The following is a 71,092-nucleotide window of genomic DNA, read 5'->3' on the forward strand; positions in this document are numbered from 1 at the left end:
TTGAGCAGAAAGTAGCAGAATGTAAATAAATTACCATTGGATGTAAAAAGGAAAATAATGATAAGGTCTAAATAATCCCATTGGACAGATATCTACCATAAAATTTAGATCTGTAAACTAACTCTCTCTCTTTTTGCTTCCTTCACTTTAGCAGATACTAGCTCTGGCTTCTGCTGGCTTTGCTGATCTTGGCTGCATTGCTTTGTTGTGGGTAAGTATTAACAAACAACTCTCTGTTCTTCTCTCTCCTTTACTGTGTACAGGGGGAAAGGGAGCAGGGAGCAGGAAGCTGTTGATAGCCCCCTGGTTTGTCCAGGGGGGTTCTTGTCCTGTTTATAAATTGTAAATATATGTAAATATTGTATATTTGGTACATATCCATCACATTTAATATTTAGATTGTACTTTTGCTTGTAAAAAGAGCTTCATTCACTTCTACTGAGCTGGTCTGGCAATTTTATGTTGAAGGGAATTTTCAACCCACCACACTGAGCTTCTACTCAAAAAGAAAGAAAAAAAAAAAGAAAAAATGCAGCAAGACATGCCAGCCTCAATGAGCAGTCCACTGGGGCAGTTTGTCTGGCACTTGCCACTTGTTTTGGTACTCCCGATGCACATATCCTCAAAAGTATAAAAATGCTCCAGGTGGATGGTGGGAGTAAGTTGCCTTGACTTTTTTTTCAGACATGAAAAGAAGCCCTTTTGAAAATAATGGGTGATAGTTTGAGTTCTGCAGGGAGAGGCTCAACTGACGGCAGAGCTGCACTTGAGTTGTACATGAGCAACTCTGATGTCAGTAGCAGTTGTCACAGGCTCCAGCCATTCTCAAAGCCAGCACAAACCAAATATACTGTTACAAAGGCCATCCCTGCCTGCCTTCCTGTCTTGTTATTTTGCTAGCTTGGTTAGGCAGAGTTTTAGTTTTAACTACTTCCAAGCCTTCTTCTATACAGAAATGCAACTACTAGTTGCACTAAAAGTACTGCAGCTCAGTTGTTTGAAGAAAATACAAAACGGTCATAATCTTCTAATTGGAGATGGAAGAATAGAGTATTAGTATTGTAATTTTAATGGGTTTGAAGATAGGGTGTTTAAAGCCTTTCCACATCTTGGTGGGCCCACGACTGCAGAAATCATTTTAGCCACCCACTCCAACGGGTTTCAGAGCCAAGTATGCCTCTTCCTGAAGTTGGTATTACCGACACTCTGTCTGACTGATCACTACTTCTGACCAAGCTGCCAATAGCTTCTCTCCCAGGCCAGGGCACTAAAAATACTTTTGAATTTCAGTATTTTGTTGCTAAACTGCTTAGGGAAAACAGCATCAATGCCTCTTATTTTCCTTTTACAGAGTTATGGTCATAGTAAATCTGTAGTCTTCCTAAGAAGCTGTGTTTAGAAATGTATGCACTAAATTAAGAGCCATAGGTATCTTCTTAAAAAGCTTTAGGGCATTTTTTAGCCTCAGGAAGATACAATAAATAAGTCCTGTCCTGGAAGGATGTTAACATTAAGAAGATGAAATCACTCCCCAATTTTGAAACCCCTGCTGCCAGTCTAGTATGAAGCAGGAAGGAATTATATGAAGGGAGGAGGTCCAGATGAGTTGCAACAGAGCAGTTGGAGTTAACTGTTCTGCCCTATAGCTTTCCCATTCACCACCACTAGCCACATCCCCCAGCAGCTACAGGCTGCTGACTTTTGTGGCAGGTGGCCATACCTTGCACTCCAAGTGGTCCAAAACCATTTCAAGAGATATGGGATCTCCTCAAGTCAAAAGTTGTTGAGGTTTTGTATTCAGAAGCAGCAAAATCAGTAGGCACGCAAGGCAGAGCCAGAGCCTCTGCCATGGGTAGCCAACAAGTAAGCCCCAGTCCCAGCAGTATGTATTTTTCATGACTGTAAGGCTCCTTGCCTCTGGTCAGCCTGAGGAGTGGTATGATCAGACACAATTTTCCCTCTTCCATCCCCCCACCCCCGAAACCAAAGTGTTGAGTGAAGGTATCAGGTATCTGAAAGACAAAATAAACTTTCAAACTGTAGCCCATCCCATGCCAGGTAAGATAGCCCCAGGACACCTCTGGATGGAGCTGGGAAGATTGGAGCTATACCTCTTAGCAGGTCACACCACCTTGCTGCTTCTGAATTTCCCCTTGCCTTGCATTTGTACAGTGTTGAGGATGGAGGAGATAAAACAACAGTGACACAAGGCTAACAAAGGCATAAATGCTTTTGAAAAAGGTACTTTCACTGGTACTTGGCAAAATCTCCCCACTGTGATAAATTGCCACACTAGAAGTGGGCTCCTGTCGCTGTGCACCCGGCGTGAAAAGTCTAAGTTTTCATTATCTGCATAGTGCTCAAATCTGCTATAAAACTGTAAAACTATGCTTCAGCCCAGTGGCTGTTCTACAGCTGTACCTAGGTGAAATGTAATTGCTATGAAATCACTATTTTTTCCCCAGTATTGCAGTGACAAATCTTGCCCCTCTCCCTTTCTTGAAACTGCAAAGGCAAAGCTGCCTTATGGCTTGTCTGACCTAATATACATATATAATACAGGACAGTAATGTAACACAGCATATGTTATGCCATTGTTGCACAACGCCTGGGCTAAGGGCACCAGCTACCTGGCCACACAGCATTGCTTGTCACAGAGGCACTTCCCTGTGATGTGCAGTAGGAGGCCAAGTGCCAGGGGCCTGTACAGGCCCTGGGGCCCATCACACCCCCAGGAGTCACGGAGGCTTTTCGGATGCATGCCATCTCCCTGCCTTGCAGTGGGGAGACCCTGCTGTATCCTGCCTATCAGAACGTGGTAGCACATCTGACATCGAATCATAGAACCATTAAGGTTGGAAAACACCTCTAAGATCAAGTGCAACAATTAATAACGCCCACTAAACTATGTTCTGAAGTGTGCCCCAAAGCGACAAATGCAACTGTGTGCTCCAACTCTTACGTCCCAGCCCATGGACAAAGGGGCGACCACAGACAACTGCCAGTTCACACTAGAAACCGCTGCATCCCTCTCCGACGGCTACCGGGTCTCGAACAGCCGTACGCAGAGCCACTCATCAACCGCCTGCCTCCGCCGCGGCGCCCACCTCCGCCCCCGCCTGCCCAAAGGCGCCTCCTCGCGAGCGGAAGGGAGGCCCACGTGCCGCCCGCGTGCACGGACGGGGGGCGGGGTCAAGGTGCGTGTCGGGAAGTGCGCATGCGTAAATGGCATGACCCTGTGCCGCTGCGCATGTGCCAAGCCGTCGGGGCGGGGCGGCGCTGTGCGGTGCCGGGCTGGGGTGGGCTCGGCGTCGCCGAGGTGCAGCGGAGGCGGTGAGCGTGTTTTCCGCAGCCTGGTGCTGCTGCTGGCCGTGGCTTCGCTAGCTCTCTCATCATGGACGAGCAGAGAGTAAGTACCTCCGGCGGGAGCCTACCTCCTCACGGGTCGGGTTGGGTGGCTGGGCTGGGCTGGGCTGGGCTGGGCTGGGCTGAGCTGAGCTGAGCTGGCTTGGCTTGGGCTGGGCTATTTAGGGGAGGAAGGCGAGCCTGGCTTCCTTCAGCTGGCTTTGCCTCCGGCCTTGGGCACGGAGGCTGCGACGGGCCTTCGGTGCTGCCGCCGGGAGCCGCCGAGAAGGCGAGTGGGGCGTTTCCGCGGCGTCTCTTCGTTGTTCCGGTGTTCAGTTGGGCTGCCTGAGGAGATTAACCGCTGCAGGAAAGGTGGCAGGCCATCTGGCTTGCTACGGGAGCTCAGGGAGGTCTCCTCCCTTCGAGAGGAGCCGGGAGCGGGGTGGCCGGGCGCCTCCCAGGAGGGGCATCTCCGCGTCTGCTGGCTTCGGGTGCTGGCGTGACTGCAGCCGTTGCTGTGTGTTAATGAAGTACGGCTCTGGTGTAGAGCTCTTTCGCATTGTGTATTCCTGTCATAAGTAATTATGGTGCATATGTAGGCCCTTCTGTTGCCCATTCATGTAATCCTGTGTTGAAGGAAAGTGATTAATGAAAGCGTTTTGTAGTTTTGTTTTCTTTTTTCTGTAGCTGCTACCCTGTAATTCCAACCTTCCTTTACTTGCCATCTGCCCCTCGGGGACATCACTGAGGAGCCTCTGCTCTTGGATCTATGCTCCACGTGCTTGCCCCAGGGATGGGCATTCTAAAAATGCCATCTCTGCATCTATGCCATCTCTGCGCAGAGTTCTGACTCAGCTTCTGGCTTTAATACTAGCAGTCCGAAAGGGCTTCAGTTACCGTCCGTGGAAGGCGCTAATTCCTTAGCTTGGAAACTGGCTGTGAATAGGTTCTGGATAATTAGCACTGCTAGCGGCTTCAAACTTACAGATCACAGATGTTTGCTATTTTAGATGAGGTGTTTGTGCTCTGCTACTTAATACTTAACGATGTTTTGGAATGTGAGATGTGAAGTGCCAGAGAAGTGTGCTTTTGGTAGATAGCAGAATATATCTAACACAACGTAAATGTACATTTCAGTCTGTCTGCCTTTGCCTGCTTTATGTAAGAATAGCCTCTGTCAGAAGGCGTAAATGAGGATTATTGCAGCTGTTGTGATTGGTCTAGCTTGGGTGTTCCTGAGCGGTGTCATTGATCATATTTGAATTTCGGTGAATTTCAGTGCTGCTCAGAGGTTCTGAATACAGTAGTAAGATTACAGTCTGTCTCATGTTTTACAGTACTTTGTTAATTTGCTGTTGTCGCATGCATTGTGTTGAGTACTCCTTCAGGCTTCTGCAGCTCCAGGGTATGGACAAATGCAGATGATTTAATTAGAGAAGGCTAAGTATGTTGTTTAGTTTGAAATTTGATCTGCCCATGAAGGTTAATGGCATGGGATATTGTCTTAGGCCCGAGGCTGCTTTAGGAACTCTGTTCCGACTTCAGTATGATCATGAGCAAGTTGATAACTTGCTTCTTAAACAGAGTAGATATAATTGCTTAGTTTATTGAAGTTCATTCTTTAACTTTCTTTAGGTACCCACCTGTTTCAGCAGGTACTATGTGATGTTACTTACCTACTATTCAAAGAAGGGTATGTTGTCTACTTCTATGCTTCTGGCAAGACTACAATTCACATATTGCAGGGCTTCTTCCACGTTTCCATATCCTTTTATACCATGTATTGCTTATGCATCCACACTGTTGCTTTACAAGTGTCATGCATTTTCTTTTCTTTGCAAAATATGTATTAGATTCTGAGAATAAGGACATAAAAGTGAAGAGCAGTGTGAAGCTCACTGACAGCAGCAAAAATGACATCTGTAGTAAACATGCCATAACATTTTGAAAAGAAATTTGAGCCTGACCCCATGTAATGCATATTAGTCAGAGAGGAAACTAAAAGAAAATTATTTATAATGGGATTCAATAAAATATGTCTGTCATTGGGCAGCAGATAGAAATTTTCTGCAATATGGAAATACTGAGAAGCTTTAATCAGCTTGGTGCTTTTGCAGTTCATTTATAAAATTGGTGGGTTTTCTAGTACCCTTTCTGTTAAAACTGTTTGTGACTTTTCCGAAATTCAGAAATTCCTTCAGACTTTTCAGAAATATTAAGGGAAGAAATGGCAACAGTGCAGTGTTTTGAATTTGGCATCTGTCTTGGTATATTTGGAAGAAAATCTATTAATTATGTATTAGTGAATAGAAAATTACACTAGAAAATACGATGTTAAGGGTTCCTAAAACCCAGCTTTCTGCTCTTGTGGGTGGTGCATCGTGCATTGTTTACGAAAAATTCTGTCTACTGCTGGTGGATGTTTTTAGGCATCTTGCTTCTGCATTTGTAGAAGACTAAACTTGTTTGGTTTAGTCTTGGTGGGATTTTTGTTTGAAGAAATTGGTAACAGTTAAGAAGTGCTGTACTGACTGCTGTTTAGTCAGTTGACTTCAATTTTAGATGTGGTGGAGAAACTTGTTTGGCAGCTATCTTCCAGTTGCTGACACGTATTTGGCTGTATAAAGGTTTTCTAATCATTCCTTATGTGCGGATCTTTGCCTGTAATTGTATCTAGCTCTAAAATTCGAAGCCATTGTTCAGTATTATGAGCAAAAAGGTTAGTATTTTTTTCTTGGTGTAAGTAAGCCCTAAAATCCTAACTGAAAGAGGATTGGGAGTTTCTTGTTCATCCAAATTGACAGTTAAGTTTATAGGATCTAAAGCTTAACTGTGGGCTGTGCGGCATGTGAAAACAATTGCCTCTGGTCAGCAGTGAATGGAGAAGCAACTGGCTGGACAGTGGCATTTCATTTCCTACTTTAATGTGTGGAAAATTGTCTTTGAATGTGGTCAGTTTTAAGCGGTCAGTGACAAGATTCCAATTGCTAACTGATCTAAAAATTGATCTGAAGGAAGTCAATTTGATCTTGTTTCTCTTCCTCAAGAGTCCTAGTTTCAGTCATTGCTATCCAGTCTGAAATCTGTGCATAACAGCATCACAATGCCTCTGGTAAAAGCAGTAAAATTTCACTTTCCTCTGCTGGTGGTTTAGCTTTGTGAGCATGATGTGATGCAAATAGGTGAGTACCAATCAGCAACTTCTTTGCAGATTTGTTGCCAACTGCTGAGGAAGAGGCCAGAACAAACAGATGTGAGCAAGGCTTAGGACTAGTAGAGAAGATTCCATATATGGAACATAATGTTGGTGTAATGAGTTGTTGTGTTGTGAAAGGATAAAATATTTGTAGCAAACAAATGTGATTTAAGTGGCAAATAGTTATTAAGAATTTTCTTACAGGCAGGACCTCTGCAATACCTATTTTTATGTGGCCTGGCTGTGTGCTTATTAGCTCCCCATCTCTCGATTTCCTGAATGTTGTCAAGTAACAATGTTAAGCCAAGCAACTTGAAACTGAGTCAAACCGATTAATAACATCTTAATTGTAGTTAAGGCAAGCTTTGTTTTTCTTTAAAGCCAAATATAGGATTTTAGTCAGATGTGCTTCTATAATTTGCTAACAATGATCCTGAATTAAATGCCAGAAAATTCTTGTTTACCTCCACAACCTTGTCCTTTATTTTTACTTAGGTATGCTGATATGCTTTGAGCTTTAGTTGTACAACTTTGCCGGGTTTCAGGTACCAAGCATTGATGTGTTTTTGTCAAATTTTTAGAATATCAACTACTCAACCAAATTAGCCTTAGTAGCTGTTTTTAATTTAAACATGCATTTTGATGTCCCTGACAGTTTTGCTTGCTCTCAGCCTTGTGAGCTGAATCTACTGCTGGAGAAATACACCAGAGAAATAGTTTTGATCCTCTTTCTCAGCTATCAGTAAGCTTTCCTCCTTGAGGTCATTTTCAATTAGAATATGTATATTATTTGCTACAATATTTTACCACTTGTAGAGTAAGTTTAAAAATCACTGTTAGAAGTTTTGTTCTGTACATAGAATAAACTACCAGCTTAGCTGTTTAACACTAGCTTTTTAAAAAAAATTTTCTTCTGGGTTAACTTTTACCAGGTGTTGTGTTTTGATTTGTTTGTTGTGGTTTTTTTTGGTGTGGGGAGGGGTTTCTTTTGTTTGTTTTGGTTTTTTTTATATTGGTTCTGTATTTGGTTTTGCAAGCACTAGCTCTCATATCTGGTTGCATATTGCTGAGTATGTTTCCAGTAGGTTTAAATTAATTGGGACTTGCAGTAACATAGGTGGCAAAACATTTGAAACAGGTGTATCGTAAACAAGATTCTTGATTTCTTTGAAACTTCTCTTAAATCACTTAAACTCTTAAATCTTTTAGTTTGTTGGAATTCTTGTTAGGTCTTTGATATTATTCCAATTTCCTAACAAAATGGGTTAAATTCAGAGCACCTCAAATGTGTATGATGAGTCTCCCATATATCTTAAAGTGGTGGTGGTGGTTAAAATTATTACAAGGCTCTATTACAACTTCTCTCCTTTGTTTTTGTAATTCTAGGAGACTCTACAAAGGATAGTCTCTACTCTAGCGAACAAAAATGATGAAATTCACAACTTCATTGACATGCTGAACCATACAATAAGAAACGTTCAGGTATATGTACATTAAAGTTTGTAGACTGTAGCTGAGATAGGAACAACTTTCCAGTTTTGTCATCCTCAAACAGTGTAGTGTATAAAGGATATGTGATAAGGATTGGAACCAGATAGAAAAGTGGTTTTTTATTTTTTTAAAAATATCTTTCCAGTTAAAAGGTGTGGTGGTTTTGCCTTTCTTGCAAAAAGCTGTTGTAGGGTTTGATTTGTGTGGATAGGAAAATCTGGATTTTAATGCAATATCTCAAACTCTTGTTAGTTGAAAGCAGTCTATTTGGTTTTTTGACTTCTTGTCTTCTTGGCAAACTGGAAAATGAGACCGTTCTAATACTTGAGAGAAAATTCTTTGCTCTGTCTCTGTTCAGTAGTTGCAGATTGTTGGGATTAAATGAAATTTGACCTCATTTTTTGAGCATCTACAGTGGAATGAGGTTTAGGTTCCTGTAGCCTATCAATAAGATGCAAGCTGTTTCATGTTAAATCTGAGCCCAGTCAGCTGCAGAAATGGAAATAATCCAACCCTCCTTTAAGATGGTTTCTAGAGTGCAGTTTCTAGTACCAAATGAAACCATTTTATATGGAACTGGATAGCTGCCTCATGAGGCAATACATATAAAATCGTTATAAGGAAATAAGGGCTTTTTGTCATGGAGCAAAGTTGCCAAGTGTGCTGGCTTTGTACAAGTTTGACTATCACAGAATTTTCATGGATTTCTGTCCTGCTACAGGTTAAGTAAACAATGTGACTTCCACTTTAAAAAACTAGTCTGCGTTCTTTCTGGGACAAATTTCAGCCATTTCAATTATCTTCTCAGGTAAACTCTTCTAATGCAATCAGTGAGTTGGATGAAGAATTTGATGGTCTGTATTCTATATTGGATGAAATGAAGGGGAGCATGTCCAGCACTATTCAACAAGAGGAGGCTCGTAAAATTCAAGCTTTGCAGGTAACTATGTAACTACATCTGTAAATTTTTGCACTTGAATGTAAGCAGTTTTAAACTCCTCTTTCAAAATCTTAACTGAGAAGGAGATTTTGATAGTGTTGTGAGAAATGCATTAAGTGTAAGGTAAATGTTTCTTTGGGGTAAGTACTTTTTCCTCATACCTTCTTCTAGGGTGCTTTCTGGTCTGGTCTCTAGCATATTTGTGTTCTCAGCATTGTTAGGCAGAAAGTAAGTGGTATTACCTGTAGAGCTTAGAGGTGGTGTGGAGCTGCATAGTAGCAGGATTTACATATTTACTACCTTCAAATTAATGAGCACCCTCTGAACTGAAATTAGTTTCTTTCTCCAATCTGGAATATGAGCATTGGAACGTGTAGACATACCTAAGTGATTTGATTTGTTCAGTCTTGAACTTAAAAGTTGAGAATGACAATGAGTATTCTAAGCACAAAGGCTGGTCTTCTGTTGGCACAACTGCCGCTTGTAAACTTCAGGCAAACTGTATATGCACAGTAGACAGCCCATGGGAACTGAGTGGGAGCAGGTGGTACACTGGTGTGTGCTGCTGCTAAAGCAGCTACATGAACTTCACCAGCTTGTGCTTCTGTAACTTTGTACATGAGAATCTTTCCAATGGGTTTCAGAGAAACAGAAACAAAAGCTGAACTTTCTGAAACACACTTACGTTTTCCAGTAGTGAGTACAAAGTTGGTCCTAGTTTTCAGAGAGCCTAATTGCATGGGGCCAAAGCACAACTGATTGTTTTAAGCAGAAGACATTTTTCCAGCTTTTTTCTTTAAATGGTAATAGTTGCAGCATTCTTGTGTCTTGTTCTTTTTGTTAATGCAAAGTAGTAAGGAAGATGTTTGTTCTTGAAAAGCTTCACGGAGTCTAGGAGCAGTTTCCTGAAACAAATTTCCACCAACTTCTGTATAAGGTCTGGTTTGTGTTTATACTTGAAAACTGGCATAGTTAAAGTTAAGCATTTAAGTATGCTTTCTCACCATATGTTCTAAGTTCCCTTGAAGTTTCTCAACAGATCTGCCCACATCCAGGAACACTTAGGATTTAAGTATTTAAAGTACTTCTCAATGAACAGCTCGCAGAAGAAATTCAGCTGTGGCATGTATCAGTAGTTCTAGCTTCTAGTGAAGAAAATCAGAAGTTAATTTTGCAGGAAATGTTCTGGTACTGAAAACTGTTTTGGTACTTACTCGTCTGGCAGTTTGACTTACCATTGATATTTTCTGATAGCTAATCTAATTTTATCAAGCTCAGGTGTGGTTGAATCTAGTTTTTCTGAAAGCTTTTCAATGTAATACAACTGTATCTAGAATTGCTGGCTGATATCTTGTGTTGAACAGCTGAGCTGCAACACAGGAAAAGATGAAGACAAGTGCAGTGTTACAGATCAGTGACACAGTTGTTAAGTTCCCTACTTACCTTTCAGCTGTGGCTGTTCTCTAACTATAGTCATAAAGGACCTTCTCTTTACTTGATGACAGACCAAGCTTGTCTGTAACTGAGGCACTGCAAGAGTGTTTTTCCTGACAGTTAATCTACCAAATCTAACTAACAGATGAAAAACATTGCTTTGAACACATTGATCCAAGCCATTATCTTTGGCTGGCACTGAAAATTAGCTTTATATGAGGAAACCAGGGAACTTCAGTGAGGTCTAAACAGCCTGCTTAAAGGAATGGAGTTGCTTTATTTGTTATCCTCTTAAAGTGCTTGTACTATACTTAGTCTTCTGTAGTTGACTGGACACTCTTGTAGAGAATAATCTGTTACTTAAAATATTAGGGCTACATATTCATGGGAAAGGGTAAGATTTTAATATTTTGATCCTTTCCAAGTAATTTCCTTGGAATTTAAGGCTGAAGATTAGAAAATGTCCTTAAAAGTTTGCTTTGTAAATATTGCTTCATTTTGGGACAGTGTATTTTAATGACACTATTAATTTCTAACTTCCAAATGCAAATGCATCATGGTAGGATGCTACTGGAAGCATCCAGTTACCACACTATTTTTGCAAAGCTGTTTGAAAATACCTCTTGGTATTTGCTTCTGCCTTTTTTTTTTTTTTTTTTTTTTTTGTTTGAAGTGTTTGCCTGGGATATACTGGCAGTATCATGGCATATCTGAGTTTGTCAGCACTGGATATTCTCCAATCAGGAGTGCAGTTGTATTAGATGACTGATAACTTCTGAAGCACACCATTAACACAAGCTATGTGGAAACTGTGTACAAACTTCCAGCTGTTGAACTGTTTCCTTATTGATATTTTACTCTTGAAATCTGAGGGGCAGCTGGCCCAGGTCAACTTGCCACACTTGACAAAACTAGTTTAACTTCAGAAGTGTTTAAAAACAATCTCTTCTTGAAATTGATATAACTGTTGGTTGCTTTTGAGACAATGTCTACTCTAGAGCAAGCTGTCTTTCCTGAAGATAAATAACTATTTGCAGTTGACTTGTTCTGTGTTATGTTAGGTATCCCGTGAGTAGGAAAACAGCTGTAGCTTGAATACGGTTGCAAAATCTGCTCACAGGTTTAAAATGCAGATCTTGTTTAACCTACAGTATGTTTAGGATCCTGCAGTGTATTCAAAACTAATATACCTCCAGTAAATAATACTGAAAGTTCTCTGTAATCTGTTTTATATACTAGAAGTGGTAATTTACTAATGATAGAGTTTTAGATAATACTGAAATAAATTTATCTTCTGCCCTTCTTCCTCTACTATCCGCATTTATTACACAGATATATTGATTTTTAGTATTGTCTTGTGACAGTTCTAGAGTGGTTGAGAATAAAATTACTGCCTTTTTCAAGTTTACTGCTACATTGAACAGTACCAGTTCAGTAACGAATTCAGTTCTGTAAACGGAAATTGTAATGCAAGAGGATATGCCATGTATCACTGTGCGTTTCTCGAGTACAGTGAGGTTCTAATCAACCTGCTGTGCCAGAGGTAATAGCTTTGATTAGTTAAGGTAATCATTTGTTACAAATGCATTGCAAAGCCATGTAGTTCTGGTTTGTAAACCACTTTTAAAATGTAAGTTAATTAAATTATTCTTACTTTCTGGTTTTGCTTCAGGATCAGCTTAGTCAGTGTAGTAATGCCCTAGAGAGTTCTGAAGAGCTGCTGGAGCTTGCTGCACAGTCGCTGGACATAAAGGACCCTGTGGAATTCTTAAAGGTAGAAAACATTAAATGGATATGCATAAGGCAGATACTGATGTTTGTGTTGGTTCAGATTATCATTGGCATTACTGTCTGGAGCCCGCAAACTTACCAGAAATGCTGGAAGTAAGGATAGAGAGGCAAGCAAAAACACAGTTGATGCCCCACTGGAGTCAAGTCAAGCACTATAGTCTTGAAATTTTATGCTCTCTAACAAAATTTTGATTGGCTCATTTAGAGGGAGGGAGTAGGGAGAGGAATGCCTTCTCCTGGCAAACTGTCATTATTAATCACATTAGCACTAATGCTAGGTAAGCAAACCCAGAAAGTGAGGGTGAAATAAATCTCTTTAAATTTGAAATGACATTTACAAAATGCATGATGGCCAGCATGCAGAGCTGTAGCAAGTGACCTGTTGTTGCTGTTACATTACACTTTTAAGAGAATCTTCAAATGTGTGCTGGCTCATGAGATGCTTGACATGCACCAGCAGCGTGCACTGGCAGCTCAAAAAGCCGACTGTATCCTGGGTGCTGAATCAAAAGGTGCATTGTGGCCAGCAGATGAAGGGAGGTGGTTTTGTCCCTTTGCTTTTGTGACACTCCACCTAGAGTACTGCATCCAGCTTTGGAACCCCCATCACAAGAAGGGCACGGATCTGTTAGAGAGAGTCCAGAGAAGGGCCACAAAGATGATGAGAGGGCTGTAACACCTCTCCTGTAAGGACAGGCTGAAGAACTTGGCTCTAGTTTAACCTGGAGAACAGAAGGTTCCAGGGAGACCCTGTAGCATCATTCTAATACCTGAAGGGAGCCTACAGAAAGGTAGAGAGGAACTTTTCATAAGGGCCTGTGGTGATAGGACAAGGGCCAATGTTTTTAAACTAGAGCAGGGTAGATTTAGATTGGACCAGTAGGAAGAAGCTCTTTGTTATGAGGGCAGTGAGACGGGGGAATATGTTGCCTAGAGAAGTTGTAGACACCTCATCCCTGCAAGTGTTTTAAGACCAAGCTGGATGAGACTTTAAGTAACCTGGTCTAGTAGTAGGAGGTGTCCCTGCCCATGGCGGGGGGGTTGGAACTAGATGATCTTTAGTGTCTCTTTCCATTCAAGCCATTCTGTGATCGCTGTATTCTAGTTGCAGCTGTCTGTGAATGACAAGGTGTTTGTTTCACAGAACTTCATGCTAGCTGTTTATCTTTAATTTGCAACCCTGAACTCTATAGCTGTCCTGAAAGACCTTACAAAACTGAATCCAGGGCAACTCTTCCTCAAATCCCTAAACTTTCTAATGCATTTGTATAATGTGTAGGCAAGAGTCTGGTTTGGGCCTGGCATTGTGATTCCAGTACAGGCAATGCGTACTTTACCACAACAGGCTTGTAAATGAGGCAACATCTATCTTAACTGGAAGGATATATTTACAAGCTAATAAAACAATTCTACATATACACTGGCTCTGTACAGTAGCCTTGCTGTAATAATCCTTGTGTTAGTAGTGGGCTCAGTCATGCCAAATCCAAGACCTGATTATTTCTGCCTTTCTGCATTTTAACAGGAACGAGGACACAAATTATTCTAAAAAAGCGGGCAGGAAAGCTGTTTCACTGTGTCAGTTATACCCTTTGGCAATGTGTTTATGTGCTGTCATGCGTCCTGAGTGTCAGCTTTGATGTATTTGCCTTGAAGAGTGACAGTTCCTAAACTGAGTATTTTACTTGGGACTTGAGTTTGAGTTGTCCTTTACACTTTGTCACAGTGATGTGCAAAAAATGAAGTTAGCTCTTCAGCACTATGCAGAACATAGCTGTGAACTTACTGTAAATTTTTTCTTTTCTAATAATTCTAATGGCCCCCTTTTTCTCCCTTCAATCAAATACATTAAGTAAAGTTATTTGACTGTTTACTGGAGAACAAATGTCTTTAATTGAAGTCTGAGGCTTGGGATACTGGGATTCAGTGAACTTTTATATGTGTCTTCTGATACAGCATTTAAAGATAATATTGCCATGGTTATTAGCTAGCTAAATCTATTGCTGTGCTCATAGCAATACCAAGTGTTCCAGTAAGGGTAGCTCCAGTCCTGACTTACTTTTGTTGGTACAGATTTTCTCTGGATCGCCTAGAAAATCAGTTCAGGAGGAAAAAAGCATGAAATTAAACTTTTTTTTGTCCCCCTCCTTCCGTGTGTGATTTTTGGTGACTTTGTTTGCTGAACTGGCCTACGTAGAAGTTAGAAGAACGTGAATTCCAGCACAGAGGAGGGTTCAATGGTTAGACAGGATGTGATTTGACATTGCTGGTCAGCACTGAGGTGGCTAATACCTGTCTTTGTCAGTAGCCTGAAAACAAAGTAAATTGAAAGGTGTTAAACCAGGACTGTTTTGCAGAAGACTGTTCTTAGCTACTGGGTATTTTGCAAGATGTAGAGGTTATGAGGGATGCTTTTGCTTTTGGTTTTGAGTAACTCTGCTTTGTCTGCAGCTGTCCTGTGGGAAAATAAGTCCATAGTTCCTACAATAGCCTTGGTTTGAAGTAAAACAAAGCTATTTCTTAAGCTAAATTATTTCTGAAAGAACTACTTCCCACTCTGGGAAAGTAAAATTGGTTTTATAGCAGAGGCAACTGTGGTTTTTATTCTTTTTTTCTTTGAACGTTCTTTTCATTTATTGAAAATGTTGAAAATACTCCACTGCTCTTTGATTTTAAACTGAGAAGCTACCTGATGTTTCCTCTCTCTTTTTGGAAGGGGAAGTATCTCAACTAAGTGCAACAACTGGATCTAATAGCAGTGTTCAAGCATGGTTTCCACATTTAAGCCGTTGCTCTTCGACAGTAACCTTACAGTCTTAGGTTTGCAGTTCCTCCTGACGAGGGACAGGGATTTTGTCTTTCCAAATGCCAGTTAATATTTCTTCGAAGTATACATTACCACTTCTGCATCTGCTTCAGTGATATCGTTTAAATGCTGGGAAAAACTATGTTATGTGGTTTTGAATAGGAAGGTATGGAGAGAGCCTTTTAAAAAATACTGTTATAATAGCCCAGGAACTTCTAGAGGAAAATTAAAGCAAGTCCTATTTGTTTGTTTTGTCAGAGTGTATGTCCTTTGATGTGTAGCCAAACAGGTCAAATATGGGTACATGCCACTAATAAGCACTTCATAGTTTCACAGAAAATGTCAATGATAGTCAAATCTTACTGTCCTGGATGCATTGCTCTTTTTAAATATGATAGAGAGTAACAACCGTTCAAGAGAAATATGAAGGGACAAAGTTATACCCAGAAAGTTGAGTAATTTGGAGTTTGGTGGGGTTCTTGAGATTTTTCCTGAGGTGATACATTCTTGCAGTTAGGGGAAAATTTATTTTGATGAAAATGTTGAACTCATTTTGATCTTCAAATCTGAGTAATACAGCTGACATTGTTCTCAGTCTCTTGCATGTTGTTACCATTGATACTTGCATGGAAATCCTAACTACTTTCTCTCTCTTCTTCCTGACATGAATCAAGGCTGCCAGACAGATCAAAGATAGGTACAGTACAAAGTCGATCACTTTTGTGTCTTTGAATTAATCTTATCCTTGAATATGTATTTGTTTTGAAAGGGTCATAGTCAGCTTAAATCAAATTCATTGACTTTTCCCTAAGTGTTTGTTGTGACATCAGAGTTTTTGAGAGAAAACTAAAACAACTATGCTTCTTGTGTTTTTCCTTGCTGTCTGTTTGCCTCTTACACCTTAATAAAGAGGGAGATGTTTTTAATGCCAGGACATAAAGCTCTGCAGCAAATACTGTTATTTTTTTCTTTAAGTATATAATGTGTATCATTAATGCGGTTTATAACTTTTTATTAATACCTAGTGGCTGACATTTAATAATGTTTCAAGCTGACTCTGCCCCTTAAGTGTGAGAATATTGTTTGGAGTTGTAAGTACTTGCAGATTTTGGTAGCTGGTTTTCCTTTTGAATGTAGAAAGTCTTGTAGCTGTTACAGTATTTCTAGGGACATCACTCTGACTAATGCCAGTGAAATTGCTGTTTCTGGTTGATCTTTGACCTTTTTCAAACTGTTGTTTAGAAAGCAAAACTTCACTGTTACAAAATAAATGCTAAGACCATTTTTCTTCACTTGGAAGAATAACTATGTTCTGCGAGTCTAACCTTCTGCTTCAGATTCTGTGGTTCTATGCGCATAACATTTTGAAGTACAGCTCACTCAGTGTTTCCAGCCTGTGTTGCTCTTATGGACCAGATAGGTTGACTTTCTATTACAGGTTTTGAAGGAAGAGTCTGATTGTCTAATTTGCTGAAAGTTTTGTGTAAAATGAGGAATTGCTAGAGAAATTAATCTTTGCTTTTCCAGGAGTAAAGATTTAGTATCCTTAACAAATTGGAGGGTTAGTGGCAGTGGTGGGAATCTCTATACTTTTTATCTGTGATAAGCATCTTCATACTGTTTTGGTTTCTTGAAATGCTGTGTTGTCTAATCCTTTTGAACCAGTTGTGGCTGTTTCTCTAAGACTGGTGCCTAAACAGAAATTGAAAAGCTATCTGAAGCTTACTACTTAGTGTTCTCTTACTGCTAAACAGAGAATTATGCTTTCTTAAGCAGAGATTTGCTTTACATGTCCAGCCAAGAAGTGGAATCTGTTGGACAGCCCATACTGAATTTCAGAGCATCAGCTCTGTCATGGAAACTAATTGACTTGTGTTTTATGATGTTCCTGTTCAGTGTCATAATTAACTTACATCCCAAAATTATAATAGCTTGCCATTCTTGCCACGCTTACATCTTTAATACTCAATTTTGTATTTCTTCCTCCTTCACTACCTGTTGTTTGTTTTGTTGTTGTTGTTGCCATTCTTTAATGGACCTGTAGTTAGCTTACAATCTCTTACATACTGCTGAATTACTTAAAGTGAACTATTTCTTGGGATTTAGTAGGTGTTCAAAGGGTCCCACAGACCAGTGGGTGTAAATTGGATACAAGTGTTTGCAGTTGACTTTCTTCTGTGGTGTTACTTTGTAGGTGAGAATCTGTTTTAAAGCAGGAGTTTAGGACCTGTGTGGGGTCTGTATCAGTGTTAATCAAATTCTATGTGGCCTGATGTCTTCAGAGTGACACAAGTACAGAGTTACTTCAGAGTCCTCCTTTTTTTGGTGGTGTAGTTGATGGCGTACAGGAGTGTTTTAGAAGTATTCAAAATAAGGATTGAGCTAAGATACCAGAAGTGGAAATGGAAGCTGTGCTTCAGTGTGTCATGTAAAACTGATCTGATACTTGCATGTTCCAAAGCAATATGGTGTCTGCAACTTAAATGTTTCTTCATCCTCTGAAGAAATGAGAGGTAGATATGAAATCAGAATATTCAACATGTTCACTGCTATTTCTAAATGCCTTAAGCAATATTTAACATGTGAAAAATACAAGTTTGGAGGTAATGAGTGGATCTTGTTGAGGAAAAAAAAGTCTGTGGACCTTTTTAAGCTAAAAGTTTTGATTTTCAAATTTTTAAATATATAAAACATCCTGATTCTACAGTGTTTTAGGTGCTTTTCATCCTACTGATTTGGTGTAAAGGGATATGAGTTTTTTTTCTGTCACATCCAAGGTTTTTCACTGGTAAAAGAAGTTTTAAGTTTCTTTCCTGTTACCTCTAGTATTTCTTTGCCTGGTAATATGGAAGAACTGGGAGCTCACACCATATTCTTTGAGACAGTCATGTTAGCAAACTTTCTATTTTGGAGTCTGTGCTAAATGGCAAACAGTTGTCTATTAGAAAAATATTCTGGTCTTTGATGAAGTATTTTGGCTAGCAGTTCGACACTAACAGCGCAGATAATCTGATGCCTGTTTCAGAACTGGTTTTAGGACTTAAAGGATGCAAAGCACATTTCACTAATGCTGCTGTCTTGACCTTAGAGTCACAATGGCTTCAGCGTTCCGCATCTCTCTGAAACCCAAGGTCAGTGATAGCATGACACACTTGATGGTGGACTTCGCTCTGGAAAGGCGCATGCTCCAGGCTGTCAAGTTTTTGCCAGGTAAAACCTGTATGCAAAGAGTTTAATTTCTTACCACGTGAATAATTTACTGTATTAAAAAAAAAAAAAAACAACCAACCAAAAAAACCAAAACAACAACAACAAAACAAAACATCCAAAAAGGCAAAAAAAACAACCTCATGCACACCTTTTTTCAGTGTACTTCAACTCATTCATGGGATATTAAGCTGAATACCTTGAGGTAAAAGATGTTTGTTTTTTTTTAATTGTCTTAATTTCTACATAATGTAACATTTCATAAAATAACAGTGGTCTCAAAAGTGAGAATGAGTCTTCCTGACTGTTTTCTTCTTGAGTCATCATTTCCTCTGTACTTCCTGAAGTTATCATAAGTTTTTCAAGGCTGTACCTGCTAGCTCGATGTTTAATAATACTCTGAAGTGTAGTCATCTGCATTAGTGTTATATGTGGGAGTATAAGCTAGTATGTCACTTTAAAGAGTGGTGGTATGGTCTAAAATGCAAGAGAGGGATAATCTACTAGGGTGCTGATAGTACCATAATAACAAATACATGCATCAAAATACCTTTTGTCAGATTTGCAAGTAAACTTAGGTGCAGTTTGTGTCCTTCAAATATTTTTTTTCACATTGCTTTCCTATTTAAATCACTTTGCCCTTGACTGATACCAAGAATACTACTGGCAGGACGTAAATTGTTTCATCTCTAGGTCACTAATCCAAATCTGTTAAGGACTTGGCAGCATCAGTTTACATTTCTGCACATTTATCTTGTATGCTGCAGAGTCAGTATGTGGTAGCAGGTGTAGTGAATTACCAGCATTATTCCTAGAGGTCAACTGGCAGTCTCTAGGCAGAAGTTAACCTTTTAGTTTTAGGCTCTGCATGCTCTGTATTTCATAAGATAAGGACATAATGTAGGTAAGTTGATCACAGGGCACCTGTTTAACAGGAATGGGAGTGTAGTGCTCTAACAGCAGGGATGAACAAAACCTTGGATCTAGATCAAGATAGTCCACTGTAAGCCCAAGCTATCAAATTACTCTGACACTCAAACACTGATAACTCAAAGTGTTGCAGACAAAATTGCACTGAGCATAGACCTTCATATACCAGGAAATACTAAAGTCCTAGTGTAGGTTAATTAAGTGATACTGTTTGAGGGCTACATCTCTACTTACCTTCCAGAGACTCAGAAATAAAAGTTTTGCTTTTTAATGTGAATCTTGTGTAGTGTTACTGTAAGTTTATAACTTTTAAGTTCACTGTATTCTGGCACGTCCTTCTTAATGCTTCCAGAATGGCATCAGCCTAATTTACTGACAAAACAAAGATCTGGAAAATTTGATGCAAATGTTCACTCCAGAGCTAATGTGCATTTCTATTTTTGTAAAATTCATATTAAGCCTGGTCTTCTATCATACTGGGCCTAGGGCAGTTTCTGAACTTGGTAAATCCAAGGAGAACAGATTAATAATATTCAGTCCATTCTCTTATATAAACTGATCTCCATGTTTCTTTCTGCAGTCCCTAAAGCTCCAGAGATTGATCCAGCAGCATGTCTGGTTGCTGATAACTGCATAACAGTATCGTGGAGAATGCCTGAAGAAGACAGCAGAATTGATCATTTTGTACTGGAGTACAGGAAAACTAACTTTGATGGACTTCCTCGAGTGAAAGATGAACAACGTTGGGAAATGATAGACTATATTAAAGCAACTGAGTATATGTTATCAGGTAAAGATTTTTTTTGTTTGTTTGTTTTTTTATTATATTTCAAAACTGAGAATATCACTGTAATTCTTCATGCTTGGAAGTTTCACAATGTACCTGTTTTCCTGTATTGTAATGAAGCTTCCATTGTTTCACATGAGTCTTAGGTGCTTTGTACAGTAGTGGCTCTGTCTTTTTGTTTGCAAACCTCTAGGTCAAAAGAACATTCATTAAATGAAGTTCACACTGGTGTTTAAGCTTGTTATTTTCAGATTGAGATAAATGGAAGATAGCTGTGTGGAATAAATCTTCATCTTGTAAAAAATATCAGTAATTGATGCCAACTCAAGTTTCTAAACATTCCATTTTTAGGTCTGAAATTTGATACAAAATATATGAACTTTAGAGTACAAGCCTGCAACAAAGCTGTGGCGGGGGAGTACTCTGATCCTGTGACTCTGGAAACCAAAGGTAAAATTTGAAGGACTGACCTTAGATGTAGAGAACTCTGTACCTATGTTCTACCTTCATAAGCATTGCTGAAATGTGCTTCCTGTGTGAGAAGTGTAACAACTATTTCTGTAAAGGATTAAGAAGGTTATTGACACAAAGCTGGCCTTCTAGCTTACACATCACTACCTCAGTTTTGGTGTTTAACTTTCTCCAACAGAGCCTGACATTGGTTGTTTTGAACTCTGGATCGACAGTGTTATGTGCTGCTGCATCATGCCAACATACACCAAGAAATGATTAATGTCGTGGCTGAGCATCAGTAGGACTCTTAGGGCATCTAAAGTTGGCTGATTATTGGTACTTAGCATGTGACAGGTAGTAGCTTTCTGTAAAGAGAAGATGCTGATAAGGATTGTTTTTACTTTGTAGATTCTAATCACTATTAGAAAGAGGTAGCTCCAAATTGCAGAAATTAAGTCACTGTGTTAGAAATCATTAAGTTTGAGGATGGTGGCTCCTTAACATCATTTTGTAAATAAACTAGGGGGAAAAATTCTGAGAAGTGGTATTTTGTGATGGAACACAAATCTCCACTGCTGTAGTGGAGATAATGATCCTCAGGCTTTAATTGTAGACAAGACCTTTAGTGTAAAGGGCAAAATGACTGATATGAGATGGATAATTAAAATATAAATTCTGTTACTAATAAGAACAAAGCTATATGCAATTTGAGCTGATGAGCATTCTGTTAATTTTTCTTAAACAATTTTAATATTGCTGCTTGTCATCTGACATGTAGGATCCATTTTATAGCCACTTACATTCTTTACTCCAGTACCATTAAAAATAATTCTGATTATTTGGGCAGTAATCATACCTCCCATATTTTTGTGTGAACGTTGAGCTCAGTTCCTTTACTTACCAGTCCATAGATACTCAGTATCTTCATTCACTACACTCACTGTTTTTTAGACTTGTGTGTTGTTGAGCTCTAAACTCCTTTCTTTCAGAACTGGACTGTAATATCTGAGGGTATTAGGACACTACAGAACAGGGAACTTGACATACTGTGTTCATTTTGAATGAAGGACTTGGTTGCAATGTGTACTGAGTCTCTTCCAGTTGTATCCATTCCCTACTGCTCTTGTGTCTAAAGCCAACTTCACAGTTCAACACTGGCTGCCTCTGTGCTACCCTGTAAATTTAGCATTCTTCAAGTTTGCAATCCTTACTAATCATATAGAGTGTGTGGAAAATAAGCATACCTGATTTTTTTAATCATTCATATTTTTAAGATCCTGGGAAGTGGGATGTAACTAGCAGAAGGCACTGGCTGAGTTTGATTGCTGGTACTCCAGCATTATAAAGATGAAAAAACTTACTTTGCAATCTACACACTGGAAATAGATAGTTGGGCTTTATGCAAAGGGTACCATACCTTGATTACAAGCAGCAGACTAAAATGCAGTGTCTCTTTGCTACAATTTTATTACTGCTTCTGTAATTCTTTGTGAATACCCACTGTTGGGAGAGAGCATTATACCATTTCACTGTTCTGCATTTTGTCTTGATCAGCATTTGTGTTCAGTTTGGACAGTACTTCATCTCATCTGAACTTGAAAGTTGAAGATACTTATGTTGAATGGGATCCTACTGGAGGCAAAGGTCAAGAAAAAATAAAAGGGAAGGAAAATAAAAGCAGGTAAGAACTCTGTTTTGTAAACTCTGTTTTGTTGTCTGAGATTTCTCAGCTGGCAATTAAGGCAATCAGGCAGGGATTGAAAACTGGGACAGCAAAGAATTTTTCATTCAGAAATCTTGCTTTAGAAGAAATTTTTATTTCCCTTGCCCTGTCACACAGGTGTGGAGGCTGTTTATTGAAGCTATTAGAAGTGAATCTTAAATTAGATGGGATTTAATTAATTTTGAAATACATTTGTTTAGGGTACCATTGAGGGTGCTGAAATAATTTGTGGCTGTGGTGGGTTGACCTTCGCTAACCACGAGGTGCCTACTAAGCTGCTCTATCACTTCCCTTCCTCAAGTGGTCAGTGGGAAAGTGTGATGAAAACTTTGTGGGTCAAGATAAGGACAGGTGAATAACTCCACAATTACTATCATGGGCAGAACAGACTTGAGTTGGGGAAATTTAAATTTACTTATTGCTAATAAAAAGAGTAGCATAATGAGAAATAAGAGTGAATCTTAAAGTATCTTGCCTCCCATCCCTCCCTTCTCATGCTCCTGATTTCTTTGCCTCTTTTATCTGAGCAGGTGGATGGGGAATGGGGTTGTGGTGAGTTCATCATGCATTGTCTCTGCTGCTGCTACTTCCTTACCCTCTTCCTCTGCTCCAGTATGGAATCCCTCCTATGGGAGACAGTCCTTCATGAACTGTTCCAACATGGGCCCTTCCCACAGGTGCAAGTGCTTCACAAACGGCTTCATGGATCGTTTCCAGAGAATGCAGTCTTTCAGGAATGGACTGCTCCAGTATGATTTCCAAATAGAGCCACAAGTGATGCTAGCAAACCTGTTCCACTATGGGCTACTCTATCCAGAGGACCATAGGTCCTGCCAGGAGCCTGCTCTAGTCTGTGCTCTCTATGGGCTGCAGCTTTCTTCAGGGCACATCTGCCAACTCTGCTGTGGAGTCTTCCACAAGCTGAAGGGTGGCTCTATTCTTTCTCCATTCCTAGTTGCTCTTGGGCAGTGTTTTTCACCTGTTCTTAAATATGTTATCACAGAGGCTCTACCACATGGTAGTCACTGACTGGTTCAGCCTTGGCCAGTGGCAGTGACCATCTTGGAGCCAGCTGACACTGATTCCATCTGACATGGGGGAGCATCTGGCAGCTCTCCTGCTACCAAATCCTTGCCACATAAACCATGTACAGTAGATAAGAAAAATGTCAGCAAGCAAGTAGTTCTGTGTTCAGTAGTATTGCAGGTCAGTACTGGTGAACAGACAGCTTTTCTACTATTAAAAAAAAGGAAACAGCTGGCTGCTTTTTCCTTGTGAAAAACTTAAGGTTAAATAATATTGGTACTATAGATGTTGCTTGAATTTATCTCATAACCCTCATTGATGATGAAAAGGTACCAGTAAAACAAACCAGATAACAGAACAAAATGGGTAATGAAATTTAAACTCTTGTAAAAAATGGCAGCCCTGAACATATTTACCAACTGTTTTCATCCAGGAAACATACTTAAGGAACTTCAACAGAATTCTTGGTAGGCTGTTGAATGTTAGGCACTTAGATGTGTGCTGTTCAGAATCACTGAGTAGGTCTGTTTGGAAGATTATTGCAAGATCAGTCTGCTCTGGCTGAGCCTTGAATACATCCAGGAATAAAGAATGGCAACTTTCTGGGCCTCTTTCAGGCCAGCTTCATGGAAGGGGAGGAATATCCTGATACCTCACTGGAATTTCCTGTGGTACAATGAGTATCAGGGGCCTTTCAGGTATCGGTGTGTGCCCCTTTAAGAAAAGCCTGGCTCGATCTTCTTTGTCATTTCCTGTTAACCTTGTTGAAGATTGCAATTAGCTCTTGTCTTCATGAGGCTGAGCAAACAGAGTTGTCCTCTGTGCATCATGTTGTTTGCCATCCACTGGACTTGCTCTGGTATGTCAGTGTAAAATCCTGAGGAGCCCAGACTTGGGCGCAAGGTTTCAGGCTCAGCCTGATAAGTGAAAATCAAGAGGAATAGTCATTTGCCTCAGCCTCCTTGTTGCTGTCCAGGGTGTGACTGGCCACCTCTGCACAGGGCACAGAGCAGCGTATTGATTGCTATTGTTCATCTGTTGTAGGCTCCTGTTATCCACCAAATCTCCCAGATGTTTTTCTGCAGAATTGCTCTTCCCTTAGTTGTCCCCTAGCCTGTCATATTGTGTGGGGTTCTCTCATCTGGAGAACAGTATCCATATCCGGGAGCTTGGTGTTCAACTGATTCTCTACATCACCCACTACCTAGTTCGTATCTCATCTCTTGAGGTTTGGGGTTACTCTGTGGGAATGGGACAAAAGCCTTGCTCAAGTCCATTGCTCTTGAATTGTCCGCAGAGCTGGCTACTTCTTCCTCAAAAACAACAAATTGGCTTAGCGCAGCTTGAGATAATTCATGAACAAATACCTTCCCTGTAGAGGGAGCATGATAGAGTAAGTTACAGTGGCATCTCAAAAACGAGGATAATTTACTGTAGTAATAGAACGTTTGTTTAATGACTACTTCTTTCTGTTGACAGTGGCCAGAATCTCCTGAAGAGCAATAGAAGGTGACAATATATCTCTTATTCCTAGGATCTAGCACCTAGTTTTGCTGGGAGTCCATGCTACTTTGCTTGATACAGTGATAAATGAATCTAATAGCCTTTATCAGTAACAGTATGCATGGTTATAAAAATTATTTTGGAGTTTAGTTTGAATTCACAGAGATTATGTATGTATTTTCCATTGACTAGAAAACAGCCTTCTTGGAAGGATACATCCTAGCATGTGGGAGACCTGATTTGCAATTACTTGAAAAGCATTATCCAATTTAGTGTTGATACAAAGATCCCTGTTATCTACAGATATATTGGTGCTTACTTAACCTTCTGACATATGATGGCACGCTGAGGTTTTGACAAATGCAACAGAGTTCCTTTCTGACAACTGTTAAGTTTTTTTAGTTCTTTTTTCTGAATCCCAAAGCCATTTTTGTCTCTGAATTTGTGCTATAGATTTTAGTAGGCATCAGGGGAAAAGAAATGAGTGTTCTCACGTTTACAAAACGGATGGAGTTTAGCCTGATGGCATATACAGAAAGCTTTGTGAGAATTCTGTGATGAATCCACTTGTCAAGCAAGATAGCCTCTTTTTGTGATATGTAAAGGCAGTTAAAATATTCTCTTGTTCCTTGTGCAATTGTGCTTTTCAATGTACAATTTCTCTACATGATTTTCCTAGCAAAACTCCTGTTTGAGAAATCAGTTTTCTCATTTTTGTTCTCTTGCTGCTTCTCACTGATTTAAAAGTTGTGGGAACAAAATGAATGCCCAGAGTCCTAATTTCTTGTAGGTTACTCCTGTATTTATCTTTCATGTGAAACAAGCTCTTGAAGCTGTGCAGTCAATACTTCTGCTACACAGTGTGTATCAATATCTGATAAACTAAGTTTTAATGTCTTGGAGATACCTCCACTTGCTCAGAAAGTGTAGAGTCTTTTTGTAGTTGTCAATAAAAACTTCCCTGCTTCTGGCTTTTACTTTGATAGAAGGGCATGGTCATGTGTTCAGCTTTGCATTTCAGGCTGACCTTTTCTAGCAGGAGATTTATAGAAGCTTTGATTCTTGCAGGAGGCTTTTGTTCCCTGTTGAGAGTATATGTACAGCATTGTCCTCATTAGAGGGAAAATTTGAAGCTAGCTCCATAGTCAGAGGAAGAAGTTGCATTTAAAGTGTTTTAAACATCAAATATGCAGCTTCCAAGGGTTGAAAAGACACAATGGCAATAAAATGCTTAATTATGTGCAGCATGCTTATCAGACTAGAAAAATAGCCTCTGGATAATTTCTGGTATTCCTCCATAGATAACTTCTGATATCTCTCCTTGACATTTCTTCTCCAAAAGAGAATATTTATTGCTTGGAATATGTTGTATTTGCTGAAATAGGTAAGAAAACTGAGACTAACAGCAGTGCTGAAGGAAATAATTGTAACCAGGAGACCAGAATAACTGGTCTCAGACTAGTGGCAGAAATGTAACAGCTTCCTAGCTGAGGAAGACTCTGCTGCATTGGAAAATGGGCATCAAACTGACTTACTGAAGTAATAATGCCTGCCTTTTTTTATGGGAAGGAATACTTAAGCACTATGGGAAAACACACAAACAAAACCAAAACAAAAGCCCCTCCCTCCCCCTAAAAAAAACCCAAACAAAAAACCCCAACAACAACAAAAATGACCCACAAACAAACAAAAAACCCAACCAACAACAACATCCCAGCAAACTAATATATTTGTTCAAGTTTTTATGCCAAATACTTAACATTATTGTCTGAACTGTTAAAGGCTGTTAGATTTTTTTTGAGTTGACAAAGCCTATGCAGTGGCCATTTATAGAAGACTTGAACAGACTATATTGAGGACCTCTTGTCTTCCTAATTTTGAGAAAATACTAGCAAAGTGCCTGCATTTTTCTTACAGCAATCTCTAAATGGCCACACTGCTTCCTGCATAACTCAATTACAGTGAGTCTAACAGAAAAATTTCAGGAGCTTTTGTTGGAAGTGTGAGTGAATGATCTCTGCATTTGAAGCAGGATGAAATCTGCAAAGTGTGATAGTTCCTCCTGAAATGATGCTTAAATTTTTGGCTTTGGCTTTCTTTTTTTTTTTTTTTCCCATGCTGCCACTCGTTACCTTTTTCTTTGGTAAGTAAACTCCAGCTTTCTCTTAATAAAATTCTAAAACTATTTATATGGTACACCTGGACAATACACAGTGAGCCCCTTCATGTAACTCTTGCAAGCAATTTAGAAGTTTAGCTATCTTCTGATCAGCCTCGGCAAATTTGGCTAAATAGTGATCATGAAGTAGACAACCTTTTCATCAGTGATTGTAGATTTCTGTAACTGGAATAACCCAAACTTTCTCATGAAGATGAACTAGAAATTCTAGCATTCTTATTATATGTCAATACCACTCAGCTTTTGATTCCCATTGTGACTGTGTTTTAGTGAAGGTATTAGGCAAAAGGGATATTTCCTAGCCCTTTGTGACTTGAAAACACTGCTGAATGACTCAGAAAGGAAACTTCACTGTATTAGTGGACATTTAAGTAGCAATTAACTTCAAGTTGCAGCTGAAAGAAAAGTTGTGAGAAAACTTAGTGTGGTAACTCTTTGAAGGGACTGCAGAGGATGAGGATTTGAAAAGTAATTCTCACGTGTATTTCAGAGACTTATTTGTACTTTTAAGGTTTTGGTTTCTTTTTCTCAACATAGAATTAAACTGCATAACTGTGTCTGAAAAGTTCTAACACCTTGCTACTGATTGCCTTTATAATAATAACCAGACATGATTACCTGGGGTTTAATATTCACTGTAATTTGTGAATAATCTCTATTTTGTTTAATTATTAAATTGCTAGGAATTATTTTTTAGGGTTTAACTGAAGTAAAGGGAAATATTTGAAAACCTCATTAGGTTGGGAATTATTCCTTTATGCAGCTGATTGCTCATTAAATGTTTTCCAAATCAAAGTAGGTCTTTATTATTTTGCTTTTGCTTCCTGAGAATGCTTTTGAAAAGTATGATTAGAAAATCTAAGCCTTGCTTGTGATTAGACTTAAATTTGATGATGACTCTTGAGGAGTTGCTTTGTGCTCTCAGCACAGTGTGTTCTGACACAATTTTTGTTCTGTAGTCTTTGATAGACTTAATACAAGTGAATAAGATCTCCACCCTGCAATATACGTTAGGTGTTTCAATTTTAAATTTTTTAAGAAAAATTGTGATTCATTAAACTGTGAAAATCTCACTTGATCTTTTTCTTAATATCAGTTGTCTTTAGATTTGACACTTTGGTTTTGTGGTGTTGTCAATGTGTGTATTTTAAAATAAAGTTATCATAAGTTTATTTCTTTTAATACTTCATTAGTTACACTTTTTCCTGGTAGTTCAGTTATTGCTTATATAAGCTGTAATTGTTCTGAAAGACCTGGCTTTAATACAACTGATATTTTCCCATTCACTAATAATTAAATGCCAGTGAAAATTACGTATTTGTGACATTGAATATCAGCAGTGTATTCATTTACCTGATTGTTGTAGCTGATCTGCAAGACTTAGTGGAAATCTCATGCAGAAAACCAGAAACATGAATTTACTGAAGTCCTGCACAGTGCACACATTCCTTCAAACTATGTGCCCTACATCTGCTTGATTTCCCCCCCCCCCCCCCTGTTTCTTTTCTCATCTGTCTTTGAACTTGTTTGTTAACCGTGTCTTGTGTTTTTTTCTGGCTGTTATCTCTCTTGGTTCTTGTGCATGCATATTGCTAGAGCTGTGAAGTGGCTGAGCTAATGTGTTGTTTTTATAGCTTATGTATGCTTATTGCTCCCTAACTCAGTTGTGGAAACTTGAATGTACATTTCTGTAACTGTGTCCAAATCTTGAATGTTTCATGTCTTCTTAGAAGTGGTGCACCATCTCCTAAGAGGACATCTGTTAGCACAAGATCCTCAGTGAGGGGCAGCAGAGATCGTTTTACTGGTGAATCATACACAGTGTTGGGTAAGGTGAACTTGTTACGTCTGCTATGCTATGGAAGAGCAGATAAGCTAAAAATTTGCATGAAAATGTGTATTGTTCAAGGCTGCATACTTGATGCTGTCCTACAAAAGGTAGTTTTGTCTCTGTAATGCTGGAATTTTGTGCTACAGCAAGTGCCATCAAGTCTGTTGAGGCTCTTTATTACAAGGCCATTAGTGACTGATGTTCACTGCTATTAAATGTGAATTGACATTAAATGTATCCAGTCTCAAGGAATATAAGTAACACCGATCTTAATCTATTTTATATTTCTGTTCTGTTTTCTTATGCATTAATTTTTTTTTGTTCCTTGTAGTTTAGATTTTTCTATTTCTAAGACCTCACCTTAAAATATAATAGAAGACATTATTGGTTCCTATAGAGAAGAAAGCATTGTTAAGGTACACATAGTTATAGCAGCTAAATGTTTTCTTGTTTGTTTTATGTAGGAGACACTGCTGTTGAGAGTGGACAGCATTACTGGGAGGTGAGAGCCCAGAAGGACTGCAAATCCTACAGTGTGGGAGTAACATATAGAAACCTGGGGAAATTTGACCAGCTGGGAAGGACTAATTCAAGCTGGTGCATTCATATCAACAACTGGCTGCAAACTACGTTTTCAGCAAAACATAATAATAAAACCAAGACTCTGGATGTACCTGTTCCTGATAGAATAGGAGTATACTGTGACTTCGATGGAGGTAAATTTCAGTCTTAAAAGATTTAGCTAAAAACCTAGTTATCTATGCCAAGCAGTAATGAAGTATTACATTACTTCCAGATAGATTTAGTCTCTTATGAAAATAAGGTCCAGAGCTGTTTGTGTAACAGTATTTGTAATGTCAGATGACCTAAGTTCATCTATGTGACAGCTAGTTACTAACTGAGAATTTTACAGTCATGTGGACAGTATTTAGTATCTCCTGGAAGCTTTTCCCTAGAAGAGAATCCATTTTACAGAAAATTAAATAGCAATAGCCTTTAAACATGCATTTCAACTTGTTTTCTGCCTCTCTTAGGTCAACTCGCATTTTATAATGCAAACTCAAAGGAGCTGTTACACACCTTCAGAACAAAGTTTACCCAACCATTATTACCAGGCTTCATGGTCAGTATCTAGAAAATTTTATTCAGTCTATAGCACTAAATTAAGTTTGCTGGAGATCTAAGTGTTTTTTGAAGGAGAAAACTGGGAGCACTGGTTTGGCTGACATAGGACCTTAAGAAATGCTCAACTATTCTTTTTCTTTCATGTAATGCTTTGTATAGCACTCTGATAGGAGAACTCTGCACCTGAATGCCTCAGCTGTGTAAATAAAAGTAATTACATTTTTATAGGGTAAATTAGTAGCACGTTGCAGTAGATGATGAGTCTGGTACAATCATTGATCCAGGCAAATCAGATGGAAGCCCAAGTCGCTGCAAGCTGTCAAAGCAGGTGTCACGAGAGAGAGCAGCACAGATGCTTCCCTCTGAGATACAAGGCTCTGTCTTTGAAGCCTTTAAAAGCTTAGTGGAATTTTCATCCAGACATTGGTCTGCATAATTTTTTTGTGGTGCTAAGCTAATCTGTGAAAACTTGGTAAAATTCTGAAGACTCAAACCTTGCACAACATGCACAGGAAAAGGGATTAATTACTTTGTATTGGTTTTTCTTTAATGTTTTAAATTATTTAATCTGGAGGCCTGGGCTGTGTCATGAGGTGCTATCAAGTAGATGCATCTGGGAGGACTTAGGAAAGTGGAGGAGCCCAGCATGCCAGTTCATACTAACAGCTCAGCTGCCCAGGCACTGTACTCTAGCCTCTTGTAATTCAGCACGTACGAAACACACCATCGTAATTTTAAGGAGTGATTAAGCCAATTAATAAAGTTATACTTTTGGGCAAGGAGGAGGAATGGAAAAGTAGTAACTTGCCTAGGCAGCCTGACTTCTAACATTCCTAAAAACCTGTTTTTTCACTTGTATCAGACAGAATCTTTCCACAGTTTGTGTTGTTGGCTAGATGTACTGACAAGGGGAGTCTAGGCTTTTAATAGCCATTTACTTGGGGGTGACTAAAGTTGCCTTGCTGATCCTTTTCAAATACAGGGAACAGAATAGCTACAGGACTGTTAGGATACATGCATTAGTCACCCTTCTAGCATTACTGACTCATTAAATTGGTTCCTAAGGCATTCAAGGAAGTATTTGCTTACCCACTTCTGCCTGTTAGTCTGCATTTCATATAGCTCCTAGTGCTTTGTGATAGCAGTCTTACAGACACTGTTTAAATTTCCCTTTTTGGAAAGAAAGGGAATGTTTACAATCAGTTAATGTGTAGTGGTTTTGAAAGAACCATTTTTCTCCAACGCTGCATAAGAGAACTCGAATTACTAAGGTGGTTGGGATTTTTGGTGGGTTTTGTTTGTTTTTATTTGTTTTAATCTTTGTGTGTTTAATTCTGGTTTGTTTGTTTTGGTTTTTTTTGTTGTTGGTTGATTGGATTTGGTTTTGTATGGTTTGGGGTTTTTTAGCAAGATGTAGTGTAGCCTGCAAGGTAATTTTGATATGCACAATGTAAAAATGTAATTTTTCTTCAACACTTAAAAGAAAGCTTGAAGTATACTTCATACTATGTCTTGTGACTTGCAAGTTTTTTTTTTTTTTTTTTTTTAATACAGATGACTTGGTAGCTTTTCAGAGTGAAAATAACTTCAGAATAACTTGTGAGGAACTGAAGGTTTCCCTTGAGTTCCTCATATATCACAGATCTGTAGCTTTCATGTTAATTTGTCATTGTAAGTACTTGCTACTATGACACTGGTCTTCAGAAAAGTTTTCCTGTTAGAAGCACATCTTTTGCACCTGATTATGGAGTCATACCAACAGAGGTTGTGAAGCATCTTAGACTTTAAGGTCTTAAAAATGAGCTTCTATGTTATTAGAATGTCTTACAGAATGCTCTGACTGGAGAGCAAGTGAGAAAATAAATGCAGCAGCAAGACAAGTTTTGTTAGTTCGGTTGTGGGACAGGAGAAGAGAAAGGCAGATGATTCATCATGTTCAGAATATTTATTTTATTTTTTTAATTATTCTTTTTTTTCCCTCCCTTAGATTTGGTGTGGTGGGCTTACAGTGAGTGCTGGATTGCAGGTGCCAAGTGCTGTGAAAACACTCCAGAGAAGTGAAAATGGATTGAGTGGTTCAACAAGCAGCTTAAACATTATTGCCTAGTAATGTCTATTTGAACACTTCTAGTTCTGAAAGGTTTTTTTTTTTCCTGTGTAGCTGCTAACTCACAGAAGCTTGTGAGCATTCAATTAAACTGGGTTTGCTACCTGCTGCTGTTTTAGGCCTGGGTGTTAACAGTGCAAAAGTTTGGCGCTGAAGTGTTAGGAATTTACTGTGAATCCAGACAGAAATATCAGGCAGAAAATTGAACTGTTGCCTACTTGAAAAATAAGTGGATGAATCAAGAGCTGTAGCTATGTAATTTTCTAATACTGTATTTAAGCTTTTTGTTATGGACATGAATATTAATTTTATGAATATTTTTCTATGAAGAATATAACAAATCCACTTTCTTAGTTCTCCTAATATGAATTACTTTGACTGTATATTTTATTATTACTGAGCTTTGCATTAGAACTTGTGATATCAAATGTTCTTTAAAAATAATTGATTTGCTAGCCTTGCCTGGCAAAATAGCAAGATCATTTAAAAAACAAAGTATCATAAGAAGTTGCAGGCTTGCTATGGAAAAAAAAAAAGTAAGAACAGTCTGATTTTTTTTTTTTTTCCTCTGATTCAAAATCTTCCTATTTCCCATGAGTAACTGATTTAAACAGGTGCTGAACTGTAAATATAAGACATTTATCACAAATTATGGAATGTGTAAAAATGTAAAGGTATTAAAAACCATTCTTATGTCCTCATGTGTGAAGACTCAATATGTAAGACTGCCATTGGGCTAGGAAGCGTTTCAGCTAAGAGGTTCAGACCCAAAGCTCCAGAGCTTTTTAAAACTCAGCATGGTACTGTTCTTTCAGAACCTCGTAATTTTGGGTCATCTCTTGGCTTTCCAGTCTTGTGGCATTCTAATTGGATTCTGATAATTAGTAATTCACATTGTTTATCAGATGTGAATGAAAAATCGAATATTTGTCTGCCACTAGCAAAGCTACAATGCAGCTGAGGCTGGGAACAAGGGCAGGAGCACATCAGTTTAAATGTGTCTGCCTAGAAATGTTGGGTGTGCAAAGCAGGATGGGGGGTGCTGCTGAAACATCTGTTTGGCTTTCTCTCAAGCCAACTTCAAGGCTGGTGGCAGAGCAGTACTCTCTGAGACCAAATACACATTTTTGCTGTTTTAACTAGTGAGGATTACTGGAACTTTCTGGATAACCAGGGAAGTAAAAAAATTGCATGATTTCTTTATCCAGCAAAAATGTAGCATCTGTAGAGAGCACCCCACTCTTAACTTGCTAGTTTGTGCTGTATGCCATGTATATGTGGCTGTGAGTCTGCTTTTCAGAGGATAGTATTACTCCCCTTTCTTAAGGGCAAGGCAAATGGGGAAACGGAGCAAATGCTTTGCCAGCTACCATGCAGCTGGCAGATCCAGAAGGAGATCATATGTTTGCATTCACAAATGAACTAAAATGGGTGTTCCCTCATCTCAATTCTTAGTTGCAAGCTTTGTAACAGTAGTCAAATGATTCAGAATACTGGGAGAGCTAAAATAAACGTGTTATATTCTTTGTGGAAAATCTGCATTTTTTAGTGAGAATTATTTGGTGTTGCAGACTGTTTAAATCTGCTTTCATCCCTCTAATCAAGTCCAGGAGCCTAGAAATAATTTTCAGATACGCTTGAATCAACTCTTTCTGAACTGAACGTTTTTTTTTTCCCTAATACCACCTGAAAAGTTTCAAGTTGATGCTGATAGGGTCTGTAATGAATTGGCCCCTTTCCTATGTTTTTCATTTAGACTGTAAAAAAACATAGCCCTCTAATCATGTTAAATCTTGTGAATATCAGTGGGTGCTTTGTGTCCATCAGGATTTCTCAAGAGGAGGAGAAATTCCTTGAAACAACTTGTAATAAACTGGTTATGATGTTCAGATGAAAACATAATTGTTAATTTTTATAGGTGCTGTACAAAGTTTTGTTTCTCTTGAGGAATCATGAAGTTGACACAATGGTTGAGCCTTTAATGTTAATTTTGTATCTGGAATGTGAGCATCTCAAAATATTTGCATTGTGAACAAAATTAAATGTAATCTGTTGCAGAGGAAATTGCAAAACAATTCCTAGTTTAACTGTACCTTTCTCTGCCAGTTTAGTGTCTTGGGTCTTGAAATGAAGGTACTAGAAGGTGAGGTGATTCTTAAATGAACAGTGTCTGAATCTGTTACACTATCTATGGCTGTTATTAGTCAAATTGCATAGTGTTCTTGAATATTTTTTTACTGCAATGAACACCTGGCTGGGAGTTTTAGGGGCTCAGTGTGTGATGGAGTGAGATTTGAATACCTGGAACCTAGTGGCATTCAGGGAAAGAAGGGTTAAGATTCGTACTTCTTGCTTTGAGACTTCTACTATTGAACAACTGTGGTTAATAGGTATCAGAATAGGTTGGTAACATCATGCTGCCCAGTCATTGGGTGTTCAGCTACAGTTCCTGTTTAAATTTCCCTTTATGGAAAGAATGGGAATGTTTACAGTAAGCTAATATGTAGTGAAAAAGAACCATGAGTAATCTCCAACCCTACATAAACCCATTCAAATGATGAAAGTTATGGGGGGGGCTTTAGTTGGTTGTTTCTGTTGGTTTTTGGTGATTTGTTTTTAGCAAGATGTAGTGCAGCCTGCAAGGTAAATTTGATATGTACAACATAAAAATGTAATTTTTCTTTAACAGTTAAAAGAAAGCTTGAAGTACTTTACTTCATACTGTGACTTGCAAATTTTACTTTAACTGGCACCCTAGATGAACTTAACCTTTTTTACCCCTAAAGGATGAATTTGTTACAGTTTGCACAGATGTCAGATTTTTGCTGCTAACAGCTAGTGCGATTGTTGTTTTTTAGTAAATGGGGATATGAAGAACTGCCTTAAGCACTTTAGCCTTTTTGTTTGTTTGTTTTTTAGACTCTTTATTCTTTTCTGAGGTAGTGTCTGTCCAGTACCAAAATATTGGTGATACTTCGTTGCTATTTGTATCTGCAGCTAGAGGGCGGTGCATGCAGCCTGTGAAGTCACATTTTTCCTAGGGGAATTCAATTCAGGGACTGGAGGGGTTGTCCTTTGGCAATGGGTTGGTCAGACCTTCTGAAGGTCTGTAGTTTTGCCCCGTCATCATCACTAAGTGTAATATGCCTGGTGACTTAAGTACTCCCTGAGCTTCTCAGCTCTGGAGCTGATACTGTTTGGTGGCTAGACAGGAGTTTTCTTCTTTATGACCAAAATGAGTGATTTTGTTTGTTTTTAAAGTACAGATTACTTGGTAGCTTTTCAGAGTGAAAATAACTTCAGAACAACTTGTGAGGAACTGAAGGTTTCCCTTGAGTTCCTCATACATCTCAAATCTGTAGCTCTCATTGTTTTTATGGAAAGCTGCATGAACTGCATTGAGGGATGAGCATCCAGGTGATAGGTAGTTCACCAAATACCAAATATGGATGTCAGAGGCTGACAGGTTTATTTCTTTAGCCATCCTCTGATCAGAAAAAGTGGAGGCTATCGTACAAATTCTGTTTCCTCCCCTTTGCACTTGTCTCGTTACTACCATCGCATATTAAGACTGGGGAAATGAACTGGTTCCCTCAGGAAGACCATCTGACTTTTCGGTGTTTCAGTCAGATAAGGCTCACAGGTTGTGAACCTGATAGGCAATGAGTTCTACTGATCATTGCTCCGCCCCACCTCACTGAACTCAAATAGCCTGAATGCCCTCTTGGAAGGGGAAGCCTGGACGTGATTCTCCCTCACCGTCTCGACGCTAGGCCGAGCTGAGGTGATGCTCCATCGCCTTGTGCCTCCATGCATCGTCTTGCCGCGACCGCCCGCGCAGCGACGTCTCCCGGTGAGCAGCTGACGCGGCCTTAACCAAACGTGGCCTGGCTGTACCTCAGGAATTCTCTTGCCAGCGCTTCACCCCTCGCCCCTGAGGAGAGCGCCCTGGGGAAGGAGGTCTCTCGCGGTCCACAATGAGTGGCAGGGGTGCCTTAGAGCCTGCGGCATATTTTGACTTGTGTGTGATGCGAGCTTTTGTATTAATACAGAAATTGGAAACCTGACGTGCCTGAGTTTTCCTTGTTTTCCTTCACGGTGGGGTTCGGCTGCTGGGGGGATGAGGCGAGGGAGGGGAGCGGGAAGCGTCGTGGGGTCTCGATGGGACGAGCTTAAGACACCCTTCGTCGTCGGCAGGGGAGGCGCCAAGCGGCTCCGGCAAAGCCCCGGCAGCGGGGCGGGCTTGGCCTCTGCTGCGCATGCGCGGAGGCCGGAGGGCGGCGCTTTGCAGCGGGCAGCTGCATCGTAGGTAAGCGTTGGGCGGCCGCCTGCAGCTTGCGGTGCCCCATCGCCGTGGTTCGCGGAGAGGGCAGGGCGGGACGCGGTAGTGAGGGTGCCTATTCCTTGGTATCCGGGTGCTGAGCCCCCGCCGCGGACTAGCAGGGCTCCCGTGGGCTGCCGCGGCGGGCGGCTCGGGCCTGCTGGTTGCGGCTGGCGCGTTGGCAACCTGTTTTCCTCTGCTGGCTCGCAGGGAGGAGTTGGGAAGCCGGAGAAGATGAGTGGCCCCGCACTGGTACCAGGCGATGATCGAGAGCGCCCCGAAGACTAATGCAGAAAATCAATAAGAACGTGGTCCTGGCGCTGCTTTCTCTGACCAGTCTGGTTTTCCTCCTCTTCCAATTGTACTATTACAAGTTCTACTTATCGCAGAAGGTAAGAGGAAGCAGTCCTGCACAGACTTGCTTTTGTCGAATATGTATGCCTACTCTCTTTAGAGTCCTTTAGCAGCGTTCTTGCCACCCCCCCCGATTGCCTCGTATTGTAGGTAGCCCGAGGAAACTTCTGTCAGGTCAGACCAAACGTTTTTCTGAAGAAACAAGGAAAGCGGCATTTATTGGTTGCAAGCTTTTCAGCGGTGGCGGAGTCTTGATTTTTTGTTTGTTTGTTTTTCTGAATAATTTTCAGCTATCGTTTTAGCGCTTTGTGATTCATTTGTGATAATTGTGATAAATTTGTGATAATAATTGCGATAAATTGTGATAATAAAATTGTGATAATTTTCTAGCTGTTGCAGATTACCTCTTGCTTTTATACCACCCATGAATGTGATTTTCTGTAACAGAATGAAAAGGTAAATGTTACTGTAAATTAAACAAATTAGCTTTTTAAATGCCATAGCTTGCAGCTGCAACACAGATTCAACAAAAGAACTAATTTTATTTTTACTGAAGAACTGCACAGGTATCATGTTTCCTGAGCTTGTTTTCTTTTCTTGAGGACATTCTTAATCAATAGAGACAGTTTTAATGTTAGGTGGTACTGTAACCTTTGACTTCTTTCTTGTAGTTTCTGATTGTAAACATCAAGGCTGTGAATAAGTTCATCTTCATACTTCTGAAACACTGAAAGCTGAGCCACTAACTGGCTTAGCTTTATGCTGTTTTTCAAATTTAGTTTTCTAGGATTACACCTGGGATGACTGAGGCATCGTCCTGCTGTCTTTCCCCCAATGGTATTTGCTCAACAGTGTTTGTTCTCTTTCTATTTTACCTTTACTGGGATATTGGCACAATCTTTGCATGTTTCAAAGTCCCCAAGGCTCAAGTTGTCTTTCTAAATACTGTAATCCAGGACAATTGTTTATGATTTCACATTCAGTAGTGTAGTTGAGTGACCAGCAGCATAATCACAACCATATTTATAAAGTGCTAACTGAACAAATGCCCCTGAGTGTCCTATTAAATCCTAAGCAAGGACTCAGCTAAAACTTACTTTTTTTTTTTCTTTCCTCCTCTTCCTCTTTTTTGTTTTTGATAGAATGGATCAGTTTTTTCCAAAGTCAGAGGAATCCAATCAGGTCAAGACAGCACTAGATGGGTATGTATGATATCATTGGTTCATACAGTTCTGCTGCAAGTCTCAGAGAACTCACAGGGAATTGCAGACTCAGGGCCAAGTTCTCTTACTCTCAATGGGGATTTTTTTGATTTTAAGTACTAAGAGATGCTTCCTTCATTGAGTAAAGATGTGATGTGTTTTAAAGCATCAGTTTAAAATGGAACTGAGAATTGGGCACAGCTTAGTGGACTCTTTCAGTCCTTAGTATGGTTAATGTTTCAAGAAGCAAAACTTACTCTTTGTTATACAGGAGTTTTGATCCAGGATTTGGCACGTGTTCAGACTGAGTATTGAAGATTGACTTACTTGTCGTGCAGCTTGTTTGGCAGTAGCATGGTCACAGAATAGCCTGTTCTAATTATTTAACCTGCTGCTCAGTGTTTCATGTTACTTGGTTATGCTGGGTCGTAAAGCTCTCCACAAACAGGAAGCACTTCAGCATTCATGGGTTGCTGTATTCCAGTGTTTGGGAGGAGTGTTAGGAGTCCATTTAGATGCTTGAAATGAGGTACTTAAGGTTTGTGGGATTGAGTGCAACCAAAACGTCATGTTGGCCTCTGGGAACCAGCATCTTAGTTATGATATTTGTAGTTAGCGTTTTCTTGGAAACGCTTTTATGGAAGTCTTTTGTTCATAGATTCACAGATTCATACAGATCTTCCAGCAGAAAGCCACCACGTGTGGTTAAAGGGAACAATCTGCTGGGTGCTGGATGCCTTTTCCTTTGAATGCAATGTGATAATGTTGCTGCTTTAACAAAATAGCGATTTAAATGCCTCATTCCTGCTGAGCAAGAGGAATGGTGCTCTCATTAAGTTGTTCTTGGGAATAATCATAGAACGGTTTGGGTTGCAAGGGACCTTAAAGAACATTTAGTTCCAGCTCTCTGACATGGGCAGGAATACGTTTTACCAGACAGAGTTGCTCAAGGTGACATCTAACCTTGCTTTGAACACTTGCATGATTGGAGTCTCCACAAATTCTCTCGGCAGCCTGTACCAGCGCTTGACCACTGTCGTGATGAAAAACTTCTTCCTAATGTCTAATCAAAATCACTTCTTCCAGAATGCAGTCATTACCCCTTTTCTTACCACTCCATGCCTTTGTAAAAAGTTCCTTTCTGCCTATCCTGGAGGCCTCATTTAAGTACTGGAATGCTGCTATAATCCCAACCAAATGCTCTGTGGACTGCTTGCTTGTTCCAGGAACGTCTCACTATTCTGGAGGTGGCACCCCATGGAACTATCTCCTAAGTGTTAGACAACATGGTCACTGTGGGCTTCTAGTCTGCCAGTCTGTGGACAGAATTCTCATTAGCTTTAACTTGAGATAAGTAGTAGGAAGGCAGAATGCTCTGTGGTCCTACCAGGGACCTGTTGCACAGCAAGCTTTCTTCAGAGTACCTGTGTGATGAGTCTGAAATACTCTATTTGAAAGTGTTTCTCTTAGTTGTTTGACCTCATTACCATCTCATTCTACCAGTTATTTTAACTTTCAGCTAGAAGTCTTTGCTTCCCTGGAGAAGCGTCAAGGGATAAAGAAGTAGATTTTACACAGATTTGCTTTTTGTTCATCAGAATGATCTGCTAGTTTTAGCTAAGGAAATAATGCTTACACATCACTTACTTTTCAGTTCCATGTAGCTGAAATCACTAAAGACGATTACCTTGCTTCTGGTGGTGCAGTGCACGTAGTGCTGCTACCTAAATTCTGTTTGTGGATCCACATCCTGTCTTCATTTTTTTATCTCTCTGAAACCAAACCCACATTCCAGAATTGGAGGTTGGTCTATGGAGTCTGATTGAACAGCCTCTGTTCCTGGACAAGAGAAAGGTTAGAGTTTCAGTTAGAAAGCCAGGGTCAGCTTGCTGGGCAGGTACCTTGGGCAGTAGGCCATTGTTTTCCCTTACCACATGTCTTCTAGATATTTTGAGATGTAACAGAAAGCTTGACAGTGCTGCTCTAAGCAAATAATTTTTATTATTAGAAAAAGTACTATAAGTCATTAACTGTTGCTTTTAAATACATCAGCTACATCTTTGATAGCAGGGTGGCTATGACTGCAGTAAATGGCTTCTGCATGCCATAGGTATTTAAATATAGTTTATTGAAATTTTTCTCTGAGTCAGTTTAATAAGACTCATCAGGCACAGGACCTTCTTGCTACAACTTTGAGTCCCCTACAGAGGGTTACCATGGTTGAGTGTCCTGAGTACACTAGTATCCAAAGACTGCATAGCACTCACTTCTTGCTTTTTCCAATGAATCATCCTCCATATACAGCAGGCATCCCCAAACCTCAGGCATGATACTGTTTGAGAGTGGGTCAAAAACCTTGCTAAAGTCAAGATATGAACAGTGTCCATTGCTCTTGCTTTGCCCACAGACTGCTTCAAAAGCTGTTGGTGTGGTTAGGTGCAGTTTGCCTTTATCTGGCTTTCTCAGTCGCAGCCATGCCCTTCATGTGCTTGGATGTAATTTTCCAGAAACTTTTGCTCCAAAAGCTTCTTGAGGACTGAGATTAAGGTGACCAAAGTTCCCTGTGACATGCATATGAAGTGAGATTTGCCTTTTCTCAGTCTTGAGGAACAGCTCCTGACCACTATGGGCTTTCAAGGTGTTGCAATGCAGCCTCAGAATAACATCAGCCAGCTCCCTTAGCATCCACTTGGACATCATGTGTTATGCTATAGTGTCTGGTTTATTGAGGTGCTTTCCAACTCAGGCTAGAGCTGCAAAGAATTTAGAGTGTAGCCTAGAGTCTGTTCTCAAACACTCTAGAGTGCTGGGGTGGTTATTTTTTTTCCTTCTGTCAAAACGTTTGTAACCTTTGTGTGCTTGAAGATGATGTTTCTGACTTACAATTTCATCCTCTGTCAAACAGCACGTGGTTAGAAAGTTCCTAGGCTTAATATCCAGTCACAATATACCAGTGTATTTGATCGATCCTTTGATTCTGGGACTGGTTGATAAAGACATTGAACAGATCAGAAGTTCTCCCGATGGCCCTAGTCCAGAATGCAGGTACTTCTGTGCTCCAAGAGACTTTACTACTTTTGCACTAGTGGATAAAACGTGGAAACATGAAGTAAGTGCCTTTTCTTCAGTTCACATTTGTGTATTGTAATGCATTCAACTGTCCTATGATTCTGTGATGTAGTGCTTTCATGTTTGTACTAAGGCCTCTGAATTAATTGTGTGTGAATTGTGCAAAAATACTGGGAGAAGAAACTTTTAAAAATAGATTAATGATATTGGATATATTAAAGAGTCATTTACAGATAAGAAAAAGTTTTTAGAAGCTGTCCTCAGTATTCGTAAACACATGAATCTCAAGTCGGAGGATCAGTCATGGATGAAACACTGGTATTGATGGGACGAGGCTGGAAAGATTATCATAGCATGCTGATTTACCTTTCTTTCAGTACATCCTGGTAATAAGCACCATTTTACTTTGTCACTTAGTGCACTAGTATCTCTACTTAGGTTCTTAAAATCAAAGTTAAAAATAGAAGTGTAGCATTTGATGAAGGACAAAATGGAATCCAAGTTTTTTTCGTCGTGTGTCATCTGGATATATTTATTGGATTAATTTATGCAGATTAAAGATAGCAGTGTCAGAGTTCAGGGGTTTTTTTGTTTGTTTTCTTTTGCCTTTTTTTTTTTTAAAGCAGGAATCAAAATAGTCTGTGACTATTTTACTGAAAGAGTCCCACTCAAGTGAAGAGTGATGGCAGTCTGGATCTGATCATGCAGTTGTTTTGTCTATGGCTCTAAAGGAATTAAAGAAAGGGATAATACGGTTGTATGGCAGTGCACTAATATAAACCCATCCGTTCCTTTGTGGATCATTGATAATATCTATAGCATCCAGAGGAGAAGCTGATGTACCTATATGAAACAGTTCAAGGAGGGTAATTGAAAGGGTCTTCAGAAAGGGTCTTCAGATGCTTATTGGTTCTTTTTTAATTTGCCAGAATTTCATTCCCGTTTTCCATGGAAATACAAAAAGCCTGTTACCTAGTGCAAAGCTGAGATTTAGCAAGTATTTATCTACAACATAAAAGGAGATTTTTACAGTAATTGTTTTTGTATTAGTGGTGTCATTGTTCAAGGACATAAAAATGCCAAGTCCAGCAAAAGAAAAACTTTAGAGAACAGTTTGAGGGTGCAGAGATGGGTGCTATGGCAAGGAGCAAACTTAGTCCAAGCATTGCCTACAACATTTATTTGCTGTTGTATTTAATTTTTTGGGATGCAGAATTTAAGATGAGGAACTACACTGGTTGAAACTGCTTGTGTTTGCTGATCTTTAAGGTGTTGAAAATTTTTAAGTATGTGCTTAACTGGTTAGAAAATGAAAATGGGGAATCACACCAGTTGAAAATAAACATTTAGCATTCAGTCTTGGTTTCTCTAATCTTTTTCTCTTCTGTCATTTTTAGGTGAGCCTTTTTAGAGCTGCTGAGAAAATGGGGTTCCAATGGCTAAAAATTATAAATAAGGATCCCCGCTTGGACGGAATGGATGACCTGTCGGGAATTGAAATTCCCTTGCACTACATATTTAAACTAGCATCTCATGCCATTCACCTTGTGGTCTTCTATGAGAGGAGTGGTAATTATCTCTGGCATGGCCCCTTGAGGCTCAAGCAACATATGGACAGAAAGTTTGTGCCTTTCCGGAAACTCCACTTTGGTCGCTACCCTGGAGCATATGAGAAGTGAGTTCAAAACAGAGGAGAGACAAGGCCATCACTGGCGCTTCCAAAATAGCTTCTTTTTCCTGTGTATAAAATTACTGTCTTTCCTACAGTCATGTTGTAAAATTTAGTTCATGTATGGCTTAGCCCTCAAAAGTAGAGGTGAAGTATGGTGTTGAAGGTATGTGCATTTCTGTTGTTCTGAAAAGAAGAGCTTCCCACCACTCATAAATTAGGAACTGCATTTTTGAAGCATGAGAGAAGCCAAAAGCCATGACTGGGGTTGAATATACCAGAGGACTGTCTGCTAAAGTCAGTGGTTTACCATCAGTATGTTTAAAAGTTGGCAATGTTTTGATAGCTGTCCGTGCTACCCACATAGATGTAAGTGGAAGTGGTGAGAGGTGTAGTACTGCTGCTCTTTCTGTAGCAACGTGTATCCAGAAGTTGAGTACAGATATGGAACGTGAAATGAAGAGAGGAAGCAACAGAAATCTATTCAGTATTAGTCCAAATAATCAGTGTTAACTTGAATAAAGAGAGGTAGCATTTGTACCACAAAGAAGTGTGACAACCATTGCATCTAACCCATGCACTTAACATGGTGAGGAGACTCCTTCTTTTTGCATGTTTGAATTGGTGCTGGTGTTCTTCTGTAGTTCTATGCTTAAATTTTGGATTGCATTGGCAAAGTTACTGTAAGTATCTGCCTTGTTCTACAGCACTTTAGTGGCAGTATTTTGGGAGATACAGATCATGGCAAATCTTGTCACTATTTTCAAAGTCAAGTGTGTAGCAGTAGGCTTTGAGAACAGTGTTCCTGTAGGGTATGGCATATACAATATGCCATAAATAAGAGTTAAAACAGCCTAACATTTTGCAGGTCAAAATAAATCTGTTTAACTTCTTCCTTGAAACTGACACTGTTTTCCCTTCTTCTTAAAATATAGAATCTGTTGCAGTTATGTGCCTAAACATTTGAGCTCAATGATTCATTCATTGTGAAGGCTTAAATAGTTTTAACATTTTTTTTTATGCAAACAGCCTCAAAGTACAGGGTAAAATTTGACTCTTAACTGCAGTCCGTGCTTTGACAACTCAAAAAACAGCCTGAGTTTTCAAATGCACTGAAGAAACAGCTTTGAACAAATTCAGCGCAAGGCATGAGTCAGTAAAGGAGTCAGTGGTCTGACAAACTGAGAGCTTATAGGTGCAGAATTTCTTTTTAAACAAAATTTTGAAGTGCATGGGGAATTTTTTGAAGCTCTTGCTTCTCTTTTAATAACCAGTTTTGGGCTTAGTTGGACAGAGGTATCACTGCCAGTAGTATGCAGATTTTAACCTGAGCTAGAGGAAGAAGTGACTTGTGGTTTGTAAAGGAATTGAATGGGGTAATATATGATCTTTCTTTCTCTGTAGGCCACAACTTCTGCTTGTTTCCATTGATGACTTAAAAGTTCAAATTCCAAAAAATCCGTCCAGTTTTCTAGAGGAGATGTCACACTCTAGATTTCTTGAATGTAGGTACAGAGAAGCTCGGGCTTTCTTTCAGGTTAGTGGTAATCAGATATTGTGTCTGAGATGACACCTATGTTTTGACTCATTGACCGAAACCTACTAACAGTTAACTGTTGTGTTGCTTTTTTACAAAGAAAAAAAAAACCTGTTCGCATACATAAAGATAAATACACTATCTGAGACTCAATCCATAGAGTTTCATAAGGAATAATAAAACTAAACCTTTAACTGAAACCCGTAGGGTGTCTTTTTCACTTTGAGTGCTTGTTTTATCCATTTTCCAAAACTTTGAAAGGAAGGGGTAACCAACATATCCATAGTTCTCACACAGTGTTACTACTATGTAGATTTCATGTAAATAAGATTGTGTGTGTCTTTGTGGTTGAAGATTTTTCTTACACCACTTCTCAAAGTTCTGAGTTAATTTTATATTATTATGCACTGTGTGCTGCTTTTGCACATTGCTGGTTTAGCTTACTTGAAATGGCATAATCATTCTGAAATTACCTATTTAATTGTTTTTTGACCATGTAAGCTAATACTTTCACCACCATTGGGAGCAATTTTTTTTAGAATACTGCTACCTGATTTAGCAGGTAGTAGAAAACTTTCTGCTGCACCATGGGGAGCATTTTGTCCTAACTTGGAAAGCACTGAGGTACAAAGTGGTCAAGAGTTTGCTACAGTTAAGAGTGTGGAGACAAAATCAGGTCACTGAATTTGAGCCATCTGTGATTTCATCTTCAGACATTTGAGGTCCTGGGGAAGGGACTTCTCGGGGAAGAGAAGACTGTTGTCATTCAGTCTGGTAGGCTGTAGCTCCCTGTATGTGTAGCAGGAGGATTACTGTACCCAAGGGTACCTGTGTGCTGTCACTTCATCTGCAAAGAACAGAAATTTTGAGCATGTGCCACATCAGCTTTAAAAGCCCCAGGCTGTATTTGCCACAGGCAGAGAAAATGTGCCTCGGAAGTGATACTGAACTTTGCTGCAATTTCAGTGTTGTCATCTGCAGCTGTCATCTGTTTTGAAAAGCATCCATTTTAGCTGTTTGTTGCCCAAGAGCTCTTAATGGAATAAATTGTAAAGCTGAGTGGTGTGTTGTTGCTATGTTTGATGTGGTAATGCTTGCCGAGACTGCCGTGTTGTTTTTGGCTTTGCTTTAAAAGAAGATCTTGCCACAGTTGTGGGTGGAAGGTGGGCATGATTTTCTGTTGGCACCGTTTCTGCTCTCTGGCGGAGTTGTCAATGCCCAGTTGTAACACTTGGTGGCGCCAAATAAATTCATGTGCTGGAACCGGACCCTGCTTCCCGCCAGACTCTTGACTTCAGCCTGTGCAGAGCTAGGGTTCATCTGTATTGTTGACAAGTAATTAGAATCGCTGTCTAATACATATATTCTTAGGCTGTTTTACTGTGACTATATTCTGCTAGTTTGGAAAAACTGAAGACTGACGTTTCAGAGTTGAAATTTTACCTTGGCACTCCTAGTGCATGTTCCCAAACTAGGCTGTATATGTGATAATGGATACTACCCAGGTATTAAGTAAATGTTTAAAGGTAATTTTTACTTAGGACACTGAAAAATGAAGAGATAGGCTTTCTTTCTGACCATAACTTGTTTGTTCTTCTTTGCTTCCCAGCTGTATCCTGATGATGCCTCTCTTGATGCAGTGGAGTTCAGAAAAAAAGCAAAGTCCTTGCTCCATCTGGCTGCCTTGACACTGAATAGCTTAGGAGTAAAGTTCTGGCTGAGCAGTGGAACATGCCTTGGTAATACATTTGTGTTACATTGGATTTTTAAACTCATCTGAGATTTTGAACGTTTCATCTTCTGTTGCTTGTGATGTCAGCTGAGGTTGTGTACCGTGTCGGAAGGTAATACGTGGCATTAGCTGTATTGAAATAGGCCTTTTGCTCCTGACAAGATGCTTTTTTATTAGAAAGTAAAGCCTTGGAGGTGCTGAGCAAATTTCCAGTGAAGCTTTTGACATTGTTAGCAATTGTCTGTGTTGTATTGATCACTGCTTAGAAAATAATTAGTTCCCTGAATTGTGTGACTTGGAATTTACTGAGATGCAAGCTGGACAACACAGTGAGGGGCACTTATTTCTATTGTCAATGTAGATTCTCACCTGAGTTTTACTCCCTTGCAGTTTGATGCTTATCACTAACTTTTGTAATACAGTTTACATCCATCTATCTATCTATCTATCTATCTATCTATCTATCTATCTATCTATCTATCTATCATTTTTCTTTATTTTTAAACAATTCCTTTTACTAAACAGCCTGTTAGACTAGATACTGCAAGTTTTCTGTTCTGCTGAAGATGGAAGTAGTATCTTACAACTGGTGAAAGTTCTTGAAATAGGTTGTGAAAACTGTTTTGTGTACACATTTCACTTGTATTTGCTTAGTGCTAGGGAATAAAATTTTCTGAATGAAGGATTACTAGAAGCTGCTTTAATAATACAGGCAAAGGCTACCCCATGTCTCATTTTACTGTTTTGCAGTCAGTAGTGATTGAAAAATTATTAACATCTCAGTATTTAAAGTAATAGGTTCAAATTAAAAGCAGAGCTGTAGAACTATAACTGTTCATTGCTGATTAGATTTGGGCCTAGATAAAGGAGCTTTTTATCTTTAAAGACACTTAGTTACAAAACTGAAGACATTTTGTCTTTGAAAGAGTTAGTGCTTTCTCTCTCATTCTTGGCTGTCTGGAGAAAAGATCCAACTATAAGTGCAGGAACATTCATTTTCTCCAGTGTGGTTCCTTTTATGCTAGAGAATGACAGAACTCTTGTTTATGGCCCTATTCAAAGATCTCTGCCTGGTGAAATAATAGCAGTTAATTTTTATGTTGCTTTTGTTCTGTTGATGTATTTCAAATGTTCCTGAATTAGCTAGTTATTTTTTTTTTCTCTCTCTCTTTTTTTTTTTTTTTTTTTTTTTTAAACTCAGGCTGGTATAGACAGTGCAATGTCATTCCTTACAGCAAAGATGTGGATTTGGGAGTCTTTATAAGGGACTACAAAGCAGATATCATTCCAGCTTTTCAGAAAGCAGGGTTACCACTGAAGCACAAATTTGGCAAGGTACCTAGACAATGAACAATTTTCTTCATGTGCTGCAGATCACTTACGTGGAAGTGGGTATCTGAATTCTCCTTGGCAGGAGGAGACTGACTTACTAGGATTTATAATCTTGTTGATTTGTGTGTGCTCTCTTGGACAGTGCATGAGAAAATAGCCTGCTTAGTAGCTTCAGCCCTGTTTGGGGAGCCCAAATTCCATCTCAGTTTCTGAAGAGGTATAATCTGTGTCAGTGGTGCTAGGGAAACTTGAGTCAAGGTATTATTCAGTCTTTAAGACTGGATAGGCCTCGTCGTATGAGACAACTGGTTCAGACCTCTGAGATAATCTGTAGTCCTTCTTGTGAAACTGGCAAAAAGACAAGGATGGATGAGGTGGACAGTGGGCTTGTCAATTACTTGCTTATGTCGATCATTGTGTATCTTTTCCAGAGTGTAGGTTGCAGAATGGTAAAGAAAGCAAAAATACAGGAATATAAAAGTTCAGGCACAGTTCAAGTGTTACATCCTTACTGGTGTAGTGAATTTTTTTATCACAGAGGCAGTGGGTTAGGTGAAGACACCTTCTAATCATGTACTCCTTCACTGAAGGTGCTTTGCTTGTGGCAAAGGACAAGGCGATGGTGCTGAAGCTTTTGTGACTAAAGGGAGGGAAGAGAAGGCAGATCTGTGGAGGTTCAGAAAAATTTCTGTGTTCTCAAGGCACATAAATAAAAATAAAATTGCAGAGTTAGTGTATTTTCCTCAGTTAGGATAGGAGTCAGTCTGCATACCTGACCAAAGTAAATCTGTTTTCTGAACGGCTGCTGACATAAGTAGCTGTGTATTTTTATGTGCAGATACAGTGTGTATTTTTGTCTTGCAGGTAGAAGACAGCTTGGAACTCTCTTTTCAGGGAGACGAGGATGTGAAACTTGATATTTTTTTCTTCTATGAAGAGGATGACCACATATGGAATGGAGGAACTCAGGCTAAATCTGGCAAGAAATTTAAGTATGAGCTGAATTTGTACCTCTCATAGGAAAGAAATAGAACAAGTTCTTCTTTGTTTAGTGTTGGCATTTTGTGCGTTATGTGTTGTTGCCTGGCAAAGTCTGTGTGTGTTTGTGGGAAAAGCAGTTATCAGAGGAGAATCAGTGGAGATTTTGCACTTTTGAGACTGGAGGAGTAGAAAGAGAGCAGTGCTGTGCCTGGCCTGGTCAAGTGTCAGTTTTCTCATGGAACCAAAGCAATGCTGGCATGTCATGTATCCAGCAGATTTTATCTGAACTGTGGCAAGCTGTGAATTAAACAGCTAAGATGAGACTGAAGTCTCTAAAATGGTATTGATTGCAAAAACTGCTTTTATAGTAACAAATGAATCCTTAGCCATTTGTCATCATGGTGGAGTGTTATGGCAGAAGGTCTCAGCCATCCTTGCAAAATAAACCTCAGAGTTTTGGATTTTGAGGTAATGATTTGGAATACTTTATTGAGTATAATGTGGCAGCACCACAGATGACTACTGCAGAGCTTCTTGTTGTTTGTGTTCTGAAAACAGAATTTTAAATAGGATCTAACATTTCTTGCCTCCTATCTTTCAGTATTGAATCAGCAAATAAGTTCAACAGTTTCCTAATCTACCTATGAAACTGAATGTACATTTTGATAATTAGATTTTTTTCTTTCCATCATCTACCTTAGCTCAGAGACAGTTACAAACTACTTGACAACCTTGTTCATTTCTATGGGATTTCATTGTCATTCATATTTGGCCTGAAATGTATTTGCTTATATTTAGCTAATGGGAACTTAGTGAATACTGTCACCCAGATGATGATAAAGTCTGAGTCCTTGTCAGTTAGCTGTGTTGTTAAATGGTAAAGATTAAGGAAGATGTTTTGATGCCAGAGTCAAAAAGCATGCTTAGGAATAGACTAAAGGAAGAGCTCTTGGAGTATTCCCACAGAAAATATGCTGTATTGCAGACTGTTTTTCTTAGAATACAGCAACAATTTCATACTTTCCCAAAGCAGACTTAATGTCAGGTTTTCTGTACAAGTTTGTGGGAATTTAGAGTCATACATTCCAAGGAGGAAGCTCCATAACTTCCTTTCCTTTACTTTGTGCTTCTGTTGCGTCTAAATTGCAATAGCTGTATCCATGCCAGTGGAGTTGATAATGCTCTTTCAAAATTCCATTGTAGCCTCAGACTTCAGGTACCTAAAAGCTAGGATTTGGTGTTTTTTTTTCACCCTTCGATATGACTGGTCCAATGCCTTGGAATAGAAAGTAGATGCAAACCTGTGCTGTGGTTCATTTCTTGTATCTTGGGATATTACAGCTCTTTTGGAATTACACCTTTTATAGAACATATTCCTTTTCTTGGTATTTTTTTTGTGGTAATTTTTTCCCAGGTTTACAAACAGCTTTTTCATTCAGTAAGAACTAATTTGCTTAGACATAGTAGCATAAGGACTCCTCTAATTCTGATCTGTGTTTTTTACACATAGTTTACTGTACTTAATCCATACAGAGACCAAGGAAGAAACTTGTTACTGTAATAAAGACCCTGAGCTCTGACAGAATGTGGCTGTTCAGAATGCTTAGCCAAATAATTCCGGATGTGTGGTATTCCAAATACCACAGGTGTTCAAGGGGCGATTGGATGTGGCACTTGGTGCCATGGTTTAGATAGTCGTGAGGTATAGGGTGACAGGTTGCACTCCATGATCCTTGAGGTCCCTTCCAACCTTCTTGGTTCTATGATTCTAAATACCTTCTCAGAAAGATAAAAACCATCACAACTTTTAGCTGTGAGATGTGATGATTGAGCATGCTCAATCTGAATGACTGCAATATCAGAATGACCCTCAGGTTTACTTAGTTTTTGGCCCTTTCAAAATTGTGGAGGAAGTCGATGTGAGAAGGACAGTCAGAAGTGAAGGGATGTTTTCATCATGTTGAGTCCTAAATCCACTTTAACAGTTTTAAAGGAAGTTTTTGTGGTGTCAGAAGAGATTCTGGTTGTTACTAGATCATCACATAAAACAGGCATTTTTAAACAGTTTTTCAACACAACTTATCTCTGAATTGAGGAGACTGGATGAGTAAGGAATTGGCTGGTTGGTCACACTGAAAAAGAGCTGCAGACAAAGGCTTCATGTCCAGCTGCAGATCAGTAAGTGGCACGCCTCGGATTGGCACTGGGGCCAGTGGTGTTTAACACCTTTATAGCCAACATCTACAGTGAGGTTGAGTGCAGTCTCTACCATGCTGAGTTGTACAATTGGCATGTCCGAGGGAAGGGATGCCACCCAGGTGTTACTTGACAGGCGTGAGAGATGGGCCCATGCGCACCTCGTGAAGTTCAACAAGACCAAATACAATATCCTGCACCTGGGTGGGGGCAATCCCAAGCACAAATACAGCCTGAGTATTGAGTAGATTGAGGGCAGCTCTACAGAGAAAGGCTTGGGGATGTTGGTGGATAAAAAGCTCAATTATGAGTCAGCAATGTGCAGTCACAGCTCAGAAGGTCAACGGTAACCTGGGTTGCATCAAGAGAAGTGTTGCCAGCAGGCTGAGGGGTGATTCTCTCCCTCTACTCCATTCAGCTGGAGTACTATTTCAGCTCCAGGGACCCCAGCATAAGAAAGACATGAACCTGTTGTATCAGGCCCAGAGAAGGGCCATAAAGACAAGACGCTCAGGGGACTGGAGCTCCCTTCCTGTGAGGACAGGCTGTGACAGTTAGGGTTGTTCAGCCCGGAAAAGAGAAGGTTCCAAAGGCACCTTACAGCATCCTTCCAGTACCTGAAAGGGGCCTACAGGAGAGATGGGGAGGGAGTCTTTATCAGGGAGTGTAGTGATGGGATGAGGGGTAATGTTTTTGAACTGAAAGAGGGTGGATTTACCTTCAATATAAGGGAGCAGTTCTTTACAGTGAGAATGATGAGACGCTGGAACAGTTTGCCCAGGGATGTTGTGGATGCCCCCTGGCTTTGAAGGCCAAGTTCAGTGAGGCTCTGAGCAACCTGGTTTAGTAGGAGGTGTCCCTACCCATGTCAGTGGGGTTGAAACTAGATGATCTTTAAAGTCCCTCCCAACCCAAACAACTCTTATGATTCTCTGATTTTCTTTAGAAAGCTAAATTTTTGCACAGACATACTTTCTGTACGTTTTGCTAAATAGAAGTATGAAGAATAAACATACTTCTCATTTACCCTCTAAAATATTTCCCATTAGTCATTTTTATTCTCTGACTCCTTGGAGAGCTGGTTTCTAAATCTTACAAGCCTTGCTATGCAGTTTGCATTTTCATGTATGCAAACACTTCTTCATCACTGCAGACCACAAGCATGTGCATTCTTATTATTTAGTCTTGAAGCTACAGCAACTGAGGCCTCTTATTTGCTTATAAAATTAATGCAGGACACTTGCATTCTTCAGCAGAAAATAACTATTTACAGAAGATGAATTTGGGAATCAAATCTACACTGTACACTTTAATCCTTAAAGTGGCTTAATTCTGTAGGTTCTTAATGTGGAGGACTTTGTGTAATCCTAAAATCTTTTCATCACTTTTATGTCCAGAGATTGATGAGACTGGATTTAGGAAAAAGAAATGGTGAGCAATGTATTGTGTACAAGATGTCCATGTACAAGACTGAAAGAGTTAGGGCTGTTCAGTCTGGAGAAGAGAAGGCTCCGAGGTGACCTTATTGTGGCCTTCCAGTATCTGAAGGGGGCCTACAAGAAAGCTGGGGAGGGACTTTTTAGGATATCAGGTAGTGATAGGACTAGGGGGAATGGAATAAAGCTGGAAGTGGGGAGATTCAGGCTGGACGTGAGGAAGAAGTTCTTCCCCATGAGAGTGGTGAGAGCCTGGAATGGGTTGTCCAGGGAGGTGGTTGAGGCCCCATCCCTGGAGGTGTTTAAGGCCAGGCTGGATGAGGCTGTGGCCAGCCTGATGTAGTGTGAGGTGTCCCTGCCCATGGCAGGGGGGTTGGAACAAGGTGATCCTTGTGGTCCCTTCCAACCCTGACTGATTCTATGATTCTGAGTGTTGACATACTTTGCTTTATCCAAGCTACTTGGAATGAGCAAACAATGATCAAGAATTCCAGTAGTGTGGAGCATCACTGAAAGCTATATTGTTTTTTTGTCAGTGACTGTAAACATTTGATTTTAGTAATATTTAAATAATTATTTTGGTAAAATTTCCAGCAGGCATTTTAATTTGCATGTTAGTTCATTCAAATTACCCGTTCGTTCTCCTTAGAATTATTATTAGATGTCACTATCTGGAGGATTGATAATTTCAGTAGTTTCGTGATAGCTCTTGCATATGCATACCCACTGCAGCTCTGATAGGTGAATGATCTCCTGAGTTAATAAATGTTAAATAGCTGTTGGGTGATTATGGACTTTATTAATAAAGTTTGTTTACTCGTTTTCCACGTTGGTAGGTGGCACTTTTTTTCATTTTTGGTTTAGTTTAGAGCTAATCAGTAGTCTTTAGATACACCAACAAAAGCACTCAACCATTTTTAACTCTGTCTTCATTTAGGGCATAAAAGCAAAGTTGTTTGTTCTGTTGTTTTGGTTTGTTTTGCCTTTTTTCCTGATACTTTTTTTTTTCCCTGATACTTGCTTAACACTTAAAAAAATTCACTTTATGCTTAGAATAGCACAGAAGGGTATGTTGTTCATGCCAATTCACCAATCTTTTAACGTTCTTTTTCAATAGGTTTAAGTGTTTCATTCTAACCTGTGAAAATGAATTTTAAAAATAACTTTTTTTCTGTGGAAGATTACAATTTCAGAAATAGGAGTGATCCTCTGCAGGAATATATCACATAGGCTTTGGTATTTACTTGTTCAACATACCAGCTCTGACACCGTGTGCCTGTAAAATGTCATTGAGATCAAATTGTGAAATTTACCTGTGAAGTTCCACTGGTGTAACCATAGAGGGCTTATCTTGGCCCTTCTACAGAAAACAGGTACAGAGCAAGGTCAGTTTGGAAGAATAAAGTATTTTTAAAATTTGAAGGGAAGGGGCTAAGAGGGTTTCAGAACGTGTGGAGTGGCACCTCCTCTGTCTGAATTCTGTGCAGCTGCTGGCATCTTTAAACACAGATACTGAGGGGAAGTTGCAGGATTTCTCTGGTAAGATGGAAGAAGGTTAGAAACTTGTTTTTAGAAATGGCCTTCAGTATTTAATGCTGCTTTTGTCAAACTCTCCCCTGCAAGTAGTGTTGGCTTGATACCCTTCTAAATGAAGTCACTTTTAAATCCAATTTGTAAGTGGAAAAGTAGAGGCAGAAAAAAAAACAACTGTTTTTTTCCAAGTGGCAGAATGATATGGGAGTAAGGAGCAAAAGAAGTAGAAATGCTCCTTGCTAAGAACATGTGGCAAACATTAACCAGTTATTCTGGATAATCACACCTGTCCATTAGGTAAATGGTATTTCATAAATAGGAAGGTATGAAATAAGACAAACAATTATAAATGCAGGATGGCCACTCACTGCATTTGCTTGCTTTCTCCATTAATTTTTTTAGAGGTGTTTCAGTCTTCTGCCAGTGACCACATTTTTTTGTTATGACACAGGTATCTCTTCCCAAAGTTTACTCTCTGTTGGACAGAATTTATAGGCCTGAAGGTACATGTGCCCTGTGAAACCCTTCAGTATATTGAAGCCAACTATGGCCCTGACTGGAAGGTTCCTTTGAAGACGTGGGACTGGAAGAGCTCACCATCCAACGTGCAGTACAATGGTGTCTGGCCTGTCAATGAATGGGATGATGTCATTCAAATCTACTGACTGCTAGAAGAGCATGCCTGCTATCCTTGGAACTGTCAGATTGTAATTTCCTGTTTCCCAAAGGCATCAAGGTCCATTCCTCCATTCCTTTTCTTTTTTTCATAACAAGTGTTTTTTTCACCTTCATGTGTTTTCTGCGTGAAGGAAAAGATGAAATGCAACTGAAGAGAAAGGAAGTTGAAAGAAAAGCTGTGCAAAGGGAATAGAGAAGAAATGTTGCAGTAAACTTATGTGCTCTATTTAAATGTAAACAGTATACAGGTGGCTTAGAATTTCTTGAGATCATCAAAACCTTGGGGACTGTTGACTTCTGAAGCTTAAGAGAAGGGTGGGATGTAAAAATCTCAGAGAAATTCCTCTGTTTTTCAGAGGACATCCCATGACTATTCATCTTTTAGACACCAGAGTTAGGAGTTTCTCAGATGTGCTTGATTTGAGACCAATAGATCCCTACAATATGCAAAGGGGGTTTTGTTTGTTTAAGAACATGAAGGTATGTACTGTAGGGATGTCTTTCCCATTAAAAAAGTCTGGGTTTATGTCCTAACTACTGTATTCTCCATGTAAAAGTTTGGACTGTATTTTAGAATATTAGATCTACTTCTGCTTTCTTAGAAGCAGATAGAAATGAGAGTATTGATGATAATTTTCTGTTTAACACAGGCTTGCAGAACAGAGGTCTCAGAGTCACAGCTCATTTCTGTAGGTATGAGCAGAAGTGTGTACAAGCACCAACTGTAAGTGTGTACAAGCACCAACTGTTCCATCAACCTTGCAGTAGCATAATTGCAAGTGAAATGCTGGTGTCATGTTAGGCTTTGGATGAGAAGAAAGTGGAAGCCTGACAGCTCTGTCATCCTGTTTCAGCTTGTGCTTTTGGTCAAGGAAGTAAGCTTTCTTCAGTATTTTGAACAGGAATAAGAGTTGTCATGTGAGCATGTTGTCCAAGTTTGTTCCAGTCCTGCTGCAGAGGACAGACAAGGACACTAGAGGTGCCTAGTGAGTTGTGACTATACTACACAGTACAGAACCAGGAGTACTTGTGAACCAGTGTCAAGACACTGAAGGGAGCTCATGGTTCCTGGCAGCACTTACGCTTACTTGCAACAAACCTGTATCTATTCTTTCTTTGCCAAAACATAAGGACTGTCTTTGGGTCCCAGCTTTTCCACCTCTTGCTAAGCAGATGTAGATTGAGTCTATGGTTTGTGTTCTGTTGCTCTGCAGCTTTTGGCTTTGTATTCCAGTGTGTAAGTTCTGGAGAGATGAAATAGCTACTGCTGTGCAGTTGTTTTACTACTGTATCTTTCCAGGTGCACTCTGAGGCTTCCCTGCTGCTTTTGTCCTGCAGTGTGCTGCATGCTTTTTCGTGCAAGTCCTCTCAGTGGTCTCCAGCCACTGAAGCACTGGAGTAAATTACTCAGCTTCTGGCAGCTGCTTGTCATGCTGGCCCTTCAGTTGGTATGATAACTTTGCCTAATTAAGACAAGAGAGATGTACAATGCTTCTAATGCCATTTACTTGATAAAGTAACCATCATGTCATAAGGGATAATTTCTCAGGTAGAAGTTTTTTGGATTTGTACCTAAAACAAAAAAGAAACCAATGTCCTTGTGGTTTTTGTGTTCATAACTGTTGTCTTGAACTTGTTTGATAATGTACAATAAGCCTGTAAGTTTTTGAATGTCACAGCATGAAAGAAATTATTCTGTCATAAAATTATAATCCTGTTGTTTTTTGACTTTGTATCTGTAGATGGAAAGACAAATGGAAAAAATGCATGGGAGGATGTCTTTAAGTATTTGATTATACCTGTAAGTTATTCTCCAGGTGAAAGTCTATTCAGAAGATACAAGTGTATCTTTAACACCAATTAAAAGAAAGGGAGTCTTAATTTGTAACTTGAGATGTTGTTTCATCCTTTGTTTTGTCACCTTAAGCAGAATTTAACACACTTCATTGCAGTTACTGTCACATAATTCACAGAGATAAATTTTGAACTGTTTCTTACACTGCTTACTGACTATCTTTTATTTTTTAATAAAGATAACTTGGACCCAGCACAGATATTTGGAACAAAGCAAGTGCCTGTATGTAGAAAGAAGGGTCCTGCAATTGCACAAGTACATTGAACTTCTGTTTGTGTTCTGACATGGGTTATGCGTTGTCCTGTTTGCAGATTTCCTGCTTGTAGGATCACGTCCTCAGGAGTGAGGTGAACATCATGGAACTGCTGCTCTTTGAAGGTACACTGTGAGGCTGAAGTCTTAGCATTTCCCACAGGAGTCTCCTGGATTGCCTTATCTGAAATGGAGTCTTAATTCTGTGTTACCTTTCTAAATACCTTCCCTTTGAAAGTTCTCTAGAGAGGAGAGCAATTTCAAAGTTCTCTTAGTGGCATTCACTTAAGTACTTAAGCAACAACATGCCAAGTGCCTTGGCTTTCATGTAGCAAACAAAACACCTTAAATAACTGTTAAAAGATAGCAGAGCCTGTTTAAGGAGTACCTGTGAGCTGAGAAGAGGACAGCAAGGTGTTCAGAGCTCAGGAATAACTGCAACAGAATGGCTAAAGAAATAGGGTTGCCTGAAGAGAAGGCACCATATAGAGCCATTTTCAAAAGCTGTAGAAGATGGTTACAAAACAGAAGGGATGTCTGTGCTCCCTTTCCGTGACCGAGAGGAAACAAGTAAATGGGAGGAGTGCAAATTCAGACTGTCTACATGGGGCATTGTACCTATGAAAATTTGTGAAACCTTTGATTTTGGGAGTCTCAGAGAACACATCAGGCGAAAGTCAGCCAAGGTTGACTGTGATTAGGATTGACTGTAGTTAATCCTACTTTACAGCTGGAGTAAGTTCCTGTTTTCCATGGTTCTGATAGCAGTTTTCAGTAACTTCCTGCTTTATAGAAGGAAAATTGAAATAATCATTTGTATATGAGTTTAATAAAGGTTATGTTTATGGAATCAGATACTAGAAGTCATACTGGGAGTGACAGAGAATCACTGCCCCACTGCGGAAATGATAGGACACTGGAGCGTCTTGGACACTTGAAAAATGTAATTGTTTACAGGAGTGCAGCTCTGACGTTCAGTCTGAGCCAAACAGGCTGTAGATCTTGCAATTCTTGCACAGGGAGGGATGCTATCTGACCACATAGGGCACTGAGTTTCTGAGGGAGATGCAGGTGCTTTTGGTCTGGAAGGAAGGAAGCTGATAGAAGGACCTGTGTATGTTCCACACCACTTTTATGAAGTGAGAAATGGAAGGTAGACAAAACTGTTGTGATGCAGGTAGGATAGAGTCCTGAAAATAGGGTTGAGTCTGTGATGTCAAATTAAAAAGAAGTAGCTGATTCTGTTACACTCTATCCCTTGAGACAGAGTCTGGGAGATGCTAGTTCCTGGTGTTAAACAGTTTGCATCCTTTGCTGCTTCAGAATTCTCTCCTCTCATCATAAGTCTTAAAGTCTTGTCAACTCAAGGGAAAAACAATCTCTGTTTCTCACTGTCAATTGAAATTGGGAGGTTTTGCGCAGATGAATGAGGTGTTAAAGGAGTAACATTACAGAGGAGTAATACAGATAACTTCCTTCCAAGGACTGGCTTGTTAGGGTGCAGTGACTTTCAGGAACTTAATTCTTTCTTTCTCTCTTCAAGAAATTCTATCATGCTATATATGGGGCCAAAAGGTTACAGGTAGGTATGTGCCTTTAACTTGAGACGAAATCCCAGACTTAGAGAGTGGTGTAGATTGGATGAGACCTCTGGAGGTCATCTGGTCCAACTCCCTTGCTCCAGGAGGACCACATACACCTGGATGCACAGGATGGAGACACCACAGGCTTTCTGGGCCACCTGTGCTAGTGCTCCGCCATCCTCTCCAATTAAAAGTAAGAACTTACTATGTTTCAGTTGTTGCACGTTGCCTCTTGTCCCATCAGTGGTCACCACTGGAAAGAACTTGGGTCCTTACTGTTTTCACCCTCCAAGTATTTACATACATTGATGGAATTTCCTGTGAGCCTTTTGAAAAAAAAAGAAAATATATTCCCTTTATAATTCACCAAATCAGAGAACCATTGAATGGTTTGGATTGGAAGGGACATTAAAGATCATCTAGTTCCAACCCCCTTGCCATGGGCAGGGACATCTTCCACTGAACAGGTTCCTCAGAGCTCCATACAACCTGGCCTTGAGCAGTTCCAGGGAGGCAGTATCCACAACTACCCTGGGCAACCTGTTACAGTGTCTCATCACCCTTGCTGTAAAGAACTGCTTCCTTATATTGAAGCTAAATCTACTCTCCCTGATAGAGTCCCTCCCCATCTTTCCTGCAGGCTCCCTTTGGGTGCTGGAAGACTGCTGTAAGGTTGCTTTGGAGCTTTCTCTTCTCTGGGTTCAACAACCCCAGTTCCCTCAGCCTGTCCTCATAGAAAGGGTGCTCTAGCCCCCTGAGGATCTTTATGGCCCTTTTCTGAACCTAATACAAGAGGTCGATGTGTCTTTTTTCATGCTGGGGGCCTGTAACAGTGTGAGAGCTGAAATCCCCCCACACCAACAATGACCAGGCTAGCTCAGTCTGGAAGCAAAGGAAAGGTGTATTTACAAGCAAATCTACAATCTGTGATGAAATGCAAAGACTATGTACAAATATAGACTATTCACAACATTTACAAATACGTGCAATCAACAGAAAAGCACAACCAAGCCCCCTTTGCTTCCCCCAAGGGGCCTCCCTCCCCAACCAGAAGGAATTCCCCCAGACACCCCTGGCAGAAGGCAGAGAGTCAAGAAGCAGAGAGCCTGTTAGACTTAGTTTGTCAAGGTCAGTGTGTTATCTTCAGCCATAGAAGAAGAAGCAGCAGCCAGAAAGACAGAAGCCAAACAAGCTGAATCCCAGACTGCCCAACTCCCCAACCTTGTTTTGAGTAGAGATTCTTAAACATTTCTGTCTCTCCAATGGAAGTGTTTAGAATAATCATTATTTTGCTTTCTTACACCCAGTAGTGATTTATTTACATTCCTTCACCTTCTCTGCTTGAACTTTGTGAAGAAAAATTAAAAAGTTTTAAACCATCACAGGGCCTGGAGCTGAACAGTACTCCAGGTGGGGTCTCATAAGAGTGAGGTAGAAGGGGAGACTCGCCCCTCAGCTGCTGGCCACACTTCCCTTGATGCATCCCAGGATACGGTTGGCCGCCTGGGCTGTGAGCCCATATTGCTTGCTCATAATTCAATCTTTTTAATCCACCAGCATCACCAAGTCCTTCTCTGCAGAGCTGATCTCAATCTACTCGATGCTCAGGCTGTATTTGTGCTTGGGATTTCCCTATCTAGGTGCAGGACCTTGCTGAACTTCGTGATATTCACATGAGGGCACCTTTCAAGCTTGTCAAGGTTCCTCTGGATGGCATACCCTCTCCAGGTGTTGTCTGGTGACCACACAGTGCTGTATTGGTATGTTCAGTGAAGGCTATGACCTGGTCACTTTGCACAAGCAGAGATGTACTGTGCAACAAAGACAGCCCAGGTTCCTAAGGCAGGCAGCATGTGGGAGAATGTGCAAAAATATCACAGAACAGAAGCAGGGTGAATGCTAATAAAATCTTAATGCTAATTTCAATCCTGAAGCAAAAGGATGATGAAGAGAAAGGGCAAGAGCTGAATTCATGTCAGCAAATCATAGCAAAATGTCAGGGAACTCCTAATGCATCAAGTAGCAACCACCACCATTGACATCCCACCCTTCAATATTATTAGTAAAGCGGAGGATGTTTTTCTGTAGTCTTCAGTCCTTTCTTTTCTTGTACTGTCTAAAAATCAGACCTAAACTGTTACTGAGGGCCTACTGGCCTCCTTGCTGGCTGTGAACTCTGCAGCTGTTTCCCTGCCAGGTCATAAAAAGCCCCCCAGCATTTCACTTATGGCTTCAGGCATTGCTTTTCAAAACTGAAGACAAGAATAATCTGGATTTCTTCCCAGCAAATCCCACACGTACACTTGGAAAAGACCTTGTGGAGTTGAGAACAGAGGCCTGATGGCATTGCAATTTCTATGGGCTGACATGCATTAGGAAACTCTTGCTCTGTCCGTGACCCATGGTGCTCCCTGTGCACTTCAAAGGATATCCATGCTGGGGCTCCACAGGCCTCCTTGAAAAGCACAGGTAACAGCCTCAGATCACAACAGGGTGGGCATGTTGTCAGAGAATAACAGCTCCACTTAAAGAAATGGTATTGCCACCTTTTACCAAGGAAATGAAAGCAGAGAGGCTTGTGCCTCTCCTCCTTTGTGGACTTCAGCCTCATCTGGTCTCCTGCCACCATTCCTCTGCCTTGTGGTGTAACAGGATGCACAGTGGGTGCACCCTGTCCTTTGAGTCCCATATCCCAGGAGCAGCACACTGCTCATGTTAGTGCCAGACTGCAGGCCCTGTACTGATTTTGCAAGACTTCTGGGAGAGGGGATAGTAGGGCCCAGCAGGCACTTACGGAAACAGTGGAGGTTAGCACCAGGAAAATGGGGAGAAAGCAGCACAGGTGGGGGTAGTAATGACACGGAGACTGATGAGACGACTTCCGCAGTTTGTCTTTCTTTTATTGCAAACCAATCAGATTTGGGGGGCAGGATTTCTTGAGGGACCAGCCTGAGTTCCAGCCCTTAGGCACTCTCCCAGGGTCAGCGATAGTGGGGTAGCTTCTTGGGGAATGGGAGGGGTCCTTAGGAATGCCAGTTCTCCTCTTCAGGGATTGCTAAAGCTTCTCAGAGAAGTGCTGGCTGCCCTGTCTGGGACATCTCACAGCAGCCAGAACAGGGTTTCCTTGCCCAGGTCAGAGAGGTGCAGGCTGTACAGGGTAGCCGTCTGTGCTGCTGAAACTGCCCAACAGCCACCCCCAATGATCGTCTTCAGTGTCCTTTGCAGACAGGGCAGCAGAGCCTGAAACAGGTCTTGGAAGAGCAATGCCCAAACTCTTAGATGGAGACTGCCCACAGAAGGCCAACTGCTGCCATGAAGGATGCAGGGTGATGGGAGATTGTGGTGGCTGGGTGCCTAGGAGCTTCCACTGCCACAGGAGATGTGAGGATTGTCTACCCATATGGAGCACACAATGGAGGTGACTTTCCTTTTGCAGAGGGGCACATGGACTTCAGCTCCCCACACAATACACACATAGCAGAACTGGTGGAGGCACGTCATCATGTAGATGCCCTTCTCCCAGCTGCCCAGGCATATTGGACAGTGCCTTGTTCAGCTCTGTGGCCATGCTCTCTACTTGCTGTGGTGGGCTGAAGAGAGCTGGGGATGATGAACTGCTCCTTCTCACTGCTGCAGCAGCAATGGGTGTCACACTAAGTAGGAAAGAGAGGCAGGTCGCAGTCATGTGCTGGCCTTGGGAGGGGTGGAAGAAATGCCCAGGTCCCTCAAGAAAGAAACTCTCCTTGCTCCCAGGGTGACCTGTCTCTTCCCTGCTCGCCTCTGCTGCTGTGAGTGTGCTTCCTCAACCTGGTATGGCAAGGGAAAGTCTTGCAATGGCACCAGGGTCAGACATGGAGAGCTGCTGCCAGCAGCTCCCTGAACACAGCACCAGTACCAAGGGCCTTGCTCAACACTCCGGATCTCCTGAACTAACTCAGATGGAGTCTGGGCATGAGCCTCAGCAAGTGAGGCTTGCACCTGAATATAAGCAGCAGGGGACACATAGTCACAACCCATCACAACAGCTTATCCTCACACACAGCATTTGCCCCAGCAGCACTATGGCCTCAGCACACGTCTGGGGTTACCACAATGCCACAGCCCGCTCTGTCCCCTGTTTCCTGTCTTCTTTGCATTGGTATTTCATGCCAGTCACCAAGGCCTCAGCTATATCTTTCCAGGGCCCCATCAGGTCACTCTGGCCTTAGCAGATATCTCCAGGCACATATGGCAAGTGGGCTCATTGGATAGCACCTCTTTGCTCCCTTGGAGACTGCAGGACAAAGTCCCACATGCTCTCCCCACACTCCAGTGCCTGTGGGACTTTGGTCAGCCCTGTGGGCTCACTGCTTCCTTCCACAGAGGGGTCACAGGCAGTTCTTGGGGCTGGAGTCCTCTTTCGCCAAAGTGCTTTCAAGCCAGGCAGTATTCAGCATTTGCTCATGCCTGGAGTTGTCCCTATCCAAGTGCAGGACTCTGCACTTCCCATTGTTGAACTTCTTATGAGTACATTTCTCTAGCCTGCTGAGGTTGCTCTGGATAACAACACATACCAGCTGGTCCTCTCAGTTTGGTGTCATATGCAAACCTGAAATTCCAGCATGGATTCCCATGAGACAGAGCATGTCCTATGATTTGTTGTTTTGTTGCAGAATCTGTACAGGGAAGTTTTATGATTTTGTTGCAATTTGCTTTATGCCTTCAGAGTGGACTCATAACCTGGAGCGCCAAAATGATATTCTTTGAGCAGCTGTGGCTCTTCAGATCCTTTGCTCAGCCATTTCTGTTCCTACCACTTCAAAATCTGGATAAAACAAGTGGCCCTCCTAGACATAAAGCAACTAACTTCAGTGCCTTTTACCCACTTGCCTTCTGTCAGAAAAGTCAAAACTCTTCAAATCTAGCAGCTGCCACTTACAGCTACTGTTGAGCTCTGTGGCCTTTCCTCTTGAGTTGATGCTATCACTTCTGCTGTCCAGAGGGGTATCTCAGAAGCCCATCAGGCAGTGGGAGCATCTTCTGCTGAAAAATCTGTATACTTGCTCTTTGAGAGCTTGTAATCATCTCACCTTGTCAGCGTTCAGGCTTGGTCACCTAGTTAGTTACAACATTTCCAGCTGCACTGAAAGAGAGGGATTTGTGAGCAAACATGGAACAGGGAGAACATTAAATGCGTAACAGCTGGTAAAGACAGGAGCCAGGACAGAGCTGTGGGATTTTTATTAATTACTGAATTATGTGAAGCCAAGATGGCTTGGGGGAAGGAGCCCTCTATGAATGGGCAGACGTAGGATGCCTTATGCCCTGGGGGAACTGTTTTTTCTTTATTTATACACATGGCTGCCTTGCAAACTTATTTTTACACATTCTTTTCCAGAAGTATTCATAGAGGAAATGAACAGAAATCCCAAGGTCTTTTCTATGCATAAGAGACTGCTTGAAATAAGCAATAGTATTCCCAAGCACACCCATTATTACTGTAATCATACTGGCATCCAGGCATTTATTCCAGAGCAGGTATGCTTTAGCAGGAAAGAGAGTAAACCAAGCATGCACTTGCAGTCTGAACTTTCATTCTGGTACACAATGGAGAAGTTATGCCAGTACAGATTATACCCCTGTATCCCCCCAGGGAAGGGGATGCAGTGGGTTCTTGTGCATTATTTGGAAGAAAAGGAAGCATTATTCTTGGTACATGCCTCCTCAGCCTCAGGGCCTGATGTCTTCTGCAGCAATGCAATGTAGCCTGTATGGCTCAAGGACATGGCTGTGTGACTTGTAGTCCTATCACAGACAGGGAAAAACATATCAGTGGAGTTTTTGGATGAGAATCAAAGGTGAATTTGTGGTGTTCTTGGGTGTCAGCATCTTGCTCTGTAAGCCTAATAAAGACGTGCAACATACCTGGGAACACAGAGTGAAAGAGCTGGGGTCCACCACCAGCAGAGACCTTGGCATGTGCTGCCTGTAGCCATTTGTGATGACTTCCCTGCACTGATGATGCCTTTTAAACCCTGTGGCTGATTGCTTGCCGTAGCAGCTTCTCTGGGTTAATTGCCTATGAGATGCCTTCATAGTTTGTTCAGAAAGAGAACCTCTTTCTTTCTGTCAAGATCAAACTGTTGCTGATAGATCAGGTCCTGAGACCACTGTCAGCATCTCATTACTGGTCTTTTACAGCCACTTTATTATAATCAGCTCATGAAGTTAGCCAGTCAATGGGCTGCTCCTCCTCAGACCTGCCTTTCCCTGTTGTACTTTTGACCTGCTCTGACCCAGGAGTAATGGTTCACAGTATCTCCTGCGAGCAAGTGAGGATAGAGCTCAGAAAATAGCATTACCTCTTCTTGTTTTCTCCACTCCTTCTTCCATGCCCTCCCCAAGTATCGCTTCTGAACCTCTGTGAGTGTTAGCCAGTCCCTACTAATATTTCATCTGGCAGACTGAATCACAGCATTACAGAATGCTTTGGACTGGAAGAGACATTTAAAAGCTATCCTAGTCCTTGCAGTGAGCTGGGTCATCTTCAACTAGATTAGGTTGATCAGATCCCTGTCCAATCTGTCTTGAATGTTTCTACAGATAGAGCATCTACCACCTCTCTGGGCAAAGTATGCCAGTGTTTCACCACCCCAATTCTAAAAATTTTAATCCTTACATGAAGTCTAAATCTACCTGCTTTTAGTTTAAAGCCCTTTGTCCTAAGCTAACAGGCCTGCTATGGGGCCTGCCTCCTGAGCCCAGGGACTCAGGAAGAAAAAGGGGCGTTTGGAAGGAGCAGGCAACTCAAAAAGAGTACAGGGATCTAGCTAAGTCATGCAGAGAGAATATCAGAAAGGCAAAAGCCCAGCTAGAACTCAATCTGACCACTGCTGTAAGAAAGAATTTAAAAGATTTTTACAAATACATTAAGAACAAAAAGAGAACTGAGAATGTCCATTCTTGATTGGATGCTGGAGGGAACATTGCCACCAACGACGAGGTTCTTAACGCCTTCTTTGCCTCAGTCTTAAACAGTCAGACTGTTTATCCTGAGGTATTCATCCTCCTCAGCAGGAAGTGGGGGCACCGAGAGCAGAACAATCCTCCATAATCCAGGAGGAAGTAGTCAATGACCTGCTATGCCATCTGAGCACTCACAAGTCTATGGAGCCAGATGGGATTTACCTGAGAGCGCTGAGTGAGCTGGTAGAGGAACCTGCCAAGCCACTCTACTACTCTATCAGTAGTCCTGGTTAACAGGGCAGGTCCTGGATGACTGGAAGCTTGCAGGTGTGACACCCATCTGCAAGAAGGGCCAGAAAGAGGATCCAGGGAACTACAAGCCTGTCAGACTGACCTTGGTACGGGAGAAGTCTGCAGAGTGATTCACTTTGAGTGTGCTCACACTGCACGTGAAGGACAAGCAGGGGATCAGGCCCATCATGGGCTTATGAAAGGTAGGTCCTGCTTGACCCGCCTGATCTTCTTCTATGACCAGATGGCCTGCCTAGTGGATGAGGGAAAGGTTGTAGATGTTGTATACCTGCATTTTAGCAAAGCCTTTGACGCTATCTCCCACAGCATTCTGCTAGAGAAGCTGATGGCTCATGGCTTAGACAGGTGTGCTCTTTGCTGGGTTAGAAACTGGCTGATTGGTAAAGTTAAAGAAGTGGTGGTAAATGGAGTTAAATCTAGTTGGATGATGGTCACAAGTGGTGTTTCCCAGGACTCTGTTTTGGGGCAAGCCTTTTTTAATATCTTTACCAGTGATCTAGATGAGGGGATTGAGTGCACCTTCAGTAAGTGTGCAGATGACACTAAGTTGCTTGAGGGTAGAAGGGCACTGCAGAGGGTCTGGGCATGCTGGATTGATGGCCTGAGGCCAGTTGTATGAGGTTTAACAGGCCCGAGTGCCAAGTCCTCTAATTGGGTCACAACAACCCCATACAACACCACAGGCTTAGGGAGGAATGCCTGGAAAGCTGCCCAGCAGAAAAGGATATGGTGGTGCTGCTCGACAGCCAGCTGAACATGAGCCAGCAGTGTGCCAGCGTGGCTAAAGAGACATCCTGGCCTGTATCAGTAGTGGTGTGTCCAGTGGGATTAGGGAAGTGATCATACCTCTGTGCTTGGCACTGGTGAGGCTGCACCTTAAGCACTGTCTTCAGTTTTGGACACTTCAGTATGAGAGACATTGAGGTGCTGGAGCATGTCCAGAGAAGGGCAGTGAAGCTGGTGAAGGGTCTGGAGAGCAGGTCTTATGAGGAAAGGCTGAGGGAACTGGAATTGTTTAGTCTGGAGAAGAGAAGGCTAAGGGGAGATCTTGTCACTCCCTGCAGCTACCTGAAAGGAAGCTGTAGTGAGGTGGATGTGTCTCGATCTGGAAGTCGGGAACAAGACACAATTCTTTTGAACACTCCTGTGAGTTAAATTAGACACAAATGAGGTCATATATCAAGATGAGACTATTTATTACTTAGAAACAAAACAGAAATAAGGAAAAGAAAAGAGAAAGAGAGGGAGAACGGAGAAAGAAAGATCAGAAGAGCTAATTACTGCCCCATGGTCCTTTGGCAGGGGATGGTGGGGGGGAAGACTTTCCTGGGCTGCTGCCTCCAGCCTGAGATGTCCCCAGTGGTGTCCCCCAACTAAGCTGGCATAGCTAGGGACTTTTGTACTGTTCCTGGTTCATTCATGGCAGATCCAGCTGGCCCACACCCTGGTCACATATGTGGCCACACAATGCATATGTGACTTCCAGGTGTGCTATCTTGGTGAGCAGAGCTGACACATCAAGCAGGTCATTCACAATGATCTTATCTTTGTGGAAACACTTCTTGCATTCTTAATGTAATCATCACATTCACAAGGTGACTGACGTTCAAGAGATGATTCCTACGAGGTGTTGGTCTTTTCTCTCAAGTGACTAGTGATAGGACAAGAGGAAATGGCCTCATGTGCCAGGGGAAATTTAAGTTGGATATCAGGAAAACTTTACTGAAGGCAAATCCATGGTCAGGCATTAGAACAAGCTGACCAAGGAAGTCGTGGAGTCACTGTCCCTAGAAGTGCTCAAAAAATGGCACTTTGGGATATGGTTTAGTGGTCATGGTAGTGTCAGCTTGACAGTTGGATATGATGATCTTAGAAGTCTTTTCCAACCTTAATGACTCTATGGTTCTATGAAATAGATTGTCCCCATCTTTCTTATAGGCCCCTTTTAAGTACTGGAAGGCCACAATAAGGTTTCTCCAGGATGAACAATCCCTTTCTTCACAGGAGAGGTGTTGCATTTTTGTTTGCTTCCTCTGGAACTGCTCCCCCTCTACTCTGCCCTGGTGAGGTCACATCTGGAATATCGTGTCCAGTTCTGCGCCCCTCAGTTCAAGGGCAGGGAACTGCTTGAAAGAGTCCAGCATGGAGCTATAAAAATGATGAGGGGAGTGGAACATCTTCCTTATGAGTAGAGACTGAGGGATCTGGGGCTATTTAGCTTGGAAAAGAGGAGACTAAGAGGTGACCTCATTAATGTTTACAAATATGTCAAGAGGATGGAGTCAGGGTCTTGTCGGTGATGCCCAGTAACAGGACAAGGGTCATCGGGTGGAAGTTGAGGCATGGGAAGTTCCATGTAAACATGAGGAAAATTTTCACTGTGAGGGTGACAGAACACTGGAACAGGCTGCCCATGGGGGTTGTGGAGTCTCCCTCTCTGGAGACTTTCAAAACCCACCTGGATGCGTTCCTGTGTGATCTGGTATAGATGATCCTTCTCTGGCAGGGGTGTTGGACTGGATGGTGTTTCTAGGTCTCTTTCAGCCCCTAACATTTGGTGATTCTGTGTGGCTGCCTTTCCCCTGAGACTCATGATCCAGAGAGGTCTGGAGGTGAGCTTAATTTGACTTCTGTGATAACCTGAATAATTATTACAATTGGTGAAGAAATGGGCATCTGCCTCCTGGAAAAGCAGCACTGTCCCAACAAAACAGTCTTGGGTCTAGTCCACTGCCTGCCAGTGTTGAAGATGCTGAGGAGAAATATCTTTCCATTACTCATTGAGGCTGGAGGCCTGGCTAAGGCCATTTTGTAGAGGAAAGTGAGAGGACTGCTAAGGATTTAGTAGTCTCTACTACTTTGAAATGTTAGGGGCCATTTTTTTCACGTGTGAGGAAAGGGGAAGAGATGAAGTAGAGGGAAGCATGTATAAACTCCTCCTGATCTGATCCGTAGCTGGTACAAAGAAAGAAGGTTGCTGATGCCAGCCCAGCTGCTCTGGTTTACACCAGAAGGGGCAAATCCAAACCACCCACCAGGTGATCATTACTGCCCTCACAAACAGGGTGAATCAGGACCAGGGCTCTAACAGTGATCAGTTGCAGCTGGGAGGTTTCAGGCTATTCTTCCTTGTCCACCCCAGCCCTCCCCCACTGCTTCTCATCCTTGGTCTGTGCTGCATCTCAGAGAGCTAGGACACAAGCAGGGAGCTTTATTTACAGGGGGAAAAAATGTGACAAGGGAGTCAGGCAAAAGGAGTGTGAGTAGAAATGAGTTGTTCTGATAAGCCTTCTGACTGTATTTTATTTTACCGAGGTTCTTAACAAATAATCTTTATGAAATTCAAACCCGGCTTATCAGGCTAATGCAGATTGTCTGAAATCCTTATCTCCACAGGCCAGTTAGCTGGAGTGATTCCCTTTTCACAATGAATAGAGAATGAAGAGCTGCACACAAGCCTACCCCTCCCTCTTTCCAGTCGTTGCCATTTGCTGGCACTGAACCGCGCGGCTCTGATTTCCAGACTCATAAATAACGCAGGGGCTCCAGAGCTGAGCTGTCCTGTGTTTTGAAGCCCTTGTTCAGCTGCACAGGGAGCCCGGAGTTGCCAGGAGGGGTACGGGAGTGGGGCTGCAAAAAAGCAAAAAAAGAGAAGAAATCCCTAGTTTGTTGCCCCTTGAACACAGACTGCTCAAGCCAGCTTCTAATGCTACAAACAGAGCAATCTCTTCACATGCACAGATGTGTCTCTTCCTCTAACCGCTGTCAGTGGACCTGGCCCCTGACATTGGAAGAGGTTTCCCTGGCATGATGTTTTGCTCAATAGCTTTGCTGACTGTGTGCTGAGGAGAAACTGAGGCTATTTGTAGGTTGAAGGTACATGTTAAGAAATGTGTCTGCTGGTCAGGAGAAGGTTTTTCCTTCATTCCATTCATTCTGTGTATTTATTTTATGCACCTCCTGTGAGTCAAGTTTGTGTACCTGGGGAATGGATGGTTGATAAAATGGCTCTGCTGCCTGTCTTGGGGACAGAAGCATGGAAAAATGTAAGAGCAGCTGTGAGGAAGTTTTATTGTTCTGGCTGGTGTGCTATGGAGATTATATATAAGAGTCCATCTCTGGGAACACATGATGAAGGAAGCAGATGCTGCTCTTGTCTCTGTGTGTCTGTGATCTGTGGCAACATTCTCCCTTTCTGGGACACCATGGGGAGCCAGATGATGTGTGCCAGGTCCTAGCTGTTTAATTCCAATATAGAGAACACAAATGTGCTAAAGTGACAAGATGTAGTGAAGAAGGGGCCTGATTTTGATCCACCAACATGTGCAAGTCTCCTCACCTCTGTTCTGCCCCTTTTCCTTTGGAATGTTTTTCTGCTCAAGAGGCAAACGTCTAGATTCAACATTCAATGCAAGGCGACCTCACTAAACTATAGCTGTACTCAGAAATAAGGCTGTCTAGGAAACAGGCTTCCCACAGCATGCAGGACAGAGAAATGACAGTGGAGTTGAGTTCCTCTACTCATAACTCTGGGCATATGGGCAGATGTCAGCATGAAGGATTCGATTAGCAACAGATTGTCATAGCTGGTACCTAAAGAACATGACTGAAATGTGCTGGGTTTGCAAGGCTGCTGAGTAAGGAGAGGCATCAAGTCCTGAGCATCTTCCCTGCTCCAGCTTGGGACAGAGGCCACATGCATGTACAGAAAGGCCATGCCACAGTCACAGAAGCAGCAGGAATAAGCTGACCCCTGAGGCCCACGATACCCCCCCCAGGCTCATTTTGGGAACTTTTCAAGAGAGAGAGTGCACATGCTCAGCAAACTCTGCCTGAGGGAGAGACCTCCAGAGGCTGGAGACTATAAAGGGGCAAAGCTAGCCAGGCCAGGCTGGCCCCCCATCACCTGAGAATCCTGGATCAGAGACCTTGCTGCATGGTGCTGGAGCCTGGGGTGGTGATCTCTCTCCTTTTTGTTATCTCCTGGTTTTTCCTTCTCTTCTCTTCTCTTCTCTTCTCTTCTCTTCTCTTCTCTTCTCTTCTCTTCTCTTCTCTTCTCTTCTCTTCTCTTCTCTTCTCTTCTCTTCTCTTCTCTTCTCTTCTCTTCTCTTCTCTTCTCTTCTCTTCTCTTCTCTTCTCTTCTCTTCTCTTCTCTTCTTTTCTCTTCTCTTCCTCTCCTCTGATATTCTCTAGTTTCTCTGGACTACATGTGATACCGAAAATATTGAAGAGCACTTTCTATGCTGCATTGCTCTTGCAGAGTTTGGGTGGGTTCAAGTGTTGCTTGGTGCTGTTGTCCAGGGGGGAATCTCAGAACCTAGTGTGACCCTGTTGCTAAACCCAGTTTGAGGCTCAGGCCACATCACAGAGAAAACTTCTTCAAAGGAGGACAGCTTTTGTACCCCAGGATGCAATTTATCTCTTTGTATTGGTACTAGTTAACTGCTAAATCCAGGAATAGGAATTGCATTAAAGCATATCTTGTGATACCTCTACCGTGGAGCATGAAGATATCGCTGTCACAGTGCCATTGGGTACTGTGAATGACATGCTGCCCCTCACAGCTGCTGTCTGGCTTTGCACATTATGCAAGCCAAATCATGTTAGCCATCAGCTGGGAGGAGTTATTGTTTACAGGTAGCACTAAGTTCTAAGCCCTGGTCTCTGTGCAACATACAGTGAGAGGGCAGCTCTCTTTCCTCCTAAAAAAAAAGCCCCACTCAGTAGAGATGACTGTGCATGTGCTGTCAGTACACATGAAGTCTCACCTGATGTTTACTTCCCAGCATTTGTTTTTGTGTTTTTTCTCCAAAACTTAGAAGTAATTTTCCCTTCTTGCTTCAAAAAAGGAGGAGAAACTGGACAAACAAAAGAGCAGGACGACTTCATGATGCTCTGCAATCGCCCCTCTTAATTAGAACACTGTGTGGCATTACTTTTTCATACTGCTGTTGGTAGGAGCAAAAAGACACTGCACTGCAAATCTGTTTAGGTGGTATCATGAATGGCAGCTGCCATGCAGGTCTGCAGAGAGTCACCAGACAAATAAAGAGCTCCCAGACAAATACAGCAGGCATGAGTCAGTATGTAAAGCAACACTGGGACCTCAGACCTAGCTGTGAGGATAGAATGTGCTTCTGGAAACAACAGCTCATAATTAGTCTTGGGCAATTATATTGCAGTGTTCCTCTTGGAGGAATAAATTTAATTGTGTCCAGTTTTTGTTTCCTC

General features: G+C 41.0%; 2 protein-coding genes across 5 annotated transcripts; both read left to right on the plus strand.

Moving 5' to 3' along the window:
* Positions 1 to 1,848: 1,848 nt before the first annotated feature.
* FSD1L (fibronectin type III and SPRY domain containing 1 like) lies at positions 1,849 to 31,883 on the plus strand. 4 transcript variants are annotated; one of them, XM_054397486.1, is made up of 14 exons: positions 3,395 to 3,409; positions 7,928 to 8,023; positions 8,841 to 8,972; positions 12,079 to 12,180; positions 15,678 to 15,700; positions 18,092 to 18,213; positions 19,721 to 19,930; positions 20,279 to 20,377; positions 21,935 to 22,061; positions 24,609 to 24,638; positions 28,542 to 28,639; positions 29,107 to 29,358; positions 29,677 to 29,765; positions 31,755 to 31,883. In XM_054397486.1, exons 1-14 carry the CDS (start codon positions 3,395 to 3,397, stop codon positions 31,872 to 31,874), a joined length of 1,515 nt encoding a protein of 504 aa, XP_054253461.1. In that variant the 3' UTR covers positions 31,875 to 31,883. The 4 variants fall into 4 exon arrangements, with proteins under 4 accessions (XP_054253464.1, XP_054253461.1, XP_054253462.1 ...); XM_054397489.1 differs by lacking the exons at positions 3,395 to 3,409; positions 24,609 to 24,638 and adding an exon at positions 1,849 to 1,863; XM_054397487.1 differs by lacking the exon at positions 24,609 to 24,638.
* A 4,599-nt stretch (positions 31,884 to 36,482) lies between these two features.
* On the plus strand, positions 36,483 to 53,901 carry FKTN (fukutin). Its single transcript, XM_054397871.1, has 9 exons — positions 36,483 to 36,587; positions 37,692 to 37,751; positions 40,657 to 40,860; positions 42,218 to 42,495; positions 43,894 to 44,026; positions 45,636 to 45,765; positions 46,960 to 47,093; positions 47,955 to 48,082; positions 53,688 to 53,901. The coding sequence occupies exons 1-9, from the start codon at positions 36,483 to 36,485 to the stop codon at positions 53,899 to 53,901; spliced, it is 1,386 nt and encodes a 461-aa protein (XP_054253846.1).
* Positions 53,902 to 71,092: the final 17,191 nt, after the last annotated feature.

Source organism: Indicator indicator, chromosome Z (genome assembly GCF_027791375.1).
Source record: "Indicator indicator isolate 239-I01 chromosome Z, UM_Iind_1.1, whole genome shotgun sequence".
Lineage (NCBI taxonomy): Eukaryota > Metazoa > Chordata > Aves > Piciformes > Indicatoridae > Indicator > Indicator indicator.

What these genes read in the sequence shown, in the direction of transcription:
- FSD1L (XM_054397486.1), top strand. An exon ending in GTAAAATTCAAGCTTTGCAG is followed by an intron (nt 8,973 to 12,078) that starts GTAACTATGTAA and finishes GTTTTGCTTCAG; the next exon opens with GATCAGCTTAGTCAGTGTAG. An exon ending in GGGAAGGAAAATAAAAGCAG is followed by an intron (nt 22,062 to 24,608) that starts GTAAGAACTCTG and finishes TTCTGTTGACAG; the next exon opens with TGGCCAGAATCTCCTGAAGA.
- FKTN (XM_054397871.1), top strand. Translation starts at nt 36,483, where the DNA reads ATGCAGAAAATCAATAAGAACGTGGTCCTGGCGCTGCTTTCTCTGACC. An exon ending in ATAAAACGTGGAAACATGAA is followed by an intron (nt 40,861 to 42,217) that starts GTAAGTGCCTTT and finishes TGTCATTTTTAG; the next exon opens with GTGAGCCTTTTTAGAGCTGC. An exon ending in TGAAGCACAAATTTGGCAAG is followed by an intron (nt 47,094 to 47,954) that starts GTACCTAGACAA and finishes TTTGTCTTGCAG; the next exon opens with GTAGAAGACAGCTTGGAACT.